The sequence below is a fragment of the Herpailurus yagouaroundi genome, unplaced genomic scaffold (assembly GCF_014898765.1).
Source record: "Herpailurus yagouaroundi ecotype Mexico unplaced genomic scaffold, PumYag 189, whole genome shotgun sequence".
Taxonomy (NCBI): domain Eukaryota; kingdom Metazoa; phylum Chordata; class Mammalia; order Carnivora; family Felidae; genus Herpailurus; species Herpailurus yagouaroundi.
In genome coordinates, this window is record NW_024412420.1 from 56,856 (window position 1) to 128,944 (window position 72,089).

Genomic DNA, 72,089 nt, shown 5'->3' on the forward strand with positions numbered 1-72,089 from the left:
GTATTGCTCCTTTGGGGGCACCTGGGACTATGGGGTGAACAAGATCCCAGGTGCCCAGGGGGCTGAGGGGTAGGGGTGGGGACAGGATGAGTTGATGCCTGGCCACAAGTGCCAATCTACATTTCACAGGGTCTGAAACTGCCAGAATTTTGAAGACCGCTTTGAGGAAAACATTAAAACTGCAAAAACAGATTTCGGTTCAAAAGTGGCAAACTGCAGCGTTAAGAAAAACTCTAAATATTGGCGACATTACAAAACCCAGAAAATAATGTTCTCCTGTATTGCCTGCCAAACATATAACACTTCTCATTTTTTTTAATTTTAAAAAATTTACTTTGATGTCATGGTTTTTGATCGCTTCTCCATAGGGCAATGCTTTTTCTAATATGTTCTAAAGAACAAGTAAGCTAGGATTGCAGTCTTTCTTCTAACATAGAAGATACCACCTTATTCTTTCTTAGTTTAGAAAGCAATGTCAGTGTTGGGGTGCCTGGGTGGCTCAGTCAGTTAAGCATTCTACTCCTGATTTCGGCTCAGGTCATGATATCACAGTTTTGTCAGATCGAGCCCCATGTTGGGCTCTGCGCTGACCCTGCGGAGACTGCTTGGGATTCCCTCTCTCTCTCTCTCTGTGTGTGTCTCTGCCCGTCCCCTCTAGTGCTCTCTCTCAAAATAAATAAACTGAAAAACAAACAATGTCAGTGTCGTATATCATCATTTGTAACACCATTTAAATTTTTGAGATTGTTGTCAAATTTGGGAAGGACTTTCCTGAACTTCTATCATTATGTGATAATGTCCATGATCTGAGCATTTTGAGTGTTCTTTGTGAACTGATTAACTGTTAATACTCTTTGAGGTAATCACATTCAGTAACTAATTGGTCATCAATGTAAATTTGTAAAGAGTTTTCTATTATCTTGATTTTGCGTGAACCCAGTCAGTCAGAACTTTTTCTATTCCTTCAATAGGTTAAGATTTACTCCACTTTCTTAATTTTATTATCAAATAATCCAATAGCTTAATCTTTGATTCTATTTGAAATTTATCTCTTCCTCTTCATGAATGGTGACTTTTGATATGAAAAACTTTGTGTTAGAATCCTCATTGTTTGGTGCATTTATAACAATATATGCTGCACTATTGAGTTTATTCCAGTAGGAATGGATACCAGCATAATTCTGTTGGCTCAATATGTCCTAACTGAGCACTCCAACTTGTTCATTAAGGAAAAAGTTCAATCCTGAGTATTTGGGGCCTGAAAACTGTGGCAAAAAGGTCTTGGAAAAGAAATGTTTTCCCTTGGTGATTAAGGACACACACACACACACACACACACACACACACACACACACACTACATATCCATTTTCTCCATCATTTCCTAAAAGGGAGTCCATCTTAATACACTGAGTAAGAAGGACATAACTTTAGAAAAAACGAACCATAGCCCTTTCCGGGCAGGGACAGTTGGTAACTTGTAACACTGGTTTATGGATTTCAGTCTTGTTCTATTACCTCCTAGCTGTGTGACCTTGGATAAGTAACCTGGCCTCTCTGTGCCTCACTGCCTGCTCCAGGTCCTTGGAAGGATGAAGCAATCTAATCAGCCACAAGGTTAAACTACTGCAGCTGGTAGTTGCCTTTGTTGTCATTTACGGGGCAACAGTGCCACTCAGTGTCCTTTCATTCAGGCTTCAAACAGGCCGCTCCTGAGCAGCAAAAATGAGTGGGAACCTTGTGCATCCACCAAGGCTGAAGCTCAAGCAGAGGGAAAGGCCATAAATGTTCACGGAATCCGGAATGAAGTTGGACCTTCCTCTCACACTCAAGGCAGAAGTTAATTCAGGGGCGCCTGGGTGACTCAGTGGATTAAACATCCGACTCTTGATTTTGGCTCATGTCATCAGCCCCACACAGCGCGGAGCCTGCTTGGGATTCTCTCTCTCTCTCTCTCTCTCTCTCTCTCTCCCCCTCCCTCTCTCTCTCTGTCTCTCTGCCCCGCCCCCCCACTGGCAGCTCCCCCCACCAAAATAAATAAATAAATTTTAAAAAGGATTAAGACAGTAAATTTCATATTATGCGTATTTTAGCACAATTAAAAAAATGAACACAGCAGTACCACAAAAGACAACACAAAGTTAAAAGTTAAGACACACACTTTAAGAAAAAACATTTGTAACTCATATGCAAATAAGCCCACAGACTATATAAATAACATTTCTCAATAAATAGGAAATGATTAAAGATGAAGTGGCAGAGGAATAAAATACAAATGGCTATTAAATATGCGCAAATATATGCAATCTCACTAATAATTTGAGAAAAAGAAGTTAAAAGGAAAAATTATTTCTCAATCACCAAATTGACTAATTATGATTGATCATATTCTCTGCAATCAAGGCTGTGGGTAAATAGGAATTCTCATATACTGATGGTGGTACCCTAAATTGATGACTTCTTTTTGGAACGCCAATCTTTCATTTTTACCAAAATATTAAATATCCACACCTTTTCCTTAGTATTCTAAGATCAATCATTGAAGAAAAAAATATAGCTTATGTAACAACCAATGAATATATAGGTTATGTCCCATTCAGTATTATTGATAAAAGTACATAACTGATACCAATGTGTCTCTCAATAATAAATAAACGTTAAAAAATTAAGAATTAAAAAGAAGACATCATCATAGGTACAGCAGAGATAGAAAAGACAACAAATGGATATTATCAACACATTTATGCCAATACATTTGAAAAATGTGTACCAAATGTACAAAGTCTTTAAAAAACACAAATTTCCCAAATGGATTCTTTTTTTATAATGTTTATTTTTGACAGGGGGGAGGGGCAGACAGAGAGAGAGGGAGACACAGAATCTGAAGCAGGCTCCAGATTCTAAGCAGTCAGCACAGAGCCTGTGCTCTGTGCTCGAACTCACGGACTGTGAGATTATGACCTGATCTGAAGTCGGAGGCTTAACCCACTGCACCACCAAGGTGTCCCCAAAACTGATGCTTAGAGAAATGTAACCTCTAAATAGTCTTATAGCCATTGAATAAATGTAATCATAGTTTAAAAGCCTTTTTTTTCTGTTTCTCTCTCTTTCTCTCTCTCTCTCTCTCTCACACACACACACACACACACACACTCCCAAACACACACACACACACACACACCAGTTCTTATTGGTATTATTGGCTAAATACTAAAATTTCATTGGAGATGTCATTCTAATCTTATTGCAATATTTCCATGAGTGGTGAAAAGGGCTACTTTCCAATCCATTCGATGAGAACACTTTGATCTTAATACCAAAATCAGACAAAAACTAAGTAGAAGAAAGAAGAACTATAGGCCAGTCTTCCTGTGGATCACTGATAGACAAAAGAAACAGGAGGAGAAGACATTGACCCAGTCTTCAAGTCAAAGAACCTAACACAACCCAAACCAAATTAATTTAGTGTATGGTTGAAGATAACATACCCTGAAGTGCTAAAAATTGTTAATGGCTTTAAAAATGCTAGATAAACAAAGACTGGGGTGGGGGATGGCTGCTGGAGAAATTCTTATGAAGGAAGTAGGATAGGAAATAACCATTTCAATTAACAACTCAGGCAACAACAGATGTTGGTGAGGATGCAGAGAAAGAGGATCTCTTTTGCACTGCTGGTGGGAATGTAAACTGGTGCAGTCACTCTGCAAAACAGTATGGAGGTTCCTCAAAAAGTTAAAAATAGAACTACCCTATGACCCAGCAATTGCACTACTAGGTATTTATCCAAGGGATACAGGTATGCTGTTTCGAAGGGGCACATGCACCCCAATGTTTGTAGCAGTGCTATCAACAATAGCCAAAGTATGGGAAGAGTCCAAATGTCCACTTATGGATGAATGAATAAAGAGTGTGATATATATATATATATATATATATATATACACAACGGAGCATTACTCGACAATCAAAAAGAATGAAATCTTGCCATTTGCAATGATGTGGATGGAACTAAAGGGTATTATGCTAAATGAAATTAGTCAGTCAGAGAAAGACAAATATCATATGACTTCACTCATATGAGGGCTTTATGACACAGAACAATGAACACAAGGGAAGAAATGCAAAAATAATATAAAAACAGGCAGGGGGACAAAACCTAAGAGACTCTTAAATGTGGAGAACAAACAGAGGGTTACTAGAAGGCTTGTGGGGGTATGGGCTAAATGGGTAAGGGGCATTAAGGAATCTACTCATGATCATTATTGCACTATATGCTAACTAACTTGGATGTAAATTTAAAAAATTAAAAAAATTAAAATCTGGAAAAAAAAAAAAAGAAAGAAAGAACCGTTTCAGGGGCAGGTGGGTGGCTCAGTCGGTTAACCGTCCGTTGAGCATCTCGCTCTTGATTTTAGCTCAGGTCCTGATCACAGAGTGTGGGATAGAGACCTGCATCAGGCTCTATGCTGAGCATGGAAGCTGCTTGAGATTCTCTTTCCCTCTGCCTCTCTCTCTCTCGCTCTCTCAAAACTGAAAAAAATAAAAATAAAAAATAAAAGAAATAACTGTTTTAGAAATGTCTTTAAAAAGCAGTCTTTGTTTCCTCTCCACAAGGAAGGAGAAATATGGTATTGCATGTGTGGGGAGCTTGGTATATGTGGGTAAAAGTGAAGAAATCTGCCTGGCTGGAACAGAGGGTGTATTAGGGGCATATAGAAATAAGATAGGAGGAGAAGGTGGGGTGCCTGGGTGGCTCATGCGGTTAAGCGTCCCACTCTTGATCTTGCCTCAGGTGTTGAACTCAGGGTTGTGAGTTAAAGTCCCATGTTGAGCCTACTTAAAAAAAAAAAGATAGGAGCATAAGATATGATTGTTTAATCACAATCAAACAAGACTGATTTGTTGAACACAGTTGGTGGCTATGGACGGAGTGTTTGGAACTGTCAGCCCAACAGCTGACACACAGATCCGTGTGATCGATGATGGATGGATAGACAGACTCATAGACACACAGATGCAGGGATGGATTTCATCTGTGACAACTTGTTGGGAACTAAAATTGTGAAGGTCACTTAGCCATAAATCTAACAGATTTTTGGAGCACCTGGGTAGCTCAGTAGGTTAAGCTTCCGACTTTGGCTCAGGTCATGATCTCACAGTTTGTGGGTTCAAGCCCCGCATTGAGCTCTGTACTGACAGCTCGGAGTCTGGAGCCTGCTTCAGGTTTTGTGTCTCCCTCTCTCTCTACCCCTACCCCACTCGTGCCCTGTCTCTCTCTCTCAAAAATAAGCAAACATTAAACAAAATTTAATCGATTTTGTCAGAAGCTGAATTTAGTGACATTGAAGGACACACTCCAAGCCAGGCACACAGAGTCCCTACATGAAAACCAATTGTGAACTGGATAGTATTTTCTTCAGGACCATCATCAGCTTCTTCCTGTCTTTTTTCTTCTGCATCTATATTGATTTATTCCTCTGAACTGTTCTGCAGAGCTCATCCGGCATGGGCGATACAGCTGCCCAGAGACCACAGTCAAGTACGTGAGTGATGGGCAAATGTTTGCAGTTCTATAATGTGACCTCCTAAAAAGTCATTCTGAAATTTCCTGATCATTACTAGTGAGGTCACATGCATGATGAAAACGCTGCCATTCCTGTCCCCCCCACCCCCACCAAATAAGATGTCCTAGCCTGCGACCTCACCCTCCTCCTATCCTTAGGAAAACTTCCCATTTTGTACAACTCCTTGGAGCATCTCTCTGCTTGCTAGCTGTGATGCTGCCAGATTTGTGGACTGCTTAATATAGTGAATTAGATCTCCAAATGTACTCCATTGGATTTTGTTTTGTTGTTATTTTTTTTTAATTGAGGTAGAGTCGTCATACAATGTTGTATTAGTTTCAGGTATATGACATAATGATTCAGCAATCCCGTACATCACACAGTGCTCCCCATGAATTTGATTTTGAACATCACCAATCAAGATGCCTGTAGATCCGAAGTCTGTGGTCACATGATCTCATGGGAAGGAGGATCCCACTGTGCTGCCTTTCCCAGTGTTTATGTGCAGTGCAGCTGGTTTGAGATGAAGGATACCCCCCAGGACACACACTTCCTCCCAGCATGAGACAGATTCAGAGTCTGAGGCTGTGGGTGAAAGTCATTGCCAGCGAGAAGGGGTGGCCTTGACAAGTACATTACAATCTGGTTGTGTTTCATGAGCCATGGTGTAGCTTCTGGAGCCACGTCATGAAAGTCCTGCCGTGAGAACTCCCTCAGAGAGCTAAGCCTCTTGCTTCAGTTCAGCGGAGTGGGGGGATACAAAGTCCAGAACATTTGGCTCTACAATGGGGCAGGTGCTCAGGTTGCCCTACTACCAGTCCTCGAGGCAGAGACTTGATCTGCTTGCATCTTCGCAGAAATACCCCCCACTCTTAGCATATGTCATTTTATGGATGTGTTCTGTCTCACAAATATTTCTAGGATGACCTTTCAATACCACTTGAGACCTAGGAATGTCTTTATGCCTCAATATAATGTGAGGTCCTTTATGCCAATAGCATGCATGCCTAAGGGGTTGCCTCCATCCTTGGAATCAGGAAGTATTCTAATCCAAAAACGCACCTGTCCTCTGAGAGAGCTGCACAGAATTCTCTCAGAAACTCCAGCCTGGTGGTGTCTGGATGGCTCAGTCAGTTAAACATCTGACTGCAGCTCAGGTCATGATCTCATGGTTTGTGGGTTAGAGCCCCGCATCAGGCTCTGTGATGACAGTTTGGAGAGCTCCCTCTCTCTCTCTCAAAATAAATAAATAAACTTAAAAAAAGAAACTCGAGCCTGGTGTGGGGGCTTAGTTGCTTACACTAGCATTTGAATCAGAGGGGCGATTTTCCACTGTCCTCTTGGAATAAAAAACTCTTTTTTCCTTATACTTAATTTTGGGAGAGTGCAAGCGGGGGAGGGGCAGAGAGAGACCCTTAGAGGATCTGAGGCAGGCTCCTGGCTGCCAGCAGTGAGCTCGATGTAGTGCTTGAACCACGACATCATGACCTGAGCTGAAGCCAGACTCTCAACCAACTGAGCCACCCAGGCACCCCTATAACTCTTGAATATTTAGTGCATAGGTGGGCTCAGGCAAGGCAACGGGCTTCCATTTATTATGGGCAATTCAACTGGGCAGAAGATGGGCTTGCCAGTGTTCATCTAAGAGCTGGTGGTCGGACGCTCAACTGACTGAGCCACCCAAGCGCCCCTGACTTATAACTCTTATAAACAAACCCAATTGCCACAGAGTTGATATGATTATCATTACCTTCCTGATGACATGCATGAATCTGCCAGTGTTCTTTCTGGGCAAAAAAAAAAAAAAAAAAAAAAAGAGTGGAGGGCTGTGGGAAAGAAGATGGTATTTAAGTTGGAAAACTGGGGATACACAGTCAAAAAGCAGTAGACAACTAAATGCAATTTGGATATACAGTTTGTACATATACTGGATCTACACACACATTCTTGCATGAACTTCTGTATGTATGGATTTATTTACACCTGAAATGAGAAAACACAATCACACACCAAAATAAACCTAATGGAAGAGGTTGACAAAATGGAAGGTGAAAAAACTAAGGTGGTTCTTTAAGAAATCAAGATAGCATCTAAGTGGCTAAACCACCAAGAAGCCTAATTAAGACAAAAAGAAAGCTTCGAGAATCTTTGTAAAGATAATGAAGAAATGATCACAGAGAGGGAAAGGATGAGAAGAGGAATAATTAGCAGGCCTCTGCAAAGTAATGGAGAAACCTGGGTAAAAGGGATGGCTGTCTACACCACCTTGCATAAAATCACATCAAGTGCTCCCTCTCTGCTTCCTTCATATTTCCCTCCCACACCTTGTTCCCACGCCTCTGCTTCTAGGAGATAGATCACATGCTACACGTTCCTACCCAAATAAATAAATAACCACGAAAGAACACACATCCATTTCTCGAGGTGATGAATATGTTTAGTACCTTCGTTAAAGTGATGGTATTACAGGGGAGTGCATAGGAGAAAATTCATCAAGATGTATACAATCAATGTGTGCAATTTGTTGTAAAAAGAGGGAGACAGAGAACATAAAGTTAATGCAGCAAGTGTTAACAGTTGATGAATCACAGTTAACAACTGATGAATTCAGTTGATCAGTATATCAAGATGCGTTGTGCTGTGCTTGAATTCCTCTGCCCACCATCCCCACAGGTTTCAAATTGTATCAAAATTAAGAGGCCTAGAAGCTGTGAAGAAAGCATTTGTGCATTCCTACTTAGAGATGCACAATGTACTCTGTCAACTGAGAGAAGACGCAGAACTGAAATAAAAACAAAGTTATTTATTTGGGGTCCCAGAATTGCAGTTTGGGAAATACATATCTGGGTAGCAACCAAAAGAGTGCCTCTACCCTCCCCACCCCCATCCAGGGAATGAAAGTAAGAGGTTTTTGAAGACAAAAGGGAATGCTTGTATATGTCATTTACTAAGAATTCTGATGACCAAGATTGGTGTTGGTGGCAGGAAACTAAACTTGGTGACCGTACCTGGTTTCTTTTTTTTTTTTTTTTTTTAATTTTTTTTCAACGTTTATTTATTTTTGGGACAGAGAGAGACAGAGCATGAACGGGGGAGGGGCAGAGAGAGAGGGAGACACAGAATCGGAAACAGGCTCCAGGCTCTGAGCCATCAGCCCAGAGCCCGACGCGGGGCTCGAACTCCCGGACCGCGAGATCGTGACCTGGCTGAAGTCGGACGCTTAACCGACTGCGCCACCCAGGCGCCCCCGTACCTGGTTTCTAAGGCTATCACTAAGCAGGGTCTCTCACTATAGCAAGCTGCAGGTGTTTGGGCTGAGTCCCTGGAAGAGTTGCAGTTTGGCCCGGTTCCAACATTTGTGGTTCTCCTACTGGTGAGGATGTGCATAAGGCCCATCTCCTTACTGGCCTCTGGCTCCATTTGAAAACCTGTTGACATACGTGACTATTTCATTTTACCTTTCACAATGTAATATATTGAAGAAGATAATATTAAGAAGCCAAAAGTGAAGCTTGGGCTTATGTCCGTGTTGTGTTGAAAGCAGGCAATCCAAACCCTAAAGCCCTTAATGCATTGGCTGGCACACAGCAGGTCCTCAATATATGGTTCTAATATATAGGGGGGAGGGTGTTGGCTACCAAGCAACCATTTCACATTCTCTGGGTTCCCCAGGGACTCTCACTGGAGATAGTGGGGTGGTGGTATTGTGGCCGAGACTCCCCTTGCCCAGCAAGAAGCAGGCGTAGGTCTCAGGCCAGGCCAGTAGGATGCTCCCTCCTTGGAACGGGAACCTCCAACACCTGGAGGTCCTTCTACCTGAGTAGTGGCACCCTAACCACTCTGTCCTTGCCAGGAGACTATTCCCAAGGGTCTCTCTTTCTGGAGCTACCTTGCTTTCAGCCCAGTCCTCCAGGTCCCCCTTGGACTCTGGGAATGCGCATTATCCTTCCAGCTTATTTTCTTTTCCCTAGGTTAGTCAAAATCATCTTCTCTGGCTTATGGCACTGACAAATGGAGAAAAGGGGACTTTGAACCTCCTCAGCAAGAGGGCTGCTCTGAGCTGTCCACAGTCCTAGTGACTGGAGGGCTGAAACCCGGGGGGGCTCTTGAGGGCAGGATGCAAGTCCTTTAAGTGGACTTCAAGGCCTTAACAGGACCTTGGAAGACTGCCAATCCTTCTTGGTCATGCCACTTCAGCCCCACTGGCCTCCTAGCTATTTGTCACACCCAGGGGCACACTCCTCCCTCAGAGCCTTTGCACTTGCTGTTCCCTTTGCCTGGAATGCTCTTCCTCCAGAAATCCCCAATCTACTCTTCTCTTCTTTGCTCTAATGGCATCTCCTCATGGGGCCTCCCTCAAGCACCCTACTTCAAAAATACAAACCCCACCTGTCTCCTTTGCCTACTTCAGTTTTCTCCAGAAACTTCCAACATACCACATCATCTGCTTATTTATTTTTCTGTCTACCTCCTACGCCCTGTGAGGGCAAGCTTTTGTCCATCTTGCTCACTTCCCTATCTTCAGTACAGTAACCTGGCATGTGGTAGGCGTCAATAAATGTTTGTAAACCCGAGTTGCCATCTGGGTGGATGCGGTCAGGAACTTGGTGGAATGAGCGTTGGTCGCAAAGAGTCTTGGAGAGCCTGGCTGACAAGTGTCCTATTGGGGTCCTGGAAGTATCCCTCTCTGCCACTCTCCCAGGGACCTGCGTGTGGGGGAGGGAGCCACGTAAGGCCTGGCCAATCCGGGTGGAGAGTCACTGTATCTAAGAAGACTCAATAATAATAATAATAATAATAATAACAACAACAATAATGGCAGCTCTTATGGTTGCTGGTCTTTTTTCCTAGGTCTCGGATAAGTGCTTTACATTCACTATCTCTTTTTATGTCTCGTATAGTTCTGATGAGGTGGTCCTATTACATCCATTTTACACATATACATATATTTTAATGTTTATTTATTTTAGAGACAGAGCACAAGCGGAGTCGGGGCAGAGACAGAGGAAGACAGAATCAGAAACAGGTTCCAGGCTCTGAGCAGTCAACACACAGCCCGACGCGGGGCTCGAACCCACGAACCATGAGATCATGACCTGAGCCTAAGTCGGACACTCAACCGACTGAGCCACCCAGGCGCCCCTATTACAACCATTTGAAAGATGAGAACCCTGAGGCTTGGAGCGTGTCGAGAACAGGCCCACCGCCTCAGGCCACTTCCCTGCAGCCCGGCAAGGAGCGGATCTGGGAATGAAAGATGCATTTCCGCCCTGCCCAATAGAGGGGGAGTGGGAGCTGGGCCGCAGGGCGTGGGAGGCGGGGCTTCCCGCGGAGGCGGGGCTGCTGATGGTATAGGCCCAGAGCATGCATCAGCCCTGAGGACCTTCCCTCCAGGGGCCAGGCTGCGCTGCGGTGGCGGTGGTGGCTCGCAGGAGGGGCGGGGTGGCTGCGCGGCGTGGCTGCAAGGCGGGGCCTGACGACACAGGGCGCTCGGCCCTGCCCCACCATGGCTGCAGCTGCGCAACCTGAGAGCGGGCACCGCCGCCACCTGGGCTGGGAATGTAGTGCGCGTGGCCACGGCCTCCGGGCCACGGCTAAGCGGGCGCAGGGCGCGGGGGCGGCGGGAGAGCAGCCCTGGGCCCTGCCCGCAGAGCTCGGCTGACCGGCTGCCCCCTTGTCTCGTCCCACAGATGCGGACACTTGACAGAGGCTGCTGTGCACCGTCAAGAAGGAGGTGGGTGCCAGAGGCGGGGGTGGGGGCGGGGGCGCGATCCTGGGGGAGGGGGCTTCCAAGCCACCCGGGGAAGGGTCTCCGAAGGAGAGGTGGCTGGTGGGCGGCGGGGACGGCCATTTCCGGTTTGGGGCTCACCTGGCTGGGTATTTGCCTCCCGCGGAACTGGATGCGGGTGAGTTTGGGGGTGGGGGTATATGGGACTTTGGATGTTTTTATGCTGTGTGCAGGGGCGGGTGCAGCCTCAGGGTCCCCTGGGTGTGGGGCACCCCTGGATATGTCTGGGTAGGACCTCCTCTTGTGGAGGAGCCTGTGGTTGGATTTCAGTAAGGTGAGGCAAGCGCCTGGAGGGTGCTGACTGGGCGTATTGGGTGGTGCGGGGCTGAATACAGCTGCAGAAGGAAGACCAGACTTCGGAAGGGGGGAAAGGTTCACTGTGGAAAAATGCCCCTCATCCCAGATCTCCACTTTCCCGCAAATTCTCAGTCCTTGGAGCCACCCCCAGGAGCCAAAAGACTCCCCCCGCACCCCATCCCTGAAAGCCCCTGGCAAGTGGGTTACTCCATTTGTGGGCTTGTCCCCTGCTGTTTTGGCAGCTGGGTGTCCCTTACCCCCTCCCCCACCCCCACATGCAGTAGAGTGAGAAGGAAGCAAGGTTCAACTGTCCCTCTGCCCCTTCCCTCTCTTTGGGGCCAACTGGGAACCCAGTCCAGCCTTTAGTTTCTAGGCCGCAGAGGGGAGAATCCATAGTGGTTGGTTCCTGGGAAGCATTTAGATGCTTGGGCTGTGTGTGTGCGTGTGTGAAAAGCATGCACACGCCTATGTGGGCGAGGACATGTGGCTGTGAGTGTGTGCCTCTGAGAATGTCTGTGCATCAGTCTGGAGATATCCAAGTATATCTTCTTATTGCATGTACATGGGTCTGTGTGTTTATGTGTTTCTGTGAGTATGAGGTGTATCTGTGTACATGGGTGAGGCCGTGACCATGTATGTGTGATTGTATGTGTGTCTCTTCCCTCCATTATGTCACTTCACATCCTGGGACCCCGTCACTGCTGAGCTGCCTCACCCCTGTATCTTGAGTCCTCAGCCTGAGACCACAAATGCCTGCAGACCTTGGGGGCTGGCCTCATTTCTGTGCCTGTGTATGTGTGTTGAGGGCATCCCCATCTGGTGTCAGCACTGAGCACCAAGAAGCCCCTCCCCGCCTGGTGGCAGACAGCCACCAAAGGACAGCCTTGAAGCAGGGACCTGTTGCTGCCCCTGCCTGCTCAGAAAGCTTGGGCATATGTCTGCGTCTAGGTCTCTAGGTGTGGCGTGTCCCGTGTTGTTGAAAGAATCAGCTCCAGGGCTGACTGTACATTCTAGCATTACTTTCTTTCATTTTTTTTAAAATTTCTTTAACGTTTATGTATTTTTGAGACAGAGAGAGACAGAGCATGAATGGGGGAGGGTCAGAGAGGGAGACATAGAATCTGAAGCAGGCTCCAGGCTCTGAGATGTTACCACAGAGCCCAACGCGAGGCTGGAACTCACAGACTACGAGATCATGACCTGAGCCAAAGTCAGACGCTTAACCGACTGAGCCACTCAGGCACCCCTCATTCTAGCATTTCGGAATAAGGTGGGATGTGTGGAATTCCTCAGAAAGGCCCAGATGTTTTCAGTTTAGGCCTCTTAGAGGCCCTGTGGGGACCTGAAGAAAGCTCTATGTAGATAGACCACCTTCCAACAAAACATACAGACCTACAATATTCTGATGACTATGTTAGGGGAGGGTGTCTCTAGCACCTCCACCAAAAGCCTTCAGGTTAAAAACCTGCAGACTCTTTGTTCATTGTTTAACCAAACCTGGTTGTAATATGTGCTCTCCAGATGTTTGCAACTGGAATGGCTGTGTTTTCAAGGAAATGGTTGGCTGTTCAACTGGGAGTGGGGGCCACAGGCCAAAGAATGTGTGAACAAGGCATCTGCCTCTGGGCAGGGCTCCAGCTGGGACCATGGTCCCAACTCTGCCAGCAGCTCCCTCGATGCCCTGGACAAGTCCTTTCCCCTCTCAAGGACTCAGTTTCTACATGTGGAGAAGGAGCGTCCTTGGAGGTTCCACCCATGTCAGTCTAGTTTGGATTATCGGCTGCGGGGAGGGGGGGTGGGGTGGTGGGGTGGGTATACTTTGCCCCTGGTGACCAGAGGTGTGGGCCTGCATCCTCTCTCCTGGGAGCAGCCGAGTTTGGGGCATGGAATGAGCTTTCTGCCTGACATGAGGCCAAGGCCATCGCCTGATCAGAGGGACCTGTGTGGCATCCCACTTGGTGCCTCAGGGGGGCAGGGACAGAACCTTACAGATTTGGGCAAAAGGCCTCTAGCGCCCATTGACTCCGGATCTGCAGTCAGAAGGCACGGCTTACAGTAGTGAGTTGGTGGCTGATTCTGAATACTGTATTTCTTGGGGCACATCGTTTCAGGAATCAGAACTTCCATTTACTGGGAGCTACTCTGTGCCATACCCTGTGTGTACAGGTAACTTTCTGAGGTGAGTGTGATTGTCCCCACTTTACAGACAGAGAAAACGAGCTTGGAGGGGAGGCGTGAGTTGCTGAAGAGCACACAGCCGACAGGGTGCGGAGCCAGGGACTTCACCCCCAGGTCTGTCTGACTTCAGAGCCAGGCTTTTACCTCTCATAACCCAAACGTGTCCATCCACGTCTCCGCAGCACTGCAATGTCAGCACGTGTGGTGCCATGATTTCCATCGCATGGATGTGAAAACTGGCCCAGAGAGAATAAATGATGTCCCAAGGGCAGAGAACCAGTAAAGGACAAGTTCAGATCTTCTGTTTGTGAGCTCTTTATTCAGCCCGGGTGCCCCCTGAGGGCATGGCCACAAGCCCATGTCCCACCAAAGCCGACTTCCTCTCTCCTTCCCTTTCTCTGCCCACCTTTTTGGGGAGCATCTCCCCCCAGTATCAGAGAGCCGGGCTCCAGTGGAGTGGCATAGGGAAGCTCTTTGCCTAGAAATCCAGGAGTCAAGTCAACTCTTCCTTCGCCCCATTTTCTGGGTTCAGAGGAGCCACATCCCTGCCTGTCACAGCCTTGCCCAGAGACACCTTCCACCCTTCTTTCTGGAACTGTTGGCTTAATAGTCAGTTGCTTTTTAATTTTTTTCTATTTAAAAAAATTTTTAATGGTTTTATTTATTTTTGAAGGAGAAACAGACAGAGCATGAGCGGGGGAGGAGCAGAGAGAGAGGGAGACCCAGAATTCAAAGCAGGCTCCAGGCTCTAAGCTGTCAGCACAGAGCCCGATGTGGGGCTCAAACCCACAAACTGTGAGATCATGACCTGAGCCGAAGCCGGACACTAGTGCACTGTACCTACTGAAAAGTAGGAAGAAAGCTTTAACTTGGTAGACTGTTACTAAAGAACTTCTGCAAGTTAGTTTTGGAAGTTACAGGAAAGGCAAAGATAGAACAGACAGCGTTTTGATCATTAAGGTGCTCATAACAGAATAGAGCTGTCCCTGCGGTTTTTGAAACAGAAAAGTTTCTGTGGCTTTTAAAAATAATTTTCAAAGGAATTCATTTTTATTCATTTCGATTTGTTTACAAGTAACTCTTAAGTGCCTATTAGCTACTAAGTGTTATCGTGTTGTAGAATACAAACATTTAAAAACCAGTCTCTGCACCCCAGGAGTCTGTTGTTACCACTGTCATTTGTGTTATTTACTCTATTTAGTGCTTACTAGGTGCCAGAGTCTCGTAGAACTTACAATTATCATTGTTATTTTGTATTGGCATTTGTTCCAGTTACTGTAAGTTTACGGTGAGGAATCCGAGTTTTCAAAGACTGGGTAGAATCTACAGTAAACGTGCAGAGTGAGTAGTTCAGTTTGCCAGGTAGAGAGGCAGAAGGACCAACATTTGTGTGTTTGACAATGTTTGTAAACTGTCACGATTACGTGCTTGGCGGAGTACACAGCAGTGCAGAGGTGAAGGTGTACGAGTGAACTTAGCAGGATTTATGAGCAGCTGGGTTTTGCTGGTAGAAAACGTGTGCTATGGCAATGGTTGGGAATGAGGTGAATACCTAGGTAAGACAAGCTTGTGGAAGTTTGTTAGTGCTATAGAAAGGAGTAGATCTTACCCGATAGGCCTTGGGGAATTTCTTTGGTAGAATGCTTTTAGCGGCAAATAATAGGTGACTTCTAACAATGACTAAAACAGTAGGAACCAGAAATGTTTTGATGGTTCAGTGATGTCATCAGGATGCCAGTCGTCTCTTGTTCAGTTTTGGAGTTGCTGGTATTTTTATTTCTCCTTTCCGTGGTGGCTAATTAGCAATAGCTCCAGGTATCATATTCTCGCATGGCAACATCCAGTGGGTGGGAAGGACTGCTTTTCTTTAGGTGTTTCTTTTCACTAGGAAGAGGCTTGCAGTAGACTTCCTCTAACATTTTAAAGACTAGGTTACATCACATACTCATTCCTAAACTGATCCCTGGTAAATCAGGTACTGTGATTAGTTTAGAGTAATCCTTTCTGTTTTTGAAGCCAGGATGAGGCCACCTTCTTTGTGTATGGAGACAATAAATATCCAAATAAAGTTGTGATTCTCTAGCAAGAATGAAGAATATGGAATGGCTCTTAGGGACGGAGCCAGTAGTATTTGATGCAGGGATTTTGGAGAATTTGAAGCAAAAGGCTAATAAGATTAGCTTTGAGTTAGGACACTCTGGTTATGGCATAAAATACAGATCACCAAGCCTTTTTCCTAAAGAGCCAGTGAATATTTTAGGTGACGTGGTCTCTCAGCTCTGCCCTTGTAGTGTGAAAGCAGCCATAGCAATATGTAAGTGAACACATGCGACTATGCCCCAATAAAACATTATTTACAGAACCAGATGGCAGGTTGGATTTGGCCTGTGGCCGTAGTTTGCTGAACCCTCCTATGGAGGATAGGTTATAGGAAACCACATAAATAGACTGGGAGGCAAAGGAAGCTCTTGTTTTCTAAGAGCCTCTGCTCTGTTGGAGTGCTTTAGATCCAAGGGCACGTGATAAGCCAACTGAACGGGACACTCCTTGGCCTAGTCCTGAGCCGTTTGGAGGCCTCCAAGTCCACAGGCAGGTGGTGATCCCAATGTCCACGTCACTTCTTGGCCTAGTACAGAGCTGGGTTGAATGCCTGATGGTCTGAAGTCTCCTGGTAAGCCCAGTGTTTTGACGACTTGATCGCCCTTGCAGTCTGTTTGGAAGGCTCCAGGTCCAAGGGTACACGGTGATCTCACCGACCAGATGACTCCATGGAATAGTGCAGAAGTAGGTTTTCAGGCTGCATGTTCCAGGGCATGTGTTGAGCATGTTGTCCAGGTGACACCTTGGCCTAGTTCAGAGCTGGGTTGTAGGCATCATGGTCTGATGGCTCTTGGAAAGCCTGGGGTTCTGGAGAATTTATTTCCCAGTGCTGTGCTCTATTGTGGGGCTCCAGATCCAAGGGCATGTGGTGACCCCACTCTCTAAGACACTCCTTGGCCTAGTACTGAGCTGCTTTGAAGTCCTCCAGGTCCAAGGGAAAATAGTGAGTCCAGTCCACTGTCCGGGTCACATCTTGGCTTCATGCAGAGCTGAATTGAATGGTTCATAGTCTGAAGTCTCATGGGAAACCTGGTATTCTGGAGGCTTGATTGTCCAGCGCTCTGCTCTTTTGGAGGACTCCAGGCCTAAGGGCACATGGTGAGCTCACTGACCAGGTGAGAACATAGCCTAGTGCAGAGATGGCTTTTTGGGCTACAGGTACAATGACATGCGGTGAGCTAAGTGTCCAAGTGACTCCTTGGCCTAGTATATAGCTGGTTTGGAGGAATCATGGTCTGATGGGTCTTTGCAATACCAGTATTCTGGAGACTTGATTGATGTCTGCTCTTCTCAATTGGAATGATTGTTTTCTGAAAGCACCTTGCAAGTCTAGTGTCCTGGGCACTCGATTGCCCTCTATCCTGGGTTGAAGGTCCCATAGTTCAAGGGCCTCTAGTCAGCTTGGTTTCCAGGCGACTCTTTTGCCCAATACTGAGCTGGTATGCAGGGCTCATGGTAGAGTGGCTCCCAACAAACCCAGTATTCTGGGGACTCGATTGTACTGTGATATTCTGGGTTGGAATGGTAGTGCTCTAATGGCTTCTGGTCACCCAAGTGTCTTGGGAATTTGTTTTCCCACCACTGAGCTGGATAAGACAGCTCATCGTTCTGGTTACAAAGACCTCCACTGTGTCCAGTGTTGCGGTGACTCCTCCCAATACTTACTTGTGTCAAAAAAAATCCCCTTTTCCAGGTGTCTGTGAGCATTGTCCACATTGTGAACATCTGGGTCAGCCTGATGTGCCAAGCATTTATATGCCCTTTGCTGAGTTGCAGGACTCCAAGGGGAGTAAAGTGTTCTGGGTTCTTTCAGGACATGGCCTTGGCTTTCCTGTGCTGACCCTTTTTGTGATCACAGAAGTTTGGGAGGGGCTCTCCCACCTGGCTGAAAATCCACTGTACTCTCTTTACTAGTGCCCCGACCCACTTGCCAAGTTGGAATGCATAGGTGACTGGCCCAGCCAAACTTACAGTGGGAAATGGGTCCTGGAAACATGAGGTGTGGTTACACAGACCCTCAGAACTACATAAGGGCATAAAGGTAAGAACAAACATGCATGTGGAGTGCAGAGTGTCAGCAAGAGGCCTCACATGGGGGAGTGAGCACGCATCTTGCCATCAGCAGGGGCAGGGAACAGGACAGATAATGTGAGGAACAGCAGGAAGAGCTGTGGTGGCCTTGCCATCTCTTTCCTCAGTATGGCCTGAGCTGTCACCTGCCTTTATTAAAGTGCTGGTTCATCACATTGCTCTGTTGTGACGTCAAAACCATATCTGGCCAATCACCAGGATTCTCTTAGGTTGGCCTTGATCATGCGGCCAATCACCTGGCAGCTCAGCTGGCCAATAACAGATGGCTTTCTCATTAGCCCTCCTGACAATCATTGCTTGGACACCATGTTTTAAAGGAAAATGTGTTAACATTTCTTCATGGTGAAAATTAATATTTGGGATATATTTATAGTACATTCATGGTGATTTTGAAAGAATCAACTGGAACAAAGCCAAATGTGTCACTCAGAATCACCATTCACTATAATACACCAATGTGAATCAATACATGGGTCATGAAACCCCATCAAAGGACACACATCAGTGGTTATGTGAACCCCAAGCAAAAGACACACACACAAAAGCAAACAGTGGACTAAAATAATGAGATTGTAACAATCAGTGAGAAAGGGAAAATCTGAAAACAGGCAGAAAACACACATGATACACATGGGAAAAAGGGGTAAATGAACTGCCAAAAATTTATTAGAAGAAAATGCCAACTAATAATATTGAATGGCATTTTTAAAATCTTAAAGAACAAAAATGACCCTGCCAACACTGAATTCCATGTCTAGCAGAATTTTCTTTAATAAATGAAGACAAATAAATCAATTTCAGGCATATCAACACTGAGAGTATCCGAGAATAGAATCACACTACAAGAAAAGTCAATGGGAGTTCTTTAGGCCAACAGACAATGGTACCAGATGAGCACTTGTATCTAGGAAAGAATGAGGTGGGTAGAAACAATAATTGGAAATATGTCAGGCTTTCATCATCTCATTTAAAATTTTCCTCTACAAGATACTGGAAAGTTTATGTAAATATAAAAGCAATATACTGTTGATCGTGTAGCAAATGTCAAGTAAAACATAGGACAAGAATGGAAGAGTGCTCAAAAATGGAAATGGATTTATTATTGTGTTGTGTATTGTTTGTATAGGGCAGATGGTAGCAGATTAAAGTCTCAAGTTGTAAGTCCTCAAGCACATACATTCTAATATTTATAGCAACACTATCAATAATAGATAATCTATGGAAAGAGCCCAAATGTCCATCAACTGATGAATGGATAAAGAAGATGTAGTGTAGGGGTCCCTGGGTGGCTCAGTCAGTTGAGTGTCCAACTTTGGCTCAGATCATGATCTCGCACCTCGTGAGATCGAGCCCCATGTCAGGCTCTGTGCTGACAGCTTGCAGCCTGGATCCTGCTTTGGATTCTGTGTCTCCCTCTTTGTCTGCCCTCCCCCCCCGCACTCGCATTCTGTCTCTGTCTCTCTGAAAAATAAATAAACATTAAAAAAAATTTTAAATGAAGATGTAGTGTGTATACAATGGAATACTACTCAGCCATAAAAAAGAATGAAGTCTTGCCATTTTCAATGACATGTATGGAACTAGAGTGTATTATGCTAAGTGAAATTAGTCAGAGAAAGACATATGTCATATGATTTCAATCATATGTGGAATTTAAGAAACACAACAGATGAACAAGGGGAAAAGAAGGAAAAATAACAAAAACAGAGATGGAGGAAACCATAAGAGATCTTAAATACATAGAACAAACTGAGGGTTGCTGGAAGGGGAGGAAGTGGTTGGAGGAGTTAAAATGGGTGATGGGCATTAAGAAGGGCACATTACAGGATGAGCATTGGGTGTCATATATAAGAGATGAATCACTAGCTTCTAGTTGCAAAACCAAGAATATACTGTACCTTAACTAACCTGAATTTAAAAAGAAAAAGAAAAGAAAAAGAAGACATGGAGAAAAAATGGAAGCATGCCTAGGATGGAGTCTTTGCCTCAACAGTCAGGAAACCTAAGTGCTCGTCTTCATTTGCACCAACCAAGGGTTTTTATTTTAGCAAGTAATTTTTCCTCCTAGCTTCAGTTTGTCCATCCATACAATAAGGAGATGGTCTACAAGGTTCCATCCCACAATAAGAATACATGATCACAAGAAAGTTATCCCACCAACAGGCATTTGCCAAGCGACTACAAGGACAAAACCAGAGGCCTCAATGGGCAGTATCCTAATGTAAATGAAAAGCTGGCAAGCATCTGCCATGACACACTGGAGGGAGTAGAATAGAGGCCCAAACAGACACAGGGAGAGAGACAGGAAATGAGAATGTGGCCATGCAGCTGAATCTTGAGAGAAGACAGGGTGGGTGATTACCCACCAGCAGAGGGAGCCTATAGGTAACACCGCTCCCTTCCCTTTCCCCTGGTTGTATCCAAACGTCCTTTTGAGTTTCCTCTTTTCTGGGAAGGTGTCTTTGTCAACCAGGTCCACGTGTGTTCTCAGAGTGCCCTGGGTTTTCTTCTGCCAGAGCACGGAGACCACAGCATGGCAACTGCCTGCCAGCTACTTGTTTCTTCTACTGCACTTTCAGGAGCTCCTTGAAGACAGGGATGATTTTGTCTTTATTGCTAGCACCAGAGACAGGACCTGCCACACCACTGACTCCTTCCTTGTTTTGCATACAGTCATCAAGCACTTGCTATCTCCTACCACTGTATTAGCAATATAGTCACAAGAGGGGCAAGAGGAGCACAGCTGGTCTTTGACTTCATGGAGCATGATTTACTGGTACATGCTATAAAGTGCAACAGGGACGGGTCCACAGAGGAAGTGATACATGGTTGGGGAAGGGTACTTGGAAGACCAAAGAGAAAAAGTCTTTGGCTAGAGGAAAAGAGAATGCATCTGGAAGAGAGAGGGGAACATACAGAGACTGGAAGACCACAGTCAACTTTTTGGCCTTATCTCAGGACAACACGTAGATACTAAAGAGTTTTATGCATTAGGGCCCTGGTGGTCACCATTTGCCAAGACATCAACAGGGCCAGTCTTTTCAAACAATCATGACTAACAGCCACCTCACCTAACAGCTAGATGCTGCTTTAAATCTCTTCCACCCCTTTTCTTTGTGACTTAACACACCCCAAATGTGCCCCATCATCATTCCAGACAACAGATTCCTCTGTGCTTTAATTCAGTTATCTCAAACTTTTGAATGTACACTTACTAGAAAAACACTATTGGCCACACATCCTGAATCACACAACCATTGTAAGCTATATTCATGTTCAATTGTGTTTTTATACACAGCATAATACTCACATGACCAGGATTTAAGATGTGGGGAAAGTGGCTGCAGTTAGAAGTTACTTTATCTGCACAGAGGAATGACTCTCCTTCTCTGAGCCTGACTCCCATTTGTGAGCTGGCATGGGTATCGCTAAGGAGACAACCTGCATCTGTGCCACTTACTAAAATCCATTTTCTACTCATAAAATAACTCATATCAAAATAATAAAAAATAATCTCCAATTACAAAGAGATAGTACACAAAACATCATGGTACTGGCATAAAAATAAGTCCATGGACATGGATCAATGGAAGAGAATGGAGAGAATAGAAATGAACCCATGTACATATAGTTAATGAATTTACAATAAAGGAGCCAAGGACAGACGATGAGGAAAGGACAGTCTCTTCAATAAATGGTGCTGGAAGAACAAACAGGCACATGAAAAAAATTAACCTGTGACCCTTTCTTCAACCACATGCAAAAGTCACTTTAATATGTGTTAAGGAGTGAAACATAAGACTTGAAACCATAAAACTGCCACAATAAAACATAGGTGAAAAGCATCTTGACATCAGTCTTTGTGATGAATTTTTTGGGGGGTCAGGATTTGACACCAAAAGTAAAGGAAATATATGTAAAAATAATCAAGTGATACTACATCTAACTACAAAGTTCTGCACACCAAAATAAACCAATTAAAATGAAAAGAAACCTATTGAAAGAGAAAATACTTTCAAATCATAATCTGAAAAAGGGACTAGTATATAAAATATAAACATAAAACAACTTACACAACTCAATAGCAAAACAATAATCCATCCAATGAAAACATGGAAAGTGCTGAAACACTAATTATCAGGAAAATAACAATCTGCCCCACAAAGAGCTATCACCTCCCACCTGTCACAACGGCTTTCACCACAAAAGACAAGAAATAACAAGTGTTGGCAAGACTGTTGAGAAACAGTATTAATAGGATTCAAAATCAAAGAAAGCTGGATTAAAATCAAAATAGATTGAATTTATAACATCTATTCTTCAGTCTGTTTTGGAAACAGAAATATCATTATAACATATTTGCTAAATATGTTTGGCTTACATTTAAGAAAATGAAACAAAACAAACACAAACAAATAAGCAAAAACAAATAAACCATGATTTCCTGGGCTAGGTTTAAATAAGGGAAGGGTTGTACTAATAAATCAGGTGACCTGGGTGGAAAACCTCATCATCGTTTACTTAAATGACGATCCATGGGTGCTTAGCATTGACAACAACATAGGATTATATGCAAAGAAACTGACATCTCTTTTACATGAAACTGTTATTTGAATTATATGGATATGTAGGCATTGGAATCCTTATGACAAAATTTTGAAGTGTTTTGAAAATAAAAATCCCTTTTATTTGAATGGTTGCAAATTGAAATGAAATAGCCACATTGTTGAGTATCGTAACGTTACCAATGGTCCATTGTGAACAATTGGCTTCAGAACGCTGGTGGGTACTAGGCATTTTGTATTTATATTTCAGTTGAGTCTGACATGCTCTAAGTAGGGAATTTGATGTTGACCAGATACATAAGGAACCACTGGTGGCACAGAAGACACAGAAGAACCCCTTTCTGATGGTCATCAAAACATAACAGAATCATGACAGTTCTATAATGTGTCTGTCTATGGTGGGTAGACATGAAATCCTACAAAACCTATCTAAGTTAGTGTTAGGCTTTATTCAAGGAACACTCCATTTTATAACATGGTAAATTTATTTGCTTTTTTATGGTTTTGTGTTTTCTTTTTCATGTTTATGTGTCATGTATGTGTTGGTGTGTTACTAGTGTTATTGTATGTGTTGATGTTTTACTAGTAGAATTAAAATATATTGCTTTATTAATTGATCAATAGCAAGATTGGTCATTGATACATATCTTTTTAAAACCCATAACTGTTTCAAAGCATATAGCAAGGACCTTTTTTGACAGTTCACTGCAAAGTGAATTCTGTTACATACTTCAGTGACATTAAAGGGAAGTTACCTTAACAGCATTCTGTGCTTGTGGCAGAAATTGTCCACTACAGCTAAAATTGTTTCATTAATCACCATGTAACTTATTTTAATATTTTATTTTAATTCCAGTTAATTAACTTACAGTGTACTATAATTTCAGGTTTAAGTATGATGATTTCACAACTACATATATAACCTACAGCTAATGACAAGTGCACTCCTTGATCCCCATCATCCATTTAACCCATCCTCCCCACCTCCCCTCTGATAACTATCTGTGAGTTCTCTTGTAGGTAAGAATCTGTTTCTTGGTTCCCCTCTTTTTCTTTCTTTGTTCATTTGGTTTGTTTCTTAAATTCCCCATATGAGTGAAATCATGTGGTATATGCCTTTCTATGAGTTATTTTGCTAAGCATAATAAACTCTTGCTCCATCTATGGCTTACAAATGGCAAGATTTTGTTGATCTTATGTCTGAGTAATATTCCAGTGTGTGTGGGGGGGGTATTTTTTGTGTGTGTGTATGTTTATAATCAGTGGATATCTTGGCTGATTTCATAATTCAGGTATTTGTAGATGACTGTGTTATTAACATTGGGGTACTTATAAATATTGAGGTACATGCACCCCTTTGTATCAGCATTTGTTTACCCTTTGGGTAAATACCCAGTAGTTCAATTGCTGGGTATAGGGCAGTTTTATATATTTACTTTTTGAGAGACCTCTGTACTATTTTCAAATGTGCTACACCAATTTCTATTCCCACCAATAGGGCAAAACGGTTCCTCATCCTTCATATCCTCACCAACATATGATGTTTCTTGTGTTGTTGATTTTAGTCATTCTGACTACTGGGACATGGGAATTCTTTTGGTTTTGTTCATATTCCCTTGGTTATCAGTGATGTTGAGCATCTTTTCATGTGTCTGTCTATAGACTAAGTCATCTATATGTCAAAAGTATTAATCAAAATAAAAAGACAACTCTTCATCCAGATCCTGGCTGACCACAAGGAGTTCAAACCTGTCTGGTACTCTAACTTGCCCTCAGGATGATTGGTACAAAAAGGAAACAAAGTGACTGGATACCCACTTTGATATGTCCCAAATTTTATAAGGGAATTAGAAAGGGTGAAAGACACCATTGAATAAGGTATTGAGTAAAAGGGAGAAGAAATTACATGTCGCACGATAAAGATATTGGCAGTATGTTTAAAATAGTTAAGTAAAGGCAGGAAAAATAGGAAATCAAAGTAATGTGGAAAGAGTATGAAACTATACAATAGTCAAATATATTAAAAAGGAACCTAATATAATTACATCTTGAAAAATAAAATGACACAATTTAGTACACAATATTTTTGTTAAATATTACATTAGTCTGAGGTGACTTGAAAAATAATAAACTAGAATATTGAGCAAAAATATTGCAGCCAAGGACATTAAAGTAAGCTCATTTATAGAGAATACAATTATTGGGGTGCCTGGGTGGCTCAGTTGGTTGAACATCTAACTTCAGCTCAGGTCATGATCTTGGGCTCATAGGTTTGAGCCCCACATCAGGCTTTGTGCTGACAGTGTGAAGCCTGCTTCAGATTCTCTGTCTCTGTCTCTTTTTCTCTCTTGCCCCTCCCCTGCTTGTGCTCACTCTCTCTCCTTCGCTCTCAATAATAAATAAACAGTAAAAAAAAAAAAAATTAAAAAAAAGAGAGAATACAATTGTCACAACAGATAAATGAAGATCAGAATGGGAAGAATTAACAAACATTTAATAGTTTCACTAGAGTATACAAAATAATCAAGTAAAATTAAAGAAATGATGATTAATACAGTTCTAATTTCAGGGGCGCCTGGATGGCTCAGTTGGTTAAGTGTCTGACTCTTGATTTCAACTCAGATCAGAATCTCACAATTCAAGGGTTCAAGCCCTGCATGATGATCTGCGTTGACAATATGGACCCTGCTTGGGATGCTCTCTCCCTACTCTCTGCCCGCCCCACCCCACCCCATGTTCTCTGTCACTCAAAAATTAAATTAAGTTAAAAAGTAAAAATAAATAAATTTCTAATTTTAAACCTAGACATGATGTTACAAAACAGAAATGCCGTGTAATAAAATGAGAGAAATAAAATAGAAAAAACTACAGAGGTGAGAGTACAATCTGTGCCACCTTGACAGAAGCCAGAACTCAGAAAACACAGAGAAATAAGTAGAAAGTGCAGAGAGAAACTGTTGCTCAATTAAAATTACTTGTGTAGCTAAATGTCTTGAAGTAAGAAGTGTAATTGAATTTAAGAATACTGCATTATCAATAGGGAACACTAACATTGCACTAAAGTATAATAGTAGTGCTTAGGGTACAATTTTCCTGTATAAAGAGAAAATTTTCCTTAAGGGAGTTTGAGAAATAAAGTGAAAGATAAAGGAACTTGTAAACACATGGGAATATCGAATCTTTCTTGCTACTAAACTAGCAACTGGACTGTCCTTGCCATCACAGGTTTCAAAAATATTTAGAAAAAGTAAAATATACTTTTAAATTACATTTAAATTAAAACCAAATTTTAAATGTTATATAAATAAATACTCTATCATTTGAATAAAATACAAATAATCATTTTTCAATAACTATTTCATGAATAAGCAGTTATAACTTGATTATAATTTTCCAACACTTTTGAAACACATTTTTTACTTTTTTTTTTTATCAGAACCTGTTATTATCAATGCACTGACAGCGGCATATACATTGGGCACAAGCTTCTGGAAATCCAGGATGACAGGGTCATATGTCCATAACAGACTTGAGGAGGAGATGATGACATCCACCCAGTAAATGACATAGCAAGTCACCAACAACAGGTTGGTCTTGGTAGCCCTTGTCTCTGAGGAGACTCTTGAAGACAGGCTGGTGTTGTGAAGGTTCTGACACTGCCTCTGAGGCCTGGACAAGAGAATGACCATGTATGCACTTGAGAGCAGCATGACTCCTATAAAGGAAACATCTCTGGATAAAAAAAAAAAAAAAAAAAAGTGAAAAACTCTTTCCTGATGATGGCGTTTATGTGAGAAAATGAGCAGTATTTACTGACATGCTGTAGATTGCTCTGGGTCACATTAGAAGGAACAGCAGTACACAAGAGGCAGTTACTATTTAGAGACAAACTAAGAAACCATAAGATGATAAAAGCACAGAAGATGTACTTTGTGCACTTATGTTTAAACCTGGCCAACCAGAAGGTGCTGGGACTGATGATGATGGCCTGGAGGATGGTAAGGAGGCAGGTGTTGCTCACGGAGATTCTTCGTGACACTGTGATCATGAAGAATAAAGCCTTACTTTTGAAATCATTCAGGAAGTTCAGAACGTCAAACAGGTCTGTAGACAACAGAAACAGTTCAGTGAAGAGTTTCATTATGTGGACAAGGGCCAAGAGACAGATGATCATGTCAGAAGAGTTTGGCCTGTAATCCAGAAGGAGTGTGAAGATATGGAAGAGAAGGAAGAAGGTGGTGACAAAAGTTACAATACCAACTTGTAAAAATCGTCCTATCTTAATAGTCATATAAATGGAAGATGTCATCATCACAGTGGCCAAGAAAATATATACTTTTTTGTATCTTAAAGAATTAGACCTTGGGGCGCCTGGGTGGCGCAGTCGGTTAAGCGTCCGACTTCAGCCAGGTCACGATCTCGCAGTCCGTGAGTTCGAGCCCCGCGTCAGGCTCTGGGCTGATGGCTCAGAGTCTGGAGCCTGTTTCCGATTCTGTGTCTCCCTCTCTGCCCCTCCCCCGTTCATGCTCTGTCTCTCTCTGTCCCAAAAATAAATAAACGTTGAAAAAAAAATTAAAAAAAAAAAAGAATTAGACCTTACATCATCAATGCCATTCACTTTGTGATCAAAACCATCAACACAACACAATTTTTATTTCACCCAATTAATCATTAAACCTATGTCATGAAAGTCTTAGAAATACCGTATCAAAAGTTTTTGTGTACCAATTCTAAGTGTAGGCATATATTATACACATTCATATCTATCTAGTATCTATCTATCTATGTATCTGTCATCTATAATATATGTATTATCTAAATAGTGAGAAAGAGAGAAGGAAATATGGGAAGGAGAGAGAGATATCATATAGATATTCATGCAAGGATAATGTACACATTCCCTATACTCTTCATGCCAGGATAATGTACCGTTCCCTATACTCTTTTTTAGAAAGTTTTGCTTTCCTGTTCTGCCTTATACTGTCTCATATCTAGCATTAAGAATGCCAATATCTATATAAAGTGTGCATAGGTGTTTGTATAGTTGAAGTGATATACATTTTATACTAACAGGGAAAGAATTACCAAACAAATAATTGCAAAAAAGTAATGCCCAGGTGAGTTTTCCTTCACATACCATGAAACTTTCACAATTTCTCTTCGTACTTCCACATTTAGATACCATTGTGATTACATTTGGCTTATTCTGATAACTCAGCATAATCTCAACTTAAAATCGCATACTTACTAATCCTTCTATCTATGACATTAATTCTCATTGTCACACAACCTAATGTATTTATATCAGGGATATGAGGATTTGGATATAGGCATCCCAGGGGATAGAAATATTATTTTATTACAAATCATATTAACTAAATTTATTCAACATGAACATGGATCATTACTTTTTTTTCATTCACAATGATTCCTTCTATAATCTCTTTTTATATCAGTAAGAAATTGCTGAATGCCAGCTCTAAATTTTCAAGAGGACAAGAAGACAACACACAATTTTCCAATTTATGACATCCACAAATTTGTGTCAAAATGCTTAAATGGATATCTATTCTGGGAATTTTATTTAATAAAAGGATATACTCTCATTCCATTAAAAATTCTTCAATAGGGGAGCCTGGGTATCTGAATCAGTTAAGGGTTTGACTATTGACTTCAGCTCAATTCATGATCTCATTGTCATAAAATTGATCCCTGTGTCAACCTCTGCACTGACAGCTCAGAAGCTACTATTTTCTCTCTACCTCTCTCTCTGCAGATCCTACCCCCTCAAAATAAATAAACAATTTCAAATACGGTCCCATAAAAATGCTTATATTCATGCCTCATCAGAACATTTCCAATATCAAAATCTTTGTAAGATGTCAATGAACAGTTTTGCAATTATTTTCTCATGTTATTTGCCCTGTATGCAGTCATAATTATTTTACCCAATTAATGTGATCCAAGGCTTGAAATATTTAGCGGTAGTACTTATATTTATTCTTCTCTTGAAAGGAAAGAGTGCTACGTTTTGTCTTCAATGAAGAAATTTTGAGAGTAAGTGTTCTTGACTGAAACTCAGAATGTCTTTGCTGAAGTAAAACATTGCTGTTAATCACCTGATATATGTGTTTTTTATGAAGTGATTGTGCATTTGATTAAATGTCTGTGACTATTTTTCCAAAATTTTATTACCTTTTATTATCTAAAGAAAATTTATCTTCAATATCATAAACAAAGAAACAAACAAAAAACTAATAGTTGCTACAAACATATATCTGTACCCACAGAACACTTGAGGTCTGCTCTCACCCTAAGGACTAGGATGATATTTGCTTAAAGGCACAATTATATACAAATATGGGGGATCACAGTCGAGTCTCACTAAAATATTAGCATGTTGGCCACTAACATAAAGGTGTAATTATTTAAGAAGTGTATATTTGAATCATTTAAAGATATACGACATATATCACAAGCCATGTCCTAAAAAGATATGGTAAAGTATATTCAATAAAATGATATGGAAAAATACTGGGGCGCCTGGGTGGCGCAGTCGGTTAAGCGGCCGACTTCAGCCAGGTCACGATCTCGCGGTCCGTGAGTTCGAGCCCCGCGTCAGGCTCTGGGCTGATGGCTCAGAGCCTGGAGCCTGTTTCCGATTCTGTGTCTCCCTCTCTCTCTGCCCCTCCCCCGTTCGTGCTCTGTCTCTCTCTGTCCCAAAAATAAATAAACGTTGAAAAAAAAATTTAAAAAAAATGTAAGATTTATTTCACCATGACAATGAAGAGTGGTCTCCATCTACAACCCTTGCTACCTAAGCAGGTACCAGGCCATAAATAACAGACTCAGCTTCTGTTATTTAACACTTCTAAAACACTAAAATAAAATAATATAATTTAAATCAAGAGGTTGTTATTTGAAAAAACAATCATAAATGAAAAACTACAGCCAGTCTCAAAACATTTATTTGAGAAGACTCAAATATATAAAATCAGAAATAAAGTAAACTAACAGAAGAAACACAGAAATGATAAGAATTATAAAATAATATAGAAAGACATTACATGGTAACAACTCAACAAATCAGAAGGAACAGATAAATTCCTGGAAATAGGCAGTTTGAACATGCTATTATAATGAAATTGAATCAGTTACCAAAACACACGCCCACAAATCAAATCAAATCCACAATCTAATGTCTTCACAGGTGAATTCTATCAACTATTTAAAGACGCATTAACAACTATTCTCAAAGTAACCAAAACAAAATAGAAGATAAAAAAAAACTTTCAAATCGATTATAAAGGCCAGTACTACGCAGATATCTAAAACCAGACAAAGACACTAAAACACAAAATAACAAAAACTACAGGCCAATGACTGATGAATATAGATGCAGAAATTCCTCAACAAATTTTACCAAACAATATTCAATATTAAATTTTAGAAATCATTATCCATCCTCCACTGTCATTTTTTTGTAGTGATGCATGGGTGGTTGAAAATTCACAATTAAAACTACTTGACAAATGCCATCAAAACGATGAAGGGTAAAAACCATAGGATCCTCCCTGTAGGTGCACAGAAAGCATTTGACAAACTAAAACATTCATTCATTATAATAAGGCTCAGAAAGAGGTTTTTGAAAGAACATATCTCAACCTTAAAGGTTCAAATATGGGGAAAACATGCTAAAATCATATTCAATAGTGAAAAAGTGAAAACCTTTCCTGTAAGATCAGGAGAGAAACACAAATACCCAGTTTCACCACTTTTGTTCAAGATAATACTGAACGTGGTAAAGACAGCAATAACAGAAGACAAAGATAGACAAGTATTTCAAATTGGTAAAGGAGAATGAAACTTACAATTGGCAAAGGACATGACATTTTATTTATTTATTTTTATTTTTTTCAATATATGATGTTTATTGTCAAATTGGTTTCCATACAACACCCAGTGCTCATCCCAAAAGGTGCCCTCCTCAATACCCATCCCCAACCCTCCCCTCCCTCCCACCCCCCATCAACCCTCAGTTTGTTCTCAGTTTTTAACAGTCTCTTATGCTTTGGCTCTCTCCCACTCTAACCTCTTTTTTTTTTTTTCCTTCCCCTCCCCCATGGGTTTCTGTTAGGTTTCTCAGCATCCACATAAGAGTGAAAACATATGGTATCTGTCTTTCTCTGTATGGCTTATTTCACTTAGCATAACAATCTCCAGTTCCATCCATGTTGCTACAAAGGGCCATATTTCGTTCTTTCTTATTGCCATGTAGTACTCCATTGTGTATATAAACCACAATTTCTTTATCCATTCATCAGTTGATGGAAAATTAGTTTTTTTCCATAATTTGGCTATTGTTGAGAGTGCTGCTATAAACATTGGGGTACAAGTGCCCCTATGCATCAGTACTCCTGTATCATTTGGGTAAATTCCTAGCAGTGCTATTGCTGGGTCATAAGGTAGGTCTATTTTTCATTTTCTGAGGAACCTCCACACTGTTTTCCAGAGTGGCTGCACCCGTTTGCATTGCCACCAACAGTGCAAGAGGGTTCCGTTTCTCCACATCCTCTCCAGCATCTATAGTCTCCTGATTTGTTCATTTTGGCCACTCGGACTGGCATGAGGTGATATCTGAGTGTGGTTTTGATTTGTATTTCCCTGATGAGGAGCGACGTTGAGCATTTTTCATGTGCCTGTTGGCCATCTGGATGTCTTCTTTAGAGAAGTGTCTATTCATGTTTTCTGCCCATTTCTTCACTGGATTATTTGTTTTTTGTGTGTGGAGTTTGGTGAGCTCTTTATAGATTTTGGATACTAGCCCTTTGTCCGCTATGTCATTTTCAAACATCTTTTCCCATTCTGTTGGTTGCCTTTTAGTTTTGTTGGTTGTTTCCTTTGCTGTGCAGAAGCTTTTTCTCTTCATAACGTCTGGTAGTTCATTTTTGCTTTTAATTCCCTTGCCTTTGGGGATGTGTCAAGTAAGAAATTGCTATGACTGAGGTCAGAGAGGTCTTTTCCTGCTTTCTCCTCTAAGGTTTTGACGGTTTCCTGTCTCACATTCAGGTCCTTTATCCATTTTGAGTTTATTTTTGTGAATGGTGTGAGAAAGTGGTCTAGTTTCAACCTTCTGCATGTTGCTGTCCAGTTCTCCCAGCACCATTTGTTAAAGAGATTGTCTTTTTTCCATTGGATGTTCTTTCCTGCTTTGTCAAAGATTAGTTGGCCATACATTTGTGGGTCTAGTTCTGGGGTATCTATTCTATTCCATTGGTCTATGTGTCTGTTTTTGTGCCAATACCATGCTGTCTTGATGATGACAGCTTTGTAGTAGAGGCTAAAGTCTGGGATTGTGATGCCTCCTGCTTTGGTCTTCTTCAAAATGACTTTGGCTATTCGGGGCCTTTTGTGGTTCCATATGAATGTTAGGATTGCTTGTTCTAGTTTCGAGAAGAATGCTGGTGCAATTTTGATTGGGATTGCATTGAATGTGTAGATAGCTTTGGGTAGTATTGACATTTTGAAAATATTTATTCTTCCAATCCATGAGCACGGAATGATTTTCCTTTTCTTTATATCTTCTTCAATTTCCTTCATAAGCTTTCTATAGTTTTCAGCATACAGATCTTTTACATCTTTGGTTAGACTCATTCCTAGGTATTTTATGCTTCTTGGTGCAATTGTGAATGGGATCAATTTCTTTGTCTTTCTGTTGCTTCATTATTAGTGTTTAAGAATGCAACTGATTTCTGTACATTGATTTTGTATCCTGCAACTTTGCTGAATTCATGTATAAGTTCTAGCAGACTTCTGTTGGAGTCTATCAGATTTTCCATGCATAATATCATGTCGTCTGCAAAAAGTGAAAGCTTAACTTCATCTTTGCCAATTTTGATGCCTTTGATTTCCTTTTGTTGTCTGATTGCTGATGCTAGCACTTCCAACACTATGTTAAACAACAGCGGTGAGAGTGGACATCCCTGTCGTGTTCCTGATCTCAGAGAAAAAGCTCTCAGTTATTCCCCATTGAGGATGATGTTAGCTGTGGGCTTTTCATAAATGGCTTTTATGATGTTTAAGTATGTTCCTTCTATCCCGACTTTCTCAAGGGTTTTTATTAAGAAACTTTGCTGAATTTTGTCAAATGCCTTTTCTGCATTGATTGACAGGATCATTTGGTTCTTATCTTTTCTTTTATTAATGTGATGTATCACGTTGATTGATTTGCGAATGTTGAACCAGCCCTGTATCCCAGGAATGAATCCCACTTGATCATGGTGAATAATTCTTTTTATATGCTGTTGAATTCGATTTGCTAGTATCTTATTGAGAATTTTTGCATCCATATTCATCAGGGATATTTGCCTGTAGTTCTCTTTTTTTTACTGGGTCTCTGTCTGGTTTAGGAATCAAAGTCATACTGGCTTCATAGAATGTGTCTGGAAGTTTTCCTTCCCTTTCTATTTCTTGGAATAGCTTGAGGAGGATAAGTATTATCTCTGCTTTAAACGTCTGGTAGAAGTCCCCTGGGAAGCCATCTGGTCTTGGACTCTTATTTGTTGGGAGATTTTTGAAGACTGATTCCATTAATTCACTGGTTATGGGTCTGTTCAAGCTTTCTATTTCCTCCTGATTGAGTTTTGGAACCGTGTGGGTGTTTAGGAATTAGGTCATGACATTTTATATGCAAACCTTATTGAATCCCCCTAAACATATTACAACTGAAAATTAATTCAGTAAAGTTGTAAAATTCACAACTAATATACAGGTATCTGTTGCATTTTATGTATTCATTATGATGTAGCAGAAATAAAAAAATGTCATTTACAATTTCATGAGAAAGAAATTATAAATGAAGGTTTCTCTAATCTGAGACATCCAAATCCAAGAGGCAAAAAGTAGTGCCACCAAAATCACAAAAGCAGGCAAACATCATGGTATATTTAGTACAATTTGCAAAATATAGACACAATGAAAACTTTGTAAAAGCAGCAAGAGAAAAGAAGTCTGCATCTTACAAGGGAAGATGAATAAGCTTAGCACAAGACCTCTCCATAGAAACTGGGCTGACCAGAAGTAGTGGCATAATACATTCAACATGCTGAGTGGGAAAAAAATATGCAGCCAAGTATACTTTATCCACTAAGGCTGTTGATCATAAGATCAGGAGAGATAATGACTTTCCCAGACAAAAAAACAAAAACAAAAACAAAAACATGAAAGGTGTTCGTGACCATTAAACCAAGCCTGTAGGAAATATTAAAGGAGACTCAAGAAGAAAGACCCAATGAAATGAAGACTAGAATGAAACAGAGAAAGTCTCCAGAAGCAATGACAAAATAATAAAATGGCACTAAATTCATTTTTATCAATAATCAATCTGAATGTAAAATGATTACATGCTCCAATCAAAAGTCACAGAGTGTCATAATGGATAAGAAAAACAACACTCATCAATATGTTGCCTACAAGACACTGCTTTTATACCTAAAGACCCCTGTAGATTGAAAGTCAGGGGCTGGAGAGCATTTATCACGCAAATGGAAGTCAAGACAAAGCCAAAGTAGCAATATTTCTATCAAAGAAACAAGATTTTAAGCAAAAGACTGTAACAAGAGATGAAGAACATTACTATATCATAATAAAGAGGTCTGACAAGATCTAACAATTGTAAATACTTATGCCCCAACTTGATACAAACAAAATCCATAAAACAACTGCTAACAAACATAAAGGAACCCTTTGATAATAATACAATAAGAGTCTTTAACACCCCAATTACAACAATGGACAGATGATTTAAGGAGAAAGTCAACAACGTGACAATGGCTTTGAAAGAGACACAGGACCCGATGGATTTAACAGATACATTCAGAACATTCCATCCTATAACATCATAATACACATTCTTTTCAAGTGCTTATGGGACATTTTCCAGATTAGATCACATACTTAGTCAGAAACTACCTCAATAAGTACAAAATATTGCGATTGTACCATGCATATTTTCCAACCACAACAGTATATAACTTGAAGTCAACCACAAGTAAAACATTGGGAAGATCACAAATACATGAATGCTAAACAGCATCCTACTAAAGAATGGCTGAGCCAACCAGGAAATTAAAAAAAAAGAAGAAATACATGGAAACAAATGATAATGAATACATGACAGTCCACATTTGGGATGGAGCAAATAATCATAACAGTGAAGTGTTTTGAAATATAGGCTTACCTGAAGAAGTAGGAAAAGGGTCAAATACACAACCATAATTTACGCCTCATAGAGCTAGAAAAAGCACAACAAATTCATCTGAAAGCTAGCAGAAAGAATGGAAATAATAAAAATTATACTAAAAATAAATGATATAGAAAAAAAGAAAAATAGTCAGTAGAACAGATCAATGAAACAGGAGGTGTTTCTTTGAATGAATTAGTAAAATTCATAAACCATCATCCAGACTTCTAAAACTAAAAGAGAAAGGAACCAAATAAGTAGAATCATGAATGAGCAAGAAGAGATTACCATGAACACCACAGAAATGCAACAAATTGTAAAAGGATATTATGAAAAATTAATGCCAACCAGTTGGGCAATCTGGAATTATTGGATAATTCCTAGAAACATATAAATTACTAAAGCTGAAGTGAGAAGAAATAGAAAGCTTGAATACACTTATAACCAACAAAGAAACTGAATTCGTAATAAACCCCACGCCCCAAGCAAACAAGTCCTCAGCCAGATGGTTTTCCAGGGGAATTCCACCAAACATTAAAAGAAGTGTTAATGCCCATTCTTCTCAAGCAGCTCCCCCCCCCAAAAAAAATAGAAATGAAGGAAATTTCCAAACTCATTCTACAAGGCAATCTTTACCTTTCAATGCAAGAACACAAAACCAGAAAATACTCCACTAAAAAAGATAATACAGGGTAATAACCCTAATGAAAATGGATGCAAGAATTCTCAACAAGACTCTGGCAATTGACATCCAACAGTACATTTAAAGAATCATTCAAGGGGGATTTATTCCTGGACTGAAATGGTGGTTCAATATTCACAAATTTCAACGTGATGTACAATATGAATTAAAAATGGATAAGAACTATATGGTCCTCTAAAACTACATAGAAAAAATGCATACAAACTGCTGTGTCATTTCTTGAGAAAAGTCATCAATAAAGTAGGAGTATGGGGAATATACCTCCACAGTATAAAGATCATGTATGAAAGACTCACAACTAACTTGATCGTCAATGGGAAGGAAAAAACTGAGAGATTTTCCTCCACAGTCAGAAATAAGACAGTGATGTCCACTCTCACCATTGGAATTTAATATAGTAATGGAAGTCCTAGCCTTAGTAATCAGACAGAAAAAAGAAATAAAAGACATCTAAATAGGCAAAAAAGTCAAACTTTCGCTACCTGCAGATGACATGATACTGTACGTATTAAAACTGGACGATGGCAGGAAGGGCAAAGAGGAGGTGTTTGCTACATTGACTGGCAGGAGGGAGCCTGGGTTTGGAGGGGCAGCCTGCTGGGCAAGACAGAGCCCATGAAGTCTAGCTTGCAAAAGAGAAGGGGCCAGATTGCATGAGTTCTGACAGCCAGTGGGACTTAACTTCTGGAATGTTAACAGTCAACATCTCTGCTCTCAGAGAGCAGGGAGGGCCAGAGGATGCCAGGATGGAGAGTTGTTAAGGCCCAGAAGGACAGAACTCTGGAGGAACAAAGGTGCTGGAAAGCTCCATTTCCCTCTCCTATCCCCCATCCGAAATTCCAAAGGGAAACAGTTCCCATTACTGAACTTGCTTGCACCACACAAACACCCAACACTAGACTTCTGTGGATCCATCCTTCTGACAGGCCCACCCTCTCCCAGAGCTACACAGCCCCTTCCACAGGGCACCAGCTATGGGAAACCTGCCCCTCCTGCCCCTGTGCAACTTGCTTATCCACCCAGGCTAATATGCCCTGGGCCAGATTCCATAGAAGCAGCACCACAAGCCTGGAACTGCGCAAGCAGTCCAGACAGAGGCCATACCACTCCACAGTGAGTCCTTCCCTTGGGACAAGGGAAGATAAAGTACACAACAGCCTGACTGTCGCCCCAGCAGTGGCCTGGTGACAGATATTGGGTCTGACTCTGGCCCCGCCCACCAACACAAGTTTCTTTGGACAACGACAGGAAAATGCCCTGTACTTTAAAGCTACCACAAGGACTACCCAACATTACAAAACGGAAGAATTCTCCTCAAAAGAAATTCCAGGAAGTAGTGACTGCTAACAAATTGATCAAAACCGATTTAAGCAATACAACAGAACAAGAGTTTAGAATAATAGTCATAAAATTAATCACTGGGCTTGAAAAAAGCATAGAGCACAACAGAGAATCTATAGCTACAGATATCAAAGGACTAAAAAATAGTCATGAGGAGTTACAAAATGCTATAAATGAGGTGCAAAATAAAATGGAGATGGCCATAGCACAGATTGTAGAGGCAGAGGAGAGAATACATGAAATAGAATGTAGAATTATGGAAAAATGGAAGCTGAGAAAAAGAGAGATAAAAAAAAAAATCCAGGATCAAGAGGGGAGAATTAGTGAAATAAGTGATGCAATCAAATGGAACAATATCCATATCAAAGAAATTCCAGAAGAAGAAGAGAGAGAAAAAGGGGCTGAAGGTGTACTTGAACAAATCATAGCTGAGATACTACCTGGAAATGAGAAAGAATGAAATAGGGCCTTTTATAACAACGTGGATGTAACTGGAAAGTGTTATGCTAAGTGAAATAAGTCATACAGAGAAAGATACCATATGTTTTCACTCTTATGTGGATCCTGAGAAACTTAACACAAGGCCATGGGGGAGGGGAAGGGGAAAATGTTAGATGTTTTTACCGGGTAGCATTCCATTGTGTGTGTGTGTGTGTGTGTGTGTGTGTGTGTGTGTATACCACATCTTTATCCATTCATCAGTTGATGGACATTTGGGCTATTTCCATAATTTGGCTATAGTTGTTAGAACTGCTATAGACATTGGGGTGCATGGGCCCATTCAAATCAGCATTTTGTATCCTTTGGGTAAGTACCTAGTGGTGCAATTGCTGTGTCATAGAGGAGTTCTATTTTTAACTTTTTGAGGTAGCTCCATACTATTTTCCAGAGTGACTGACCCAGTTTACATTCCCACCAAAAGTGCAAAGGAGTTCCCCTTTCTCTGCATCCTCAACAACAGCTGTGGTTTCCCGAGTTGTTCATTTCTGCCACACAGCTAATATCACCCTCAATGGGGAAAAACTAAGAGCATTCTCCCTAAGATCTTAACACGACAAGGATGTCCATTCTCACCATTGTTGTTCAATATTGTACTGGAAGTCTTAGCCTCAGAATCAGACAACAAAAAGAAATCAAAAGAATCCAAATCAGCAAGGAAGAAGTCTAACTGTCTCTTCACAGATGACATGATACTGTATAGGGAAAACTAAAAAAAAAAAAAAACCACTGAAAATTGGCTAGAGCTGATACATAAATTCAGCAAAGTCACAGGGCATAAAATCAATGTATAGCAATTGGTTGAATTTCTATACATCAATAATGAAGCATCAGAAATTGAAATCAAGGAATAAATCCCATTTACAGTTGCACACACAAAAAAAAACCTATAAGATACCTGGCAATAAACCTAACTAAAGAGGTAAAAGTTCTGTATTATGAAAATTATAGAAATTTTATGAAAGAAATTGAAGAAGACACAAAGAAATGGAAAAACATTCCATGCTCATGGATTGATAGAACTAATATTGGTAAAATATCTATGTTACCCTAAACAATCTACACATTCAATGCAGTCCCTGGAGTTTGCTTTTTGGGAGATTTTTTTTGTTTAATGATTCAATTTTATTACAAATTATTGGTCTGTTCAAATGTTCTATATTTTTCCTGATTCAGTTTGGAAGATTATGTTTCTCATAATGTATAAGTTTATTCCGTAGTGTTCAACTTGTTTGCATATAATTTTTAATAATATAATCTTATAATTATTTCCATTTGTGTGTTCTTGGTTCTTATTTCTCCCTGTTCATTATGGTTTCACTTAGTTGTCTTCTCTTTTTTTGAGAAGTCTATCTCAATTTCTGAGTTTTATCTATTTTCCAATTGCCTCATCGTTTTTGAAAATCTTTTTAAAGAATCTGCTCTTTAATTCATTAAGAGTTCTACTTTTTTTTCTTAGTTTATATTCCTAGATGGTGGATTTTTTTTTAATTTTGCAACCAGAAAGTTCTGGGACTGTCATTGATGACCTTGTTTATGATTAGGTGGCAAGTGGTGCAAATAGACTTTTGTTCACTTTTCTTATGTAATAAATCTTATGTTTTGTAAACATTTCAAATTTTCAAATTATTTTTTTTGCAGAAAATTTGAGGTAAAGCTACAGATATACTCTGTTTCCACACATGCATAGCCTCCTCCATATACCCATCCTCTACTGGAGTAGTACAATTTGTTACAATTGATTAACATACTTTGGCACATCATAATCACCCAAATTCCAGAGTTTACATTATTGTTCCCTTGTGTTGCACATTGTGTGGGTTTGGAGAAATGGATAGTTATTTCTAGGCACCATTTTGGAATCATACACAGTGTCCCTGTTGTCCTAAAAGTCCCCTGTATTCCAAATATTCAACACGGTTTCTTCTTGTAAAGGGGGACAATCATTGATCTTTTCATTTCTCTGCAATTTTGATATTTACAGAATGTCTTAGAGTACAAGTCATGCATATGTAGCCTCTTTGGTTGTTTATAGGATAAAGTCACCACTGAAGTAACACATGGTGTATGATACAGAAACATAAATGCAGTTATGACAAGGATAAAGTTTAAAGTTAATTATAACAAAGTTGTTATAATTGTAAGTGTATACTATGAAAAAGTATATGCCAAAAAACTGGGCAATGTGGAAGAAATGAACAAATTCCTAGACACTTACTTGCAAACTGAAAGAGTAAAGATCGAAAATTTAAATAGACCCACAACCAGCAAGGAAATTGAATCAGTATCAAAAAATTCTCAACAAATAAAAGTCCTGGGCCCAATCAATTCCCAGGGGAATATTGCCATATATTTAAAGAAGAGTGCATCCTATCCTTCTCAAACTATTCCATAAAAATAGACACAGAACAAAAACTTCAAATTCATTCTATAAAGCCAATATGACCTTGATCCAAAGGCAGGCAAAGACCCCACTAAAAAGGAGAATTACAGGCCAATACCCCTGATAAACATGTATGGAAAAATTCTCAACAAGGTACTAGAAAATTGAATTCAAGTGTACATTAAAAGAATTATTCATCATGATCAGGGGTTTATTCCTGGACTGAAGGGCTGGTTCAATATTTGCAGATCATTCAATGTGACAGAACCACATTAATAAAAGAAAGAATAAAAATGATATGATCTTGTCAATAGATGCACAAAAAACATTTGACAAAGTACAGCATCCATTCCTGATTAAAAAGAAAAACTCAACAAAGTAGGGGTAGATGAAACATACCTCAACATTACAAAGACAATGAATGAAAGACCGTCAGCTAATTTCACCTTCATTGGGGAAAATCCAAGAGCCTTTCTCCTATGGTCAGGAACAAGATAAGGATGCCCACACTCACCATTACTAATTAATAAGTAGTAGAAGTCTTAACCTCAGCAATCAGACAAGAAAAAGAAATAAGGGGCATACAAATTGGCAAGGAAAAATCAAAATTTCATTATGTGTAAATGACATGTTACTCTATGTTCAAAACACAAAAGATCTCCACCAAAAAATTTCTAGAACTAATCCACAAATTCAGCAAATTTGCAAGATATAAAATCAATGTGCAGAAATTTGTTGCAATTCTATACAACGTAACAAAACAACAGAAAAATAAATCTAGGAATCAACCCCATTTACAATTGCACCAGAAAACATATGATTCTTAGGAATAAACCTAACTAAAGAGATATATACTCTGAACAATACTACCCAAATCAATCTGAAAACGACTACTCAAATCAACCTACACATTTCATGCTACCCTTAACAAAATACCACCAGCATTCTATGCAGAGTTAGATCACACAATCCTACTTTGTATAGAACCAGAAAAGACCCTGAAAAGCCAAAGAAATCTTGAAAAATAAAACTGGAGGCATTACAATTCTGGATTTCAAGCTATATTCCAAAGCTGAAGTCATGAAAACAGTATGGTACTGGAACAAAAAGAGATTGATTATTGAAACTGAATACAATACTCAGATATGGACCCTCAACTATATAGTAAGCTCATCGTCAAGAAAGCAGGAAAGATTATCCAATGGAAGAAAAAAAAAAACAGTCTTGGGTGCCTTGGTGACTCAGTCGTTTATGAATCGAACACTGGCTCAGGTCATGATCTCACTTTTCATGAGTTCCAGCCCCACATCGGGGTCTCAGAGTCCAGCTCAGAGCCCAGAGCCTGCTTCAGATTCTGTCTTTATGTCTCTGTGCCCCTCCCTCAACTTGTGCACTGTCTCTCTCTCTCTGAAGAATAAATAAAGATTAAAAAAAATCTCTTCAGCAATGTTTTTCAGAAAACTGTACAGCGAAATGCAGCAAAATGAAACTGGATCACTTTCTTACACCATGCACAAAAAAAATTCAAAATGGATGAAAGAACAAAATTTGAGACACGAAACCATCAAAATCGTAGAGAAGAACACATGCAACAATGTCTTTGACCTCAGCTACAGCCACTTCTTACTAGACATGTCACTGGAGGCAAGAAAAATAAAAGCAAAAATGAACTATTGGGACTTCATCAAGATAAAAAGCTTCTGCACAACAAAGGAAACAATCAGCAAAACTAAAAGTAAACTGAATGGGGCAAGATATTTGCAAATAACACATCTGATAAAGAGTTTGTATCCAAAATCTATAAAGAACTTATCAGACACCCCCAGAAATTAAAAACAAACAACAACAAAAAAAATAAAAGCACAACAGTCCGTTGAATAAATGGGTAGAAGACATGGATAAACACTTTTCCAAGAAGACATCCAGAGAGCTAATGCTCACATGAAAAGAAGCTCAACATCATTCATCATGAAGGAAATACAAATTGAAACCACAATGAGATATAATGTCACACCTGAAAAAAAAATGTCTTAAATTAACAACTCAGGAAAAAACAGATGTTGTCAAAGTGGGAGAAAGGGGAATATTTTTGCACTGTTGGTGGGAAGGGAAACTGATGCAGCACTCTGATAAACAGTATTCAGTTTCCTTAGAAAATTAAAAATAGAACTACCCTGGTGGCCCATCAATTGCACTACTAGGGATTTATTCAAATGATACCAAAAAGCTGTTATGATGGGGCATATGCTCACCAATGTTTATAGCAGTGCCATCAACAATATCCAAATTATGGAAAGAGTCCAAATCCATCAAATGGTGAATGGATAAAGAAAAGGTGATGTGAGAGAGAGAGAGAGAGAGAGAGAGAGAGAGAGAAGTGTGAAATATTGCTCATTGATGAAAAGGAGTGAAATCTTGCCATTTGCAACAATGTGGATGAAACTACAGGGTATTATGATATGCAAAATGTCAGGCAGAGAACGACAAATACATGATATCTCTCATATGTGGAATTTTAGAAACTCAACATATGAACATAGGGAAAGGGAAAAAAAATAAGAGAAAAACAGAGATGGAGGCAAACCATAAGAGACAAACACAGAGAACAAACTGAGAGTTGCTGGAGGGAGCTGTGTGAAGGATGGGGCAGCAGGGTGATGGGCATTAAGGAGGACACTTGTTGGGATGAGCATTGGGTGTTGCATGTAAGTGGTTATTCACTGGGTTATGCATTTTAAACCAATATTATAGTGTATGTTAATGAACTTATATTTAAATAATAAATTTTAAAAGTTTAAAAATTAATCTAAGTCGATGAAAGATATAATAGCTAGAATCTTGAGAAGCAATATTGCAACCAAGCACATTAAAGACTGGAGTGTTATGAGGAACTCATTTTTCACTACAGATGTAGGAAGATCAAATGAGAAGAAAAAAGTTGGTTCATTAGAGTATATAAAAATAAGAAAATAAAATTAAAGAAATGATTAATAAATTTCTAAATTCAAAATTAGACAATAATGTTACAAATCAGAAATTCATTGTAACAAAAATGTATTAAAATTACTCACATAAAATATTAACCAAACTGGATAACACAAAAGAAAAGGAAATATCTAAAGGATAACAAAAATACTAATTCAAAGGGATACATGCACCCTGATGTTTATAGCAGCATATCTTACAATAGCCAAACTATGGAAAATGCCCAAGTGTCCATCAGCTGATGAATGGATAAAAAAGTGACATATATGTATGCAATGGAATATTATTCAGCCATCAAAAACATTTTAATCTCAATAACATGGATGGAGCTAGAGAGGATAATGCTAAGTGAAGTAAGTCAGTCAGAGAAAGACGAATACCATATGACTTCACTCATATGTGGAATTCAAGAAACAAAACAAAGGGGGAAAAAGAGAGAGAGAGGCAAACCAACAAACAGACTCAAGTATAAAGAACACACTGATGGTTCCCAGGGGGGAGATGGGTGGATGCTGTGTTAAAAGGGTGATGAGGATTAAAAAGTGCACTTGTCTTGATGAGCATGGGGTGATGTATGGAAGTGTTGAATCACTATTTTGTGCCTCTGAAACTAATATTACACTGTATGTTAACTAACTGGAATTTAAATTAAAAAAAAAATAAAAGGAAAAAAACGTAAAAGCACTGAGAAAAGGGGGGAGAGGTTTAAAAGCAATGAAAGATAAAATAGAGAAAAGCTACAAAGGTGAGGGTAAAATCTCTGCAGCCTTAATAGAAGCCAGAACACAGAGAAGTAAGTATAAAGAGGGCAGAGAGAAATTGTTGCTAAGTAAAATTGGATACATAGCTAAGTCTCTTGAAATAATTTAGAGTGTAATTTTCTTGTACAAGAGACAATTTTCCTAAAGGGAGTTTGAGAATTAAAGTGAAAGAGACAGGAATTGTAAATGCGTAGGAATATCTTATCTTCCTGAATACTAAACTAAACAAACTGGAGGGTCCTTCACATCACAGGTTTCAAAAATATTTAGATAAATTAAGATATTTTTGTTTTATTTATTTTTATTTTTTAAGTTTATTTATTTTAACTTTTTAGTGTTTATTTATTTTTGAGGGAGAGAGAGAGAACTCAATCAGGAGAGAAGGAGAGGGAGACGGAGGGAGACACAGAATCCAAAGCAAACCCTGTGCTGTCAGCAGAGAGCCTGATGTGGGGCTTGAACTCATAGAACATGAGATCATGACATGAGCCCAAGTTGGCTTCTTAAGCCACTGAGCCACCCAGGAGCCCCTAATTTATGTATATTGAGAGAGAGAGAGAGAGAGAGCACCAGAGTGTGGGGAGGGGCACATAGAGGGAAAGAAAGAATTCTAAGCAGGCTCTGCACTGTCAGCACATAGCCCAACGGGAACACATGAACTATGAGATTATGACCTAAGAGGAAATCAAGAATCAGACGCTAACACCCACTGAGCCACCCAGAACTCCTGGATCTATTTTTATTAATATTTATTCATTTTGGGGAGAGCGCAAGTTGGGGAGGGGAAGACAGAGGGACAGAATATCCGAACACTGCACCTTGCTAACAGTCTGACAGGCTGACAGAAGCTGAGGCCAATATGGGGCTGTAACTCACAAAGTGTGAGATCATATCATGAGCTGAAGCCGATGCTCAACTGACTGAGCCACCCAGGTACCCCCCAAAATATAATTTTAAATTACCTTTAAATTAAAACTACAGTTTAAATGTTACATAAACAAATAATCTGACATTTGATTAAAGGAAAAGAACCAATTTTCAGGTTAATTCATGAATAAATAATTGTAAATTGACTGTCATTTTCCTACACTTTTGAAACACATTTTTTTTCTTTTATCAGAACAAATTAACACCAATGCACTGATAGTGGGATAGACATTGGACACAAGCTTCTGAAAATCCAGGATGACTCTGTCTTATGTCCATAACAGAGTTGCGGAGAAGGAGATGATGTCGTCCACCCAGTACATGGCCACAAAGAAACTCACAAACAACAGGACGGTCTGGGTGACCCTTGTCTCTGGGGAGACTCTTGCGGAGAGGCTGGTGCTGTGAAGGTGCTGGCACTGCCTCTGATGCTTGGACAAGAAGGTCACCATGTATGCACTTGAGAGCAGCCTGACTCCCATGAAGAAAAAATCCCTGGATAATGTCAAAATGAAAAACAGCACCTGATGATGGAGCTTATGTGGTAAAATGGACAGTATTTACTGACATGCAGTAGATTCCTCTGGGTCACGTTAGAAGCAGAGGTATGGAAGATACAGTTACTATTGAGAGACAAACAGAACCCATTGGATGATAAAAGAATGAAAGATGTACTTTGTGAATTTCTGTTAAAGATTTTTTAATCCTTATTTATTTTTGAGAGAGACAGAGAGAGAGCAAGAGCAGGGGAGGGGAAGAGAGAGAGGGAGACACAGAACCTGGAGCAGGCTTCAGGCTCTGAGCTGTCAGCACAGAACCCGATGTGGAGCTTGAACTCATGGGCCACGAGATCATGACCTGAGACAAAGCCAGACACTTAACAGACAGAGCCACCCAGGCGCCCCTGTGCATTTCTGTTTAAATCTGACCAACCAGGAGGTGCTGGGGATGATGATGATGATGGCCTAGAGGATGCTCAGGAGGCAGGTGGTGCTCATAGAGAGACCAAGTGTCTATGCAGAGTAAAGCCTTACACTTGAAAGTATTCCAAAAGTTTAATATTTCAATCAGATCTGTAGACATCATAAACAGTATAGTGAAATGTTTCATTATGTGAACAAGGGCGAAGTGACCAATCATAAGGTCAGTGGATTTAGGCCTGTTTTGCAGGAGTATGAAGGTATGGAAGAGAAGGAGGACTGGGTTGGCTGATTCTAATGCCTATTTGTAAAAGTTGGCATATTTTAGTAGTAATGTAAATGGAAAATGTGTTTATAATAGGCACCAAGAAAAAACATAGTTTGTGTATCTGAAAAACAAGACCTCACAACATTAATGTCATTTACATTGTTGTCAAACTCATCACCATATCACAGTTTTTATTTTACTCAAATGTATTTCATCCAATTTGTCAAAAAAGCTGTGTTGTCTTAGAAATACATTCTCAACATTATTTGTACACCAATTTGAGTATGTATTTTATATATATACATACATATCTGAAATCTGTATATTATCTATCTATCAATCTATATCCATCACCTATTTATCACCTAACTAGGGAGAGAGAGAGAAATACGGCCAAGACAGAGAGAGGGAGAGTCAGATTTCATGCAACATATTCAACTTCATGTCAAGATAATGTATCCATTTCTCACACTGCTATGGTACATTCACTTTTTTTTTTTTTTTTTACTTTCTGTTCTGCATTATCCTGTCTCATATTCAGCACCAAGAATACTAATAGTCATAAAAAGAATGCACAAGTGTTTGTATAGTTGCACTGTTGTATATTTTATGTTAATGGGAAAGAATTGTTAATCAAACATTTGGGAAAAATAATGTCCAGGTGAGGTTTCCATTAGGAATTGTGACCCTTTCTTCTTCCTCCTTCCACACTTAGGGACCATCATATTTACATTGGGCTTATCCTAATAATTCAGAATGATCTCACTTTAAAATCAGATAATTATTCATCGTTCTTATACAATTGACACATAAACTATTGTACTCACATTAGAGATATGAAGATTTGGATGTGGACATCCTAGGGGATGAAAGCACAAATAGGAAGAGGAAGAAGCATTCTGCTAGGGTGTTGGGCTTGGGTGATTGAACTAAGGGTCATCCTACAACTGGGTGTCAACATGGGGCTGTGGGGGCTCACAATGTCTCTGGGATCCAGGTAGGGGCAGTGAAAGGGAAAAGGTCAGGGGCAAGAGCAAGAACAGGGGCAGGGGCAGGAGCAGGGACTGGGGTAGAAGCAGGAACAAGGCAAGAACAGGACCAAGGGCAGGGGCAGGGGCAGTGGCACCAACGGGGCAGGAGCAAGGCCAGGGGCAGGAATGGTGGGAGGGCTGGGAGCAGAAGCAGGAACAGGGCTAGGGTCAGCCCTTGTTTCTGGAGACTCCCCATTGGTCGCTTTCTCCCTGTGTCCAGAGTGGCCCTCCTGGGAGTTTGGACACATGGGCATCTCTACAAGGTAGACGGAGCATGGATCTGCCAGCCAATCCCCGATCTTATCTGTAGTCTTCTGCAAAGGCACTGAATAGCCGCTGTCCCAGAGGTATCACAGACCTTTCCGGCCATCATCAGGCTCCTTCTGCCTTCTCCCACTGATGCTCATAGATTGATAACTAACCTGTTTACAGCCTGCACCCAGGACACAGTGACATACAACTTCAGGGCTCAGGATGAACCTTGGGGACAAGAGGGAAGACCCAGGACACCCTGTCCCTCTCAGCCAGCCTTGACCTGGGTTGTGAGCATGACCATCCACCAGGCATCTGACCCCTTATCAGACTGCACCTACTCAGGTGGGCTCACCACACATGACCCTTCCTTCCACACATAGACACACACATGGGGAGGGGAAGTGGGGCCGCACAGGTCAGTAAAAGAGGTATCAGGCTTGACTGGCCAGATCTGGGACTCTCTATGTTACCTTTGGGTCTTTCCAAGCTAGAATCCAGAGGCGCCCAGTATGAGACATGACACACTGTCTCCAGGATCGGGAAACAGTGTCACTGTTGGCTCTCCTGAGCTGATAGCCTTGTGACGTGGGCACACACGTTGCTTATGTGCAGGTTTCCAAACAAATAAGCCCAGCAAGACGCTGTCTCCAGAATGTGGGCGCCTGGTTACCAGGTTGTGAATTCTGTTGTGTTCTGTTGTCAAGGAAGTGAGGTCACTGCCTGGGGTCCCCTTACCAGGCTTCTTCCTCATACAAGAACCATGCCCTCAGGCTGCAGAAGGGCTCCACTCCACCCCATACCCTATCCATACAGTGACACCAACACACCTCACCAAAAGCCCCCAGGAGGCCTGGGTGCAGCCAGTGCCTCAACGTTGAGGACACAGGGCTGGGTTGAGGCCAGGCTCCTGCCCCTGACCATGAGTGTGACCCTGCACAAATCCTGGCCTTCTCAGGGTCTCCCTAGTGCCCCACGTTGACATCCATGCTAGCATGAAGCATGCTTTTGTTTCTCCCTCTCTCTCTCTACCTCACACTCTCTCCCCATCTCAAGCTCTCCAAATAAATTAGGTAAATACACATGGAAATGAACAAAGAAATCAATAAACACATTAAAAACTACATTGAGACAAAAATAGCCTTGATTATGTTTTTACTGAACACTTGGATGGGAATATACTGAGTCTTACTTTATTAATTGCTCACTGTATATGTATTGCACCAGTGACAATATTAAAGGAGCTCAGAAGGGTTAACTAAGTGTACAGATTTTGTTGCATACAGTGTAAACATATGTAATATAGGATTATAAGATATAACTTGATAGTTATGTTCTGAGAAAGTATTATAATTTTTAAAAATTGAATTCCTACTGATGCTCATTTTCTCTCTAGAACAAATGTGAATTGTTTTGTCTAAATTTGTCCCATCAATGAGGAATATTAGAAATGGGATGAGCTGGGATTTCCACCCAAGAAAGGAATATCTTTGTATTCTGAACATATTCCATTTATTCCTCTCCACACTGAAAATTTCACCATTAACTCCATTAGAAAGCAGGACTTTTTCTTTTTTCTTTTTTCTTTTTTTTTCTGTTATCCCTGTTTTCACAGAGAAGAATATGGTGTGGGATAGGAATCATGTTTGGAAACAAAACATACCGTCTTAAATGGCCCACTTGCCCATGAGGACACACACTAGGTGAGACAGGAGCAAGCTGGAACCACAGAATGTAGAGGTGCCTTTACTCTGAAAGTTGTCTGATGACCCATCCCCATGGAGATGTGATGATGCACCTTTGCTTCCATTCCTATTGTTACTGTGTGAGCTGAGCTGTTGCAGTTTGGTCACTGGTGAGAAGTTCCCCCATGATGGGAAATGTGAATTGTTGTTCTTTAGGTATGTCCTACTCATTTTCTGAATTCTGTTCTTTCAAGTAGGCTATTTACCACTGAACTTTTTCTCTTGGTGTTCACCTCCACCCCTAATTTGCCAACTGAGTTCTGTGAATGTACTACCTTATTTTGCTGTAAAACTTAAATTCTGGAGCTGGCTTTCATAAAGATCTTCCTCAATATAGAAAACTGTGCTATTTATGAATTCCCAGTGTGTACACAGTCTTACTGAGTACACACACAGAGAACACACCCACACTGCTCTCATTGGGTCAGTAGAATCTTGATTCCACCCCAGCAACAGACATGACAGGGAAGGGAATTGGAGCTCAACTCTTCTGAATGCAGATGTCAAATTCTGAATGTAAATATGAGTAGTCTAAATCGCGACATTTTTAGGTGGAAAGAAACTAGGATTTCTTGGGTATTGTCCTGGGCTGGTATGGAAGGGACCTCGAGCTGTCTGTGTGATGCCTGAGGGCAAAGAAGGGAACATGCCATTGGGTGGGTGGAATAAATGTTTGGCAATGTTTGGCAACTTAGTATTGGACTGCCTGATAACAGTCAAAGGAGACCTCAGGTGAGGTCTACAGGCTGGGCACAAGGAGGAGACCCTCTAAAAACAGACAGGAGTCTGAACTCTACACCTACAGTGTCCTTATAGGATAAAGAGACCTAAAAATAAAGACTAGATGTGGGAGAGGAAGGAAGGAGCAAGGAGGTGTTCACTGCAGCCACTGCATCCAAGCCAGTGGCTCTAGGCCAGACCTTATTCCAGGCCCCTTAGGATTTTCCTCAGATCAATAGTAACACTCTGAGCATCATAAAATTAATTCATTCAATCAGCTAGCCCCAGCACAGATGGTAACTTTCCTGTTCATCCCCACAAACTTCTCATCAGGGTTGGTCAGTTGAAGGGAAGCAAATTCTAGTCTGAGTCCTAGTGTGGCAGTTGGTCTGGAATGGCCCAAATATTGAATCATCTTTGGGGCCAAGCAGACCACTGGTCCATGTGAATGTTCAAATAGCTATTGGGAATGCCCTAGGTGAGTGAGCTGACTTTCTGAAAAGCTGGGGGAGGATGGCTAAAGGCACACTTCCCTGGTCTTCCATTGGGTCTTCATTTGGAAAAACTGCACCATATTTTCTGTCATGGACTGAAACAGAGAGGCAGGAGGCTGGGGTAGGATGTAGATTATTTCTGTAGCACAGGCCCCTCCTGCCCGGCACCCACTGTCTCCCACAGAATCTTGGGACAGGAAGATGTCTGTAAGTGAGGACAGTTCCTGGTTCAGAGGTACAAAGCACTTCCTCACAGACCCTGGGCAGGTCTCAGGTGGTCAGCGATCTCTGAACCAGAGATGTAACTACCTTGCTCTCCAGGATACGTCATACATCATGGTGGACACTCCAATCAGGTCACTTCGTGTCCCTAAATTTCTTTGTCAACCAGTGTAAAATATGAGTGACAGCCTCTGCTTGCCCTCCCAACAGTACTGACATGGGGATGATAAGAGTAGATAATACATGTATTCTCTGAGCTGTAGAGAATCACTACCATGGGAAGACAAAACAGTGAGCTTCCACCCTCCAACATGGTGCAGCCCTCCAAGTATCCTCTCTGGAGTCAACCGTTATCATGTGTCTAACTCCTTCTGTAGACATGCAGTAACTGAACACTTACAGAGAAATTGTAAAGCACCCAACATTTATTGTTCTCGAGGTTTCACTTGTAGTACATCACTTTTAGCCCCATCAGAGCACATGAATGAGCACAGCATATTAACACATTCACATGTGAGAACAGGAAACTGAGGAACAGAGCCCTCTCTTACCTCTGTCAGGTATGTGTAGATTCTTATTGTGATGTCAACCCTGGCCATCATGTGTGGTGACTGTGCTTTACTGCATTTCTATTAATGTCTCTGCTAAATAACAGGATTGGCCCACCAAACCTGGCTGTGAGCCATTTGAGGTGAAAACCAAAGCTCAACATTTTCCTAAGTCCATTTTTGATGCATGAGATTTGTCAGGCAGCTGGTGAGCAGGGAGAGTGGAAGGATGAACTATGAGAAAAGCATGACAAATTGTTCTATGGTCTTCTTCCATCAAGATGCCAACATTACTATTTCTCTGCATTGCCCAGGAAATTGCTGTGGAAATGAAGCACAAGATGTGCCACCCAGGACAACAATATCCATAAAGAAAAGAGACTGCTTCTGGTCGCACAGCAGATGGTCGCACAGCAGACCAGACTGCTTCTGGTTGCACCATCTTCCTGTAGCAGAGGAAGGTACCGTGGAAATTTACTCATTAAGTTAAGAATATTTTTTTTCATTCATTGTCCTGTACTTTCAGAACAGTATAAAATGTCGAGGCAGGCGTTTCAGTGATTTCAAGGCTAAAAATTTAAATTCCTTAAGTCAATCATAGTACAAAAACTATAGAAATTAAGAAGCATTTCTATATCAATGAAGGATCCATGTTGAATGGTACACAAGTGTCTAGTGTCTGAATGTATGCACATTAGCTACCTTTTGAACAGAGATCAATATAGATCTCCCCATGAAACAGTGTTTTCCGATTTTTCGAAAATAGTACACATGATTGGCAACAGGTTCACTTAACATAAACTTTTAACACATAATACAGCAAGTTCCAATATACCACCCCTCCACTTTCCCCCATTCACAACATCTTACATGAGGGTATTACATATATCACAATTCAGGGAAGAACATACATACTTCTTATGAAGTCAAAACACGGTTTATGTTGAAAGACCTTCTATGTGCTTCAGGGTTCTATGCGACTGACAAATGCAGAATTACAAGTATCCCCATTACAGTAACTGACAGAAATTGTGCACCAAATATTCATGGCATCAGATTTTCCAGTAGACATAGAGACACCACCCAAAAGTCCATCAAGTGATGAGAGTATAAATAAAATATGATCCGTGCAGTCAATGGAAAATTATTCAAACATAAAATATCATAAATTTTACCATACGCTAAAAAATGCATGAACTTTGAATAAGTAATACGCTCTTTGAAAGAAGACACACCTGGAAAGACATACAACTATATGAGGAAAGTAGAGTAGACAAATTTGTAGACTCAGAAAGTAGAAGGTAGGATGGCTGCAGCAGTGGAAAGAGAGAGAGAGGTTATTTACAATAGAATGGAAACGCCTTGGAAGTAGATGTTAGTGCTGAGTCCACAGCATTATTCGTGTAAAGAATGCCACCCAGTGTGTACTTGTAGAGTCACAGAAGGGTCAAATTAATATGTATTTCATCCTGTACAAACCTAATAATGCAGAAGGATAGAAGACAAATTCGCTAGCGGCATATATGCAGGCCTGGAAGCTGAAATGGCCCTTTCCAGTGGGCAGGACAAGTCAGCGGACTCCATCACTGAAACACAGTGTGCATTGAGCATTTTCCTATTTGAGACTGATGATTTCACATTGAGTAGAACCCTTTGGCTTGAAATCAAAGGCTCTCTATCTCATTTCCTTCCTGCTCCTCTTTGTCCACCAAGGATATTGGATCATCAGCAGGTCAGGCTTGCTTGTTCAGGAATCACATGCATGCACTGTGGCTCCATGTCCACTCAAGCAAATCTCCCTGAGTCATTCCTGAGCAGCACAACCAATGTCCTGACAGCTACTCTGTGTCCTCCTAGATGCCAGAGAGGAGCCATCTGACCTTCCTGGAGACAGGGCAGAGGAAGTGGTCCCATCTCTTTCCAAGGTAAGCTCACTTCACTTTCTCTGAGAAATGTTACTTCCTTTATTACCTCTTCAGTCCAATGCAGAGAGGTAAATCTGACAATGAAACTTAATGATGAGATATGCAGTTTCCTTGCTTGGGGGGATGCTGAGTGAAAGTCTATTACCCAGTGACAGCAAGTACAAAGGGGCAATAAAACGTGAGAGCCCCTGTTTCAAACTATATGCAAGTGAACACTTTCCTCAGCAGGACATGTTCCTTCTAAAAAGAATGTAGGATTTAATGATAAGAACGAACTTCACACATCTGGCATAACAAGCTCAAAATCCTTACATGTGTCATCCTTAACTTGGGGATGGGAAATGATTCAAACACTGTACACAGTGTTTTATCTACTGATCTTCACCAAATGAAAGACCTATGCCAAAGTGTATAGGATGGTGTGATCTTCATCGTGTTTTATTTTCTCAACTACAGATCGATGCTGGGGCAAAGGAAAAGTGTTCATATTTAGGAAAATCAGTCTTTGTGGAAAACTCTAAGGGATAAAGTAGGTTGCGTCCTGTGTCTGTGTTCCTCCTGGGAATGATGGTTAAGGTGTACTGAGAGAGATGTCCAGTAAAGCACTATGACCATGTTTGCTTTATGACCCTAAAACTTGCCCTATTATATGGAGAGCCAAGGTCTGAACACAGGAGTCAGTCTCCAGTTGCTCTGGACTACTAATATACACCTAGCACTCAGCCATGGCACCATTAGTCACAAAGGAAAGGAATTTTAGCAATGTGTAGCTGCCTGGAAATGCTAGACTCTACAAGGCCCATTCACCTCCTAAACTTACACAGTGTCCTAAGTAGTCACAGAAGCAGGGCACAGAAGTAGGTGCAGATGATTTGGGCATGTCATTGTCTCAAATGCACATAAAATGACCACATTCTTGTGGTCAGCCCAGAGACTCTGGAAAGTGTGACGCTGCATGGAGGACAGTGCAAGTCCACATCTCTCATAGCTGGGGTCATTGCTTACACATAGCCAATAGCAGAAAAGGAAGAGAGACAACTTAGTGTATTTGATAACATTACCATAAGCATTAAAAATGCTCCAATTCTGTGGGCTCTTGGGTGGCACAGTTGGTTCAGCGTCTCTTTATTTCGGTCCAGGTTATGTTTTCAAGTTTCTGGAGATCAAGCCCTACATCAATCTCTATGCTGACAGCACGAAGCCTGCTTGGGATGCTCTCTCTCATTGTCTCTGCTCTTCCCCATCTCATGCACTTTCTCAAACTAAAGAAATAACCATGAACCCAAAAGGAAAGAAATACCACAAAACTGTAAGCACACACCCATAGGCCATTCTGAAACAGGAACTCAAAGTAAAACTGGGTAGTAAGCTACGTGTCTAGCACTTTTATTTCAAACCTCCTGCATGGCAATGGTAGACATTTTCAGTGTTCTTTCCAGGCCTCCCCTCCACAAGGAACTTGTCATTTGTTGGATGGCATGGGCCATGATGGACAGCATTGACTCCCTGGACACACGTACATCTTACAGACCAAAGAAAAGTGGGAGGAGTATAGCAAGGGGATCAATAGTGTTTCCTTTCACATGATGGGATGTCAGTATTTTCAAGGCTTCTAGATGTAATAATCTTTATGATAAAATGATTCATGAGGAAATCTAAGAGGATTCTTTTCCTAGGATGAAATACACCTTCACATTTAAAGTTGCATTTCGTCAAGGACAAATTCCAAAGTAGACTTGATGAATACAAAATCCTAGCAAATACACGATGGGGATTCTGGCAGAAGAACAGATTTTCAAAGAGGCAGACAGTGATAAATGGGCTGACCTTCAAACAATCAAGAAAGGCCAGGAAACTCAATCTTGACATGCAAGGCACTTCAGGATTTCCACAACTTTCATTAACTGTCTCAACTCCCTCAGGATTGTCTCTGCTGGAAAGACAAACCCCCTGTAGCCCGTTTCTTTCCTGCTCCTTTTCTGTGCCATCCTTTGTCCCCCTAGAGAATTCCTAGCTGCAGCACAGTCCATAATTACTCTTCACCCACATGCACACGCTTGCCTCATGTTCAATCAATAAAACCTTTCACTAGTTCCTGAGCTGCCCCACAAGTGTCTTGATGGTTGCTCTGATTCCTCCTAGCTGCCCCTGAAGACCTGATGCAAAAGCTTCCCAGCACAAAGATGGAGGAAGTACCCATAACTCTTCCTGAGGTAAAGATATTTTCTGTACCTGAAAGAGCACGATTGCTTTACTTCAATTTCAAGGGAATTAAGATATGAACATCTGTGCTTGGCCATCCGTGAGGTTATATCCAATTTATTACTGCTGAAGTTTTTTCCTGTAATTCTGTCACCAACTGATATGATTTTCCCAAGGGAAAAAAGTAATAATTACACGACCAGTGAGAAATTGTATGGTAGTCAGCATTTGTCAGGAGATCATTTCCTCTGTGGAAAAGAATTTTGTATGTGCTGATTAAACTGACTTGGGAGATGTGACCTTGAAAACGGAAGCCTTTTCACAGGTCACCTTTGTATGATTGTTTGAAGCCATTGACTCAGAACCTGCATCGTGACTAACTGCTAACATCAAGAAGAGAACAAAATCCATGTGTAAACTCTGTGCACAGGATGATGTGAACCTCATATTCTTGCCTTTTCTGTAATTACAGGGTGAGGCCACAGTAAAGGTTCATGGTATATATTCTGGAATTGGAAACTTCTTGAGAAAAACTTGATGACTCTGAGGGTGAGGCTTTCTCATCTGTTTTGGTCTGGAGAGAATCCCTGATTTCTGGGTTCCTGTTGGGAGTGGCAGAGGGGGTTTTGTGAGGAAAATGGATTGTACGGTAAAACAAAACCCTTGTTCTACAGGTATGGACAGCACGTAGACCATTTATTTAGCTGGTGTGGTTTTTGTGTATGAGGGTGGTGGATGTTTCTCTGTGATGTGTGTGTGTGTGTGTGTGTGTGTGTGTGTGTGTGTGTATGTGTGTGTGGAGTGGGTGTTTCTTCAGAAGATATGTGCTACTCACACACAACAGTTCAGGTGACCAGTTTCTAGGACTCTAAGTCAGGGTCAGTGCCCACTGCCTACAACAGTACATTCTTCCCTCAGGACAGCTGCACCTGAATGTTTGTTTGGTATTCCCTTTCTGCAGGTGGAAATAAAGGAGAAATAAATAGCCCAATATCTTTCACACTTAACAGCATCTCTCATATGAGGTCTAGGCAGCGAAGAATCAGGAAGATTTCTAGTCAATTTCATAATAGTATCAGAAGCCTTAGGACGTACTCAAACCTTGAAGTGCACACTGAAAGGACCATGGTAAACAGGAACCCAGAGCAAACTTTGGTAGTGAGGAATGTTCCCACCACCCTGGTTGCATATGTCCTGCACAGTCAGAGCAAACACATTGTCTTGAAAATGTCCACAATGCAGGAATATTTCCTGAACTTCAAACAGGCATTAGGGTCATTGGAATCCATTAGCAAAAAATAGCATGCATCTCACTGTTTCCAATATTTCCCATTGATTTTATTCCCTGCAGTGAAAATTCACAGGCCTTGTTTCCATTTGCTTCCCTGCTCCTTTCCTTTACCTTCCTTTTTCTACCAAGGTTGACCCAGCAGCAAGTCACTTGATACTCAGGAATCACCGGTCTCCATATACTTGTGTCAATGACTCCATGAAGCAAAAACCAGGGAACAATTCCTGAGCACTCCCACTGGCGTCCTGAAACTATCTGCGTATCTTCTTAGGTTCTATCAGTGACCTGAATGATGGAATTTCCATGGAGAACAGAGACGGAGATTCCACATCGACTTTGGAGGTAAGCTTGACTTTCCTTGTGTAAGAATTAAGGTTATTTTCTTTCTCTTTAAAAAGAATTAAGGCATATAACTCTAAGTGTGTGCACACTGACTGGTATATACCAGTTAGTCAAAAGTGACAATGTCCAGTGACAGGCCATTACCAACACATACATGATTACAAAAGTGTTGCAAAATAGCAGAATCAGTTACTGTCTGCAGGATCCTGAGCTTTTCTCGAGCATCCAAATTACATTCTTGGATATCATTTTTCCTAACCAACTTGTGGAGTGCATGGATGGCCCAGTCTGTTAAATGCCCAAACTTGGTTCACGTCATGATTTCATGGTGCAAGAAGCCGATCCCTGCATAGGGGTGTGTCCTGAAACTCAAAGCCTGGAGCCTGCTTTGGATTTTGTGTATCCCTGTGTGTCACCCCCCATCCTGACCACACTCTGTGTGTCTCTCCCTCTGAAAAATCAAAAGGCATTAAAAAAAATTTAAAAAGGACTTGAAACACACATCCTGTAGGAATGTGCAGAGCAAATATATTTGCTCTGCTCTTGCTTTGGAGTTCCCTGGCCTCTATCACTCTTTCCCATCTGGTTTGTTCCTGTCACTAACATAACAAAAGAGATGTGCAAAAAAACACAGCATGATATGTTCCTCATAGTGCTTTCTTTTCTGACATAGCAGAGCACCCTGTGGGAATGTGAATGGGGAAAGTATTTTGCAGTGCCTACCTATGTGAGAAGAAATCTGGAATATGAGAAAGGTGGGGCTGTTTTGCAGGCTTATTGTGCAGGGCCACCCTGATTCTACCTCCTTTTGGAAAGAGAATAAGGGACATGGCTTTATGTAGGGGTTTCCCAGGAAAATAATGATGGTCACATTGGAGTGTCCCTGGCATCACAGTAATGTCATTAGGTGGTGTGAGTTTGTGTGCAGGGAAGTAGGTGTGTCTACATGTGAATCCATGTGCTGTAACTCTCATTGTGTGTGTGTGTGTGTGTGTGTGTGTGTGTGTTTGTGTTTGTGCGTGTGTGTGTGGAGTTTGTGTTTCTTCCCGAAACACCTGCAGCCTCCAGAGCCATAAGAAATAAATTTCTTTGGTCTATTTTGTTAGAGCAGCCCAAGTGGACGGAGACACCACCCAAACTGATGTTGACAAGTTTAACAAGATGAGATGAAGAATGTTAATGTAAAATAGAATTACAATAAATATATTGACCTCAATTTCAGGGTTTTTTTTAACGTTTTATTTTTGAGAGGGAGAGACAGACAGATGGACAGAGCATGAACACAGAAAGGGCAGAGAGAGAGGGAGACACAGAATCTGAAGCATGCTCCAGGCCCCGCACAGAACCTAACTGGGTGATCTCACAAACCGCGAGATCATGACCTGAGCCAAGGTCAAACGCTCAAATGACTGAACCACCCAGGCGCCCCATTTAGAGTTTTCAAAAAATATAAATTACAGTATACATCTCCACAACTGTTGTGAGAATTTGTGGGTTACCAGGAGCCCTTGTCAAAAGATTTTAATGTCACTGAAAACTCAATGTGAATCTCTTGGCTTATCTTATTTGCATATGACAAGGTCCACAGGAGGTTTGTGATAGAGCCAGTCAGATCGCATCTATAGAAGAGAGTGTCCTGAATGTTCAAGTAAGACACAATGGGGAAGACATAGGAGGCAAGCCAAGGGCTTCATGACAAAATATACTTACTGATGAACTCATTCTTTCTTAGTAGTGCACCAACAACCCAGCCCACTTAATTAAAGCAGCTCTAGAATCAATCTCTGGCAACAGGATCATAGGAAAGTACAACACAAACACCACACAAATAGACACCAAAATGATCTCGCAGACCTCACAAAGATGCAGTACCTCATGAAGCCTATTAAATGGACAAAGAATCTGGCAGTTCAGCCATAATAATGACCCAATAGATGCTCAAAGGAAATGGTAGGGAGAAAAAAGACCGAGAGAAGCTAAAAGAGGGCAGTGAAGGTAGAGGGTTCGTTACTAGAGCAACTGATTCTGGAAATATATATACATATATATGTACATATACATATATATGTGTATATGTATGTATATACATATATATGTGTGTGTGCGTGTGTGTGTGTATGTATGTAAAAGTAAGACAGTACCTAGAGGCGCAATCAAGACATAGGCAATCAGAATCCTAGAAGTGTTCGCTGATGAACATAAAATTGCCCAGATTCTTCTAGTGTCTTCGGAATAGTTGTTTTACTTTGTTTTCAAGACATGGCATTGTTCTTTCCAAGGGCTGATTTGGATTGCAGAAATCTCATCCAAAGTACAGTTGTGGAGGAACTGAAGGGAAGGATGAGGTGTGCCTGGAACCCTGCTCACCTCCTGCTGTGAACTCTCAGCTGGGTCTAGAGGGGAAGGTGGGATTGTATCCTTTAGATCTGCCCTTGCCTCAATCCTGGGATCCTTGTGCGCCTCCTCCAAGAGGCCACGAGGGGTGCCATGGTCCTGCTCTCAGACCCACAATGTAGAAGCAGGCACCCAATGTTCAGTGCGTGGAGATTTTGCAGGCAGGTGTCATCCTGAATGCCCAGGGCTTCCTGACTTTTGGTCACCCTTCCCCCAACATTGGCCTAAGACCTGTCGTGCCTAGGCTTGCAGGGGAAGGGTCGGGGGACAGGTGGCCATGAATGCTGCACTCCCCAGGATCTGATCAAACAGGGAGAAAGATTAGTGCTTCTCTTGCTGGTGGAAAGTTTTCCCTCATCTTCCCCTCAGGCTGACACAGCCTTTCCTGTGTTGGCCTGTGTAAAAGAAGGCTTCAAGGCAGAGCCAAGCAAACCTAGATTAGCAGAATACCTGTGCCTGCCCAAATGGAGCTGGTGGCCATGAGCAGATACACCTGCGCTGGAACAGACTGTCTTCTCCCTCAGCCCACAGTGCTGTTGGCCTGTGCATGTTCTTCCCACCTGAGTTTTCATTTGCGAGATTACCTCCACTAAGCACACTCTGGCTATCTGCAAAGAGCTCCTTATCTGCTTGGTGAACTCACACTTCATGGACTTTGAGGTCCTCTTATGCTGTGCTGGCTTGGCATCTATGTAAGAGCCTCCAGGCCTTCAAACCTAGAGGCTGCACTGAATTCTTGCTTCTATAAATTATTATTATTATTATTTTTACTATTGCTGGAAGTGTCTCATCTGCGTCTCCTACAAAAGGAAATTTTTGGCCCTCAAAAAAGTGGAGTGGGAGAGGGGCTCTCATCCTCAGCTTCTTTTCCTCCCACAGGAACAACCTCTATAATTCCATCTACCCCAACATTCCCTGATTCTGGGGATTCTTTACTTTTCAACTGTGTCTCCCCAAGACTAAGCCCAGCTCCCTCAACACCAGTCAAATACATGTCTTGTGGTTCTGGAGAGTCAGAAGCACAGAAATTTTCCAAGAGAAAAGGAAGAGCAGGACATGTGGGGTCAAGGAGTCATCCTGCAGAATCTGGATCTAGATTTCCCAGGTCATTCTAGGTTGATATTTGAGGTCAAACTTGATCAAAAGAAAACCCAAGAAGATCTTTGGTCTAGGTCATTCCTACATGTGATAAATTGTGCTATGAAATGATCAACCATGTGACAAGTCACAGGTCAGTCACACCTGGCTGGCTCCATTGATGTAGCATGTGACTCTTGGTCTTGGGGTCAGTGAGTTCAAGCAACACATTGGGCATAGAGCTAACTTAAAAAAAAGTAAATTCACAGATCATTCTTCACAAGGGGGAAGTGGATTGTGAGTGTCAGTTCCAGAGTATACACAAAACTGAGTTAGATTCTGGAAATTCCCAGGTAGGATAAGCTGCTGAGGCCGATGACTGAGTGAGACCCACATTAGTCAGCTTGGGCTCCCTTCACAGAATACTACATCTTATATGGATTTAAGAGACAGGTGTTTTCTCTCAATTCTGGAGGCTAGAAATCTAAGATCAATACCGGAAGTTCTCAGCAATTCAGGTTTGAGTGAGAGCTCTATTCCTGTCCTCACAGAGACTGTGTGAGATTTCTGTCCTCACAGAGTCCTGTCCTCTTTGCCCTGTGGTCTCACATGTCCTTTTCTGGGTGCTTGTGCTCGGGTGGGAGATGGGGAGCTCAAGATCACTGTTTCAGGGACATTAAACCTATTGGATCAAGGGCCCCATGCCCTTAACTTCATTTAACCTTATATCTTCTGTAAAGGCCTTTCTGCAAATACAGTCACACTGGGCATTAGAGTTCAACGTATGAATTTTAACAGGACACAGTCAATCCATACACACTCCTTCAGCCCTGGCCCCCCTTAAAACTGCTTGCAGCACACAGCTCTGATCCCTGAGAACCTTTGAAGCACAGGGTCCTCAGATTCATCTCACCACAGATTTTCTCCTTGTCTCTCCCCAATTCAAATGCCTCAACACTGGTACGTGCATGGTCTTTCTTTCTCTTTTCCCTTTCATTCAGTTATGTTCTGGTAAGTGTATACATGTAATACTGAAATATGTTGAAAATGACAATCTCTCCTCATAATTTCTGCAGCACCAAGCACAGAGATGAATGTATTGCTTCCTTCAAGAAGGACAAGCCCTGCCAGTCACTCACGGTCTCTCTGAACTGGCCACACTGCTGATCTTATGTAGATTTTTTGGGAAGTGTGGAGTTCTGGAAATGGTGAATGTCAGGGACATAAATGAGCTGGTGTCAGCTGCTGACAGGTTGGCACTCAAAAGCAGTAGACTAAGATGTGATAACATACTGATTTACAGTAATGCGGAGACTGCATTGATTGACATGCTTTAGAAATATGTTCACTGATGGGGGTAGCTATGGTAGAGCTTCCCACAAATGTCCACATGATCACCACATGAATTTGGGAATATGCTACTTTACATGGCATAGAGACTTTGTAGATGTGATTGGATTAAGGAACTTGATCTGAGGAGATTAGCCTGGAGGGGCCAATGTAATCACAAGGGTCCATGGAAGTGAAAGAGGGAGAGTCAATGTCAAAATAATGTATTTTGAGAGTAACTGATCAGCCATGGCCAGCTTTGGAGATGGAACAGGCTCTGAGCTGACAATGTGGGCATCTTCTAGAAGCTGGAAGGGACAACAAACAGATTCTTCCATGGAGCCTCCAGAAAGAAACGCAGCCCTGCTGCCTTGTTGACTTTAGTGCAACGAGCCTCATTGTGGACTTTTCATGTTCAGACCATAAGAATAAGTTGGTGTAGTTTTAAGAAACTAAAACTGGTAATCTGTTACAATAGGAATAGGAGACTCCTACAGTGGTCATTGACAGATACAGATGATTGAAAAATGAACCGAGTCCCTGAGAACTTTCCCAGGCTTTGGACATTTCAGCACAGTCTGTGTCGTCCTGCTCTTGAATTCACAGCCACTCTTCCCTGTTGACTAAAAGCGCTTGATGAAGAGGAAAATCTCCTGAGATCTAAGGTCCTATCTCAGAACACATGTGTCCCAAGCTCACCAGACCTTGAGTCACATCTCACAGGAAATTGGCAGGAGGAAGAACTCCTTGGTCTTGCCTGGTACCTGCAAGGCACACCGCCAGGGCTGGGACATTTTTGGATGGGGACTGCTGTGACATCTATGGTTGTACAAAAGCCAACAGATACCATAAGCAATTCACATGAAGGGCCTCGCTCATACTTCCTGCCACTCCCAGCCTTTACGTACACTAGAGCTAAACACAGACCAATGAAATAAGAACAAATGGACCAGAGGCCCACTTGGAACACTGAACTATAGGACAGAGAAACCTGAGGGCAGGAGGGGAAGGCAGAAACAACGTGCACAGAAAGTGGCTTCTGTGATCACACAAAGAGGCTACCTGAGAGCTGTTCTAGACATTGGACATTTGAGCATAGTATGTTTCCATCCTGAGTCTGTAAAACGAAGCCACAGTCCCGTGTTCACAAGTATCCCATGATCTAGGGACAATTCTGGTGTGATATAATGCCAAATCTTGCAAGATATCACTGTTACTCTCAGGAGATTTGGGGCCAAATCTCCCAGGAACTCAGCAGGAGTGGGAACTCCCTAGCTAAGTCTGCTTTGTGCATGGCAGGGACATTCATGGATTGGGGAAACCTAGGAGCACCTCGGGTCCCACAAATGTCTTCAAACTCCTCCATCAAAATGCCATAAGGTGTCTCACTAGTAGTCCCCATCCCTCCCAGCATTCTAGGAGCAGTGGGAGTAACAAGGACCACTGACCTAGGAGAGAATGGCTGTGAGAAGAAAAGCTAGGAAAAACAACAACAACAACAACAACAACAACAACAACAACAACAAGATAAAAGGGGCCAGCCAGATGCCTGAGGCTGCATGCTCCCCATGCATTCTTTTGGCTTCTGTAATCTTGTTTGCCTCCTGCCTCCACCAACTATCCATGTAGCACCACTGATAAGGACCCCTCTATTTTTCCATTGTCTCTCAACTGCCTAGCATCACAGCCAGATAAGGAGGTGAATGCCAAGGTATGGGGCTCAGCCTTTGGAGGTGACTGTGCTGGGGTGTCATGGGTGCACAATAAACAGTGTTTCTGATTCCCTGAGTTCTGTGGCTTGTCTCTTTCTGGGCAGAGTATTTGCTGTAACAGCTGGACTTCATATTGTTCATGCTAAATAAGAGGTGATACAAAAAGGAGGTCAGGAGGCACAGAGAGAAAGAAAGTGCCGCCTCTTCTGAACACACAGGCAGCCCGCCATTGCACTTCCCAGAGTGCAGGAACTTCAGGGTATTCAGTGTTTCTCCTGCCGCCAGAGAACACAGCCACCTTGTCCCTGTTGACAAGTTTCCTGTGATCTAGGGGCAGATCTCATGAGATCTATGGCCAAATTTGGCAAGATCTCTTCCAACCTCCTGGGAACTTGGCAGGAGCGGGAACTAGGTAGCATAACCTCTTTTGTGCAGGATAAAATAGTAGAGTTGTGATATGCCTGGGTTGGGGACACCTTGGAAAACCTGTGGTCCCACAATAGACCCTGCCATGTCACCAGCACCAAGACACAAGGTGTTGTGTTCATATTTCCTGTCTGTCTCGGCATCCTAGATGTGGTGGGTGAAACACCTGGCCACAGAAACAGGGGCTGCTGGACCAGACTATCCTGTTATTCCCAGTAAAGTAGAGGCACAAGACACAGGAGAGAAGGAGGAGTGGGGTGAAGCACAGTGCACAGAAATTGACTCTTGTGAACACAGAAAAAGTATCGCTGAGCGCTGTCCTAGGCCATGGACACTTAAGTGCAGTCTGTGTTCATTGTGACTCGAAAAGATGCAGCCACCTCTGCTCTGTTGACCAATCTTATGAGATCCCCAGGCCAAATCTCATGAGATGTCAGGCCAAATATAGCCAGAAGGAGGCAGGCATGAGAACTCGTTAGTGTAGTCACCTTTATGAAGTGTAAATAGGCAGGTTGGGACACTCCTGGTTTGTGGACTGCTACCAACACCCAGGGTCCCACAAACAATCCAAGGCCACCACCAAAAGAATATGAGGTCCCTGGCTCATACTTTCCAACTCGTCCAGCATTCTAAGAGCAGTGGGGGTAAGAACCACCACTAAAATAGGGAAGACTTGGCCTGGTGGCCCTTTATTTCTGTGAAGCTAGAGGGGATTGAAACGGGAGGTGAGGAGGCATAGGGGGAAGGAAAGTGCACAGGATCTGGCTACTCTGAACACACAATAAGCCCTCATTGATTCTCCTGGGCTATGGAACCTTCAGGGCAGTCTGTGTTTCTTCTAATCTCAGAGCAAACGGCCAACTCTGTCCTGTTGATAGATGTCATGAGATCTAGGGGCAAATCTCGTGAGATCTTAGGTCAAATATGTAGAGATCTTGGGCCAAATCTTACAGGAAGTTGCGGCAGCCACAATTTCCTTGCTAGCCCGGTTTGTGCAGGGGAATTAGGGAGGGTTGTAATATTCCTGGACTGGGGACACCTAGGAAAACATGGGGTCCCACAATAGCCCCCTCCATGTCACCAGCACCAAGAGACAAGGGGGCTCCTTTGAACTTCCTCTGTCTCTCAGCATTCTCACTACCCAGAGATCATGACCTGAACAGAAACAAAGAGTGGGGTGCTTAAGTGTAAGTGAACATAGATATATGTAATTATTTCAATTTAACTGGCTAACTGGGCTGGAGTTGCAATATTTACACTATACTTACAGTCAAGTGGTTTATAAGAGTTTTTGTACTTGAAAACAATTTTAAGAGGCACTTAATTGATTTCTCAACTACCAATCGTTTAATTCATACTGTCATATATCTTAATGTAATTTCTTTAAAAGTTTTTAATGTTTATTTTTGAGACAGAGGGAGACAAAGCGTGAGTGGGGGAGGGGCAGAGAGAGAGGGAGACACAGAATCTGAAACAGGCTCCACGCTCTGAGATATCAGCACAGAGCCCAATGTGGGGCTCAAACCCACGAACCATGAGATCATGATCTGAGATGAAGTCGGACGCTCAACCCACTAAGCCACCCAGGCGCCCTGATACTGTCATATATCTTAATAATATATGTCTGTAAGCTCACTAATTCTTATTTTTAACTTACTGTTTTACTAATTCTTCTAATTAAAAGTCAATGATAATTCACTTAAAATATTCATATATATTCATTAAACGTCATATTCATTAATATGTATAAATCACACACAAACACACACATAGATTTTTACTCTTCTTATTTCCTTCATAAATGTGTACTGGAGGGAGAAAATTTTCCTTCAGCTCAGGAATTACCTTTTGTATATTTTGTGGTGCATATCTAGGGAAGTATTTTCTATGTTTTGTGGGACATAGTTTCTCACAGATCATTACTTAAAAACCCTTGCCTTTAAAACAAGGAATGAGTGTAAAGGCAGATATTTTAGGCACTCTAGACCTGGCTGATAACATGCTCCCATGTGCATTTCTTTGTTCCCTTTCCCCTTTATCACCCCTTGTGCCATTGGTTGTGGAAGTACCTGATATCCTCAGGAGGGAGATGGGACAAATGGAGGAATTCTGGGTTCCTGGATGACCACATGAAGAAGTTTAGTCTCCAATCTAAACACGCACCCAGCACTGTCATGTGAGGGAATCTATGGGGACAAGCTATTGAAATTTGGCGCGTTCTCTGGTAATTCAGCATAACTAAATATACCTACAAAATGTTAACCTTCAAGATAACTTAGAAATCAGTCTAGTTCCATTAAAATTGGCTGTTTCAGTCAGTAGGGCATGAGACTCTTGATCTTGGAGTGTGATTTTACACCCCAAGATAGAAGTGTAGTAGACTGAAAAAACATAAAATAAAATAAGTATTGAAAAATTACCCAAGTAAATCAGGCTATAATGACTGGGCTGCTAAATGGTGGGATGGATCCCCTGGGAATGAACATCTGAGCATTCAGATAGTGCCAGTGCTGGTAAGGCAGTCAGGCCTTCCCTCTAGGAGCTCAAGATCTAGACAGGAAGATGGAAAGGACATGAAACAAAAATGTGAATGACATGAGCAATGACTCCATAGAAAAAAATCAAGGTGCTAAACAGGGTCCTGAGCTCCACCAGGTGAGGGTCTGACAAGTCTGTGCTGAGGAAACATTAATACCTCCTGCAGCAGTGCAAGAATGAGTCAGCCCTGCACAAATCCGAGTATATGTAGCCTGGCAGAAGGCACAGTGGTGCAGACCCTCGGAGGCAGAGGTCGGTGTTGTCAGGGTGGACATGTGAAAGGATACCAGGGAGACCGGAAAGAGCTGGGGAGGAGAGCAGAGAGGGAGGGTGAGGAGGGCAAGGGCCTGGGGCAGGAGGACATTTTCAGTACTCTGCTCTAGTGCTGTGTGACAATATTCCCTCACCCTAATGGCTTCCCCATAAACTTACCATCTCACAGGCCCAGAGGACCAGGAATTCAGCAGTGCTCACCTGAGGGCTCTTGCCAGAGCCTCTCAGGACATTGGGGCTGCTATCATCACTGAGACAGAACCTGCTTCACTCAACCCCTGAGCTCACTTCAGGGTGGTGGCAAGCTTAAGTCCACATTGAATGCCTTAGTTCTTCCCTGTATGTTGTTGTGTCTCAGGGCTAGGCTGTGTGTACTGTCTGTGTCATTACTCAACACAGGGGTTGTTCCCCAGTATGAGGATCTGAGAGACAACACAGAGAGTGACAGTGAGTACGTGGCTGTGTCATGGACATTTTATCACCAAAACTTGGGTGGTTTGAGGGGTCACATTGCCATCTTCTTTGGAACAGAAATCAAACACTAAGTCCATACCACACTCCAGGGAGGAAATTACACAAGGATGTGTTTACAGGATGTGGGGATCCCAGGGAGCCACTGAAGGGAGGAGAAAGTGAAGACCTTGCCAGGGTCAGTGCCTTGCCCAGAACCAAAGACTGGTAAAAAGTCCGAACCAGGCATGAACCCAACTCCATGTCCTCAAAATGGGGTCCTTGACTTGACCCAGGTTTTCTGAGGGGGCTCTGGAAAAGGTTGTGTTACTGTAACTGTGTGCAGACATGGATGTGACGTGGGGGTGAGGCTGAAGAGGAGTGTAACAGGAGGCATTCCAGCATGTTCTTCCCTGAGGAGCACTCCAGGCTATGGCAACCCACTGAGTACAACCCTGTCCCCACTGTACCCAGTGGAATGGGAGGGAATGGCTCATGGCACAGAACTAACAAAGTCTAGGTAAATTGAGTTCTGCCCTACTAGACCACAACTGCAATCCCATCTGTAGGGATTGCTTTAGAAATTAGAGAACCTAAGCTCTTAAGAAATTTTTGGCCATCCTTCCCTAGGTGGGGATGTTATCTTCTGGAGCTCCAGAAAATGAGCACTGGTAAACACACATACACGCACACACACACACACTTGCACGCACACACGTACGCACACACGTATGCACACTTGGGATCAGAGGAGCAGCAGAATCAGAGGAGGTAAGAAGTTGAAGTAAATGTGGTTGGATAAATTTCCAATGGGTGACACCACTCCTCCAATTTCACTGGTATCATCCCACATATGCCTGAGGACATCCTGAGGAAGTACATGCTAGAATTATCTCCATTGGGCAGAAAAGACATGGACCATACCTGAGAAGCACAATCGCGAATCTGGGACCAGAAAGAGGTAAGAATGAAGAGTTATGTCTCAACCCAGATATGTCTCACAGCTAGGACCCTGGCTGTCCCCATACCTTTCCAGGGGGCTATGGAGAGGGGTGCATTGGTGTAACTGTGGACCGATGTGACAGTTCATGGAGAAAGGGGTGAGCAGTCAGCAAATAGAGAACTATTTGCATAGGTGTTATCCCAGGAGGGGACTCAGGAGGTGGATCATAGGCAATGCCATCACTTTGCTCACAATAGGCCACAGGAGAGCTTGGGACTCCTGTAACCTGGCACCCATGTTCTAGTAAGGTCCCATACCAGGCTCACTTGTGTGCAGACACAGAGAGTTTGGGATGTTCTCTTGTTGTTTTCCCAGGTACCGGGGCTCTGGATACCAGAAACCCCAGTGTGCAGTATCATTTGGATGTTGGAGAGGGTTACTTAACCCACGCTGGTGATGTCTCAGGATGTTTTCCAGGAGGTCACATAAGGTAACACAGAGCACCTAGAGCATGGCAGGTCAGGTCAGGTCAGGTCACAGCTCTGAGCCATTTCTGGGCACCCCTATCCCCTCGTGTTCAGTTCCAGGGAAGGGGGACATGTGAGGCGCTCCTCTCCTGGACTGGAGGAGGTTGGATGGCAGTGGACGACCTGGTGGACCCATCATGGCCATGCAGATGTCATGCTGGGAAGGAGGGAAAAGGGATCTCTGAGATGCCTCTAACTGATTACAGGTTTAATCCAAGGCCCTCAAACCACATTGCTTCTCCTCCTTGGGGGAGGTGTGTGCACACTGTGGTGTCATATCTGGAATGAATTCACATGGGTCTGAGGACAAGCAAAAGCAAGCAGACAGGGCTTTGAGGACTCCTGCCTGCCTGCTGGGCACTGTCTTTACAGAGCCACATGCCACAGATGGAGGAGAAGCTGAATGATGAGAGCCCCTGCTCTACTTCCCTGAAGGACAGGAAGAAGACCCATACCATCAGGAGGATGCTGCGCTGGCTCAGCATGAGTGCAGGTACCAGGGAAACCCAACACCTAGGACCCACAGACAATGAAAAGAATACCAGGGCACAGAAAACACACTACTACTCCCCCGGTATCTCTTGTAGACTCCTGATGCCAGATGAACCTGGAGCCCCATGTGCTCCCCAAACATGACCTCATGGCCCAGCCCCTGCCATGGCCAGATGCAACGTCACTCTCCACTTATTTGTAGGAATATCAGAAAAGAGATGTGAAACCATTTCATGTCCGATTCTGTCTAGAATATATTGGCATTGTCGTACATGTTTCCTCAACAACTGTTCCCAGGTGTCCTGGTTCTCCTGACCATCCTTCCACAACTTCTCCATGTCTGACACATGTTCATGATGAGCAGGGAGATTTTTACCCAAAGGGCATGGGGCTCATGGTATTATGTCTACTGCTCTGCACTTTGGTTGCTAAGGAACACACCCCTGGCCCCTCTAGATCAGGAGCAAGGGCCTTACCACCGAGACTACATTCTGGAAATGAGATGACTTACCTCACCCATTCAGCCCTTCACAAATGCGGGACTGTGACATGATTCCCTTCTGTTGCCATGTCACAGTGCTGCACTGAACATCCTACATGTCCTATTATCCTGACCCAACCTCTGCCAGGTAATGTCCCTGTCTTCTGGTCCCTAGAATGGGCTGTGCTGTTAGAAATCACAGGGACAATGCTGTTAATGAAGGGAGGTGCTGTCCATACTCATCTAAGAATCTGACCTGATATCCTAACATGTTCAGTCATTCCCCACCTCAAATTCTCGTGTGAATGCCAAGATCCTTTTTCCTACTCTGGGCACCCAGGTCTCATGCTTGCCACAAGTCACTGGGGTCTGGGGGTTTGGTCTGCATTCTGGACTCCAACCCTCCTGTTGGCCATAGTGCTGTGTCTGATTCTGTGTCCTTCCTGTGTTCTACCTCAGGGTACAAAGGTCACACCTGGGAATGAGAATGAGAACTGTGTGGGGTGGACCATCGAGGCAGGCCTGCTGAAGCAGCGAGTGGAGCACATCGTGCCTGCCTTTCTGGGGAGAGACCCCACGTACGTCTCCACATTCATGGGCATGTACACAGCTTTTGCTACCACCCAGAAGGTCCTGGAACTGTTGTTTATGAGGTGAGCACCTTGCCCTTCACAGCCCAGTGTGATTCAGCCCCTTAAAGCTTTATGTCTAAGGAAAGTCACCAAATGTCCTTGAGTCTCACTTTGTTCCTCTGATCAGAGTAGAATAACTCCAGGTACTCAGTGGGGGCAATGCAGGGAAAGTCACCCTGGCCCTGCGGAAATGTCTGCTGGCAGAGCTGTCTGTGCTGGGTGATCTTTGTCCTCTTCCCCATGATCAAGTTTCTGCCTCATCCCTCACTGTCACCAGGTGTTGTGTTGTGCTGTTTCCCCATTTGAAAAGGAGATTGGAGGTTCTATCTGTGTGTCTGAGTCCTGGGTCAAACCAGTCAAGGATGCCCAGGATAAGCAGCAGGCCCAGACCCACACCAATATGTGTGATGGAGCTGATTGGGGCCCTATCATTCATCAAACATACAGGAAGCCCCACTACATGCAGGCATGTCTGTAGGAGCTGACTGGGATCCAATGCACAGAGCAGACAGCACCCTCCCCTTCAGAGCTCCATTCTAGTCAGCAGTCAGTGACTCTGGATATGACAAGAGGTAGTATCCACAGGACACCTGATATGATGCCCTTATGGCCTCCTCCAGATATGACTGCTTCCTTCCTGAGACTGAGGAGGATGGCGGACCCTGGGAGCAGGAGAAAATGTGAGTAGGCTGAGCTCATGCTGGAGGGCCTTCCTTCTCCAAGATTGCAGTGCTGAGACTGTGCATGGGAGGGGCTGCAGGACCCAGCATCCCACACATCTGAGAGTCCTGTGAGAGGACAAAGATCTGAGGGCTTCTCCTTGGGAGCAAGGAAAGGGTTCTTGTCCTGTCTGGTAGAGGATGGGCTGTGGGCACAGTGAGACAGCAGACAGTGCCAGAGGAAAGCATCAGCCCCTTAGAGAGTCCAACCCCATCCCTTTCCCACTAACAGCCTTGCATCCGCCCCCATCAGGGGACCCAGATAAAGGTTTTGGGGAACACCACGCTCACCACCTTGTAGAACGTCAACAGTGTGTGCTTAGCAAGAGTTCAGGAGACACAGTGAGGGCTCAAGGAGCACATATCACCCACACTATGGGAGACCAGTGTCAGTGGGAGGACACCCACATGTGCACTGAGTGAATGAGGCAGCATAGAGGCACAGGTCGTCACGTTGAAGGTATGAGGAGGGTCCCAGCAAGCCCAGGTAAGAGACAGAGTCCCTTTGTCCCGTATTTGTTCAGATTTTCATGGAGCGCTAAGGTATGCAGTGAAGGCACTGACTCATCCTGACACCACCCCTCCACTCATGCACGGAGTTGAATTCTAGTGGGAGGTAGGCAGGGGGACACACTGAGGAGTCTGGCTGGCTTCCCCAAGAAGGACAGACTTGGCCACATCATTGGTTAAGGGGTTCCCGTCAAACAGAGTCTTGACAGTCCCTCTTCAGTGACCAGGACTCTCTTAGGCAGGACTGCCAAATCCCAGGTGGACAAGGTAGAGAACCACCCTCTGTACATCCAGGAGCAGGAGTATAGAGGTCAGGTCCCACAGGGCTGTCCTGAGACCTCAGTGCAGGAGGAACACCCCATGTTGATTGTTCTGGCTACTTTTGTATCCCCAGAGCCATGTCTTCCATCCTGGGCACCTGGCTGGACCACTACCCAGAGTACTTTTTCCAGCCCCCAGAATTCATCAGCCTGAAGATGCTGCAGGAATATGTATGGGTCCACATGCTGGGCTCCGAACTGCAGCACCACACCCGCCTTCTCTACTCATTGTGGAGAAACCATGAGCTCAATGAGCCAGAGTCTCTGGGTGAGGAGGACTCTGGGTGGGAGATGTGGGGATGTGGAAGTGACAGGGTATGCCACACAGAGCACGTTTTCTGAGACTGCGGGTGGGCTAGGAGTTGTGAGTAGTCTCAGATCACTGTTCCATTAGCCTGCCATCTGGGAGATTTCCTCCTGGTGGGTTCTTTGACTCAGTTGACAATGTCTATGGGAGAGGTTTCCTTTATTTGGAAGGGCCATGGAATGGCAATCACGGTGATGACACTTTCTATTCTTGAAGCTATGACACAAGCTTGAAAGCAAGATCCAGACATCACTCAGGAGCTAGCCCCCGCTATCTCTGTCGTGCCCACTTCAGCTTCACAGCACAGGTTGCCTGAAGCCACCACTCATCCTGGAGCTCAGCAATTAGAAGCAGTGACGCTCCCTGCAGAGTCACCACCAGTGCAGGTGGTAGTCCCAGCTCTGCTTCACTGTCAGGAGCTGGAAGAGCCACCTGCCCCTTTGGTGGACTCACAACCTGAGCAGCCTCCAGCCCCAGCTGGTGGGGTCACGGAAGGGCTGGAGCAACCACCTGATGCAGCTGAGCAACCAGCCTCTGCTCCCGAGCAGTGGCTCATGTTGGCTGCAGCCCCAAACGAT

At 42.3% G+C, this 72,089-nt stretch overlaps 2 long non-coding RNA genes and 2 pseudogenes across 2 annotated transcripts; 1 reads left to right on the plus strand and 3 right to left on the minus strand.

Annotated features, from left to right (window-relative positions):
* Nucleotides 1–7,978: 7,978 nt before the first annotated feature.
* LOC121044664 (uncharacterized) lies at nucleotides 7,979–10,588 on the minus strand. The gene is made up of 2 exons (XR_005797418.1): nucleotides 8,817–10,588; nucleotides 7,979–8,571 (listed from the first exon to the last, which is right to left on the minus strand). It is a non-coding gene; the product is annotated as an uncharacterized LOC121044664 (long non-coding RNA).
* A 15,366-nt stretch (nucleotides 10,589–25,954) lies between these two features.
* On the minus strand, nucleotides 25,955–26,873 carry LOC121045144 (putative vomeronasal receptor-like protein 4; annotated as a pseudogene).
* Nucleotides 26,874–44,532: 17,659 nt separating this feature from the next.
* Nucleotides 44,533–46,894, minus strand: LOC121045162 (vomeronasal type-1 receptor 90-like; annotated as a pseudogene).
* Nucleotides 46,895–67,423: 20,529 nt separating this feature from the next.
* On the plus strand, nucleotides 67,424–68,835 carry LOC121045138 (uncharacterized). The gene is made up of 3 exons (XR_005797602.1): nucleotides 67,424–67,541; nucleotides 67,899–68,013; nucleotides 68,423–68,835. It is a non-coding gene; the product is annotated as an uncharacterized LOC121045138 (long non-coding RNA).
* The last annotated feature ends 3,254 nt before the right edge of the window (nucleotides 68,836–72,089 follow it).